Source organism: Coregonus clupeaformis, chromosome 26, assembly GCF_020615455.1.
Source record: "Coregonus clupeaformis isolate EN_2021a chromosome 26, ASM2061545v1, whole genome shotgun sequence".
NCBI classification, from domain to species: Eukaryota; Metazoa; Chordata; class Actinopteri; order Salmoniformes; family Salmonidae; genus Coregonus; species Coregonus clupeaformis.
This window is the reverse complement of record NC_059217.1, coordinates 29,073,688-29,145,776: the sequence shown is the minus strand read 5'-3', so window position 1 is coordinate 29,145,776 and position 72,089 is coordinate 29,073,688. Positions and strand designations below refer to the sequence as shown.

The following is a 72,089-nucleotide window of genomic DNA, read 5'->3' as shown; positions in this document are numbered from 1 at the left end:
ACTTCTTTAAAAGGTTAACATGATAAATCTGCTCAGTTTTTCTTTTATCTGGTTGCCTCACCTTGTAGTTTACTTCTCCCATGCGTTCAATGACCTCATATGGTCCTTGCCAGGTTGCCAGGAATTTACACTCAACGGTTGGCACCAGGACCAGCACTCTGTCCCCCGGCTTAAACTCCCTGGGTTGAGCAGATCTGTTGTAGGAGGCTTGCTGTTGCCGCTGACTGGCCTCCAGGTGTTCCCGCATCATGGGATAGATGGCCTTCATTCTCTCCCTCATAGCCCCGACATGGTCGATCAGTGTCCGCTGTTGGCATGGCTGCTCCTCCCAGGCCTCCTTGGCGATGTCGAGCAGTCCTCTGGGTCTGTAGGAAAGCAAGAGCTCAAAGGGTGAAAAACCAGTAGAAGACTGAGGTACCTCTCTCACCGCAAATAATATGTAGGGTAACAGCTGATCCCAGTTGCGCCCATCTTCCCCCTACCGCTTTCCGCAGCATGGATTTTAGTGTTTTGTTAAAACGTTCGACTAGGCCATCTGTCTGGGGGTGGTAGACCGAGGTTCTCAGCTGTTTGATTTTCAGTAAAGCACAGAGTTCTTTCATCACCCTGGACATGAATGGAGTCCCTTGGTCCGTCAATATCTCTTTTGGGATTCCCAGACTAGTTGAGAGACGGAACAGCTCCTTGGCGATTTGTCTGGATGTAGCCTTCCTCAGCGGAATGGCCTCCGGGTACCGGGATGCATAGTCCAGAATGACCAGAATGTATTGATGTCCCCTGGAACTTTTCGGTAAGGGCCCGACTATGTCTAATCCAATCCTCTCAAAAGGAGTTTCGATAATGGGCAAGGGAATGAGCGGGTTTCTATATGTGGGCTTTGGCGCAACCTGCTGACACTCAGGGCAACTACGGCAGTAGTTCTCTATCTCTTTGTGTACTCCTGGCCAAAAGAAACGTTGCATGATTCTTTCCTTCGTCTTCTCTACCCCCAAGTGGGCCCCTAGCGGGTGTGTGTGTGCTAGGTTGAGTACTGTGGCCCGATAGGGCTGTGGCACGAGGAGCTGTTCATGCACTTCATCATTTTTCTTGACTATCTGATATACTAACCCCCGGTTTACTGCGAAATGGGGGTAAGTAGGGTTTGTCTTATCACCTAACACTACACCTTCTAATACCTGCACATTTCTTAAGGCATTTGCAAGAGTAGGATCTTGTAATTGAGCCGTACCATACTGGCCTGTGAGAGGGGGAAGCTCTTGGGTGCCTGGGACGTCTTCTTCACTGGAGAACGGAGCACTTTCCTGGGCTGCGTTCTCTTCTCCCGTATCCGGACCAGTCTCGGTGTCGGTCTGGGCACCTGCCATCCCTATCAGAGCCCGGGCGGGAGTGAGTAACTCGGAGGATTGCACCGGAGCCTTCCCAGGATGAGTCTTGCCTCTCCGTTTCCGAGGTACTCGGGTTATCCTCTCCTGAGACTCTCTCCAGAGTGGGTAAAAGGCTGGGCAGTCTCGTCCAATTAGGACAGGGACGGGGAGGGGAATCAACCACCCCCGCCGTCGTGTGTATGGTTCCCCGTGTGCTGGTCATTGTAAGTTCAGTAATGGGGTATTCTCTGGTGTCCCCATGGACACAGGAAACTGGGAGGACTTTCCCCGGGGTCAGACACGTTGGGCCCACCAAATCCTTACGCACCAGGGTGGCCCGGCTACCAGAATCCAGTAAGGCCTCCACATCATGGTGATTCACAGTTACCGGGCAGGTGGGGGGTCGATCTGGGCCGCCATCTACGACTCCCAAGAGCGAGGCAAAACGGTGTGTGGGTGCTGAGCTGGAGGACTCCGCAGTGGGCATAGGTTCATCGGCTGGTTTCCCACACTGCCAGGAGATATGTCCCATCTCCCCACACCGGTAACACTGTCGAGTTTCCTCCTCCTGGTGTACTCTTCTTGGACCCGCCTGGTTTCTGGCTCCCCCTGGAGCCGGGATAAGTCCTGACGTGGCTGGGTTCGAGACCTTGGGGTCCTTTGGACGGGTTCTTCCCATTTGTGGTGGGGCCGCACTCCTGGGGTCTTTTCGGGAAGCATTCAGCATCTCCGCTGTGGCCTGGTACTTTTCCACAGCTTCCACGGTCAGATCAGCCGTGGTCAAGGCCTGTTGACTGATGAACCGTTTTGCCTCATAAGGCAGGGCGCGTAGGTAACGATCCACCACAACGGCCTCCACCACCGCCGCTGCTGTATTCCTCTGCGGATCCAGCCATTTCCTTGCGATTCGGACAAGTTCATGCATCTGCGCCCGAGGAGGTTGGTCTGGTTGGAAGGTCCAGCTGTGAAAGCGCTGGGCCATACCAAACTTTGTGAGTCCATATCTGCTGAGGATCTCAGACTTCAGGGCATCATAGTCAGTAACCTGGTCAGGGCCCAGGTCCCGGACAGCATTCAGCGATTCCCGGTTAGAAAGGGGGCTAACAGACCAACCCACTGTTGCTTGGGCCAGGCTTCCCTAGTGGCCGTGGCCTCAAATGCATGCAGGTATGCCTCAATGTCATCGGTAGCTCCCATCTTAGATATAAAGTCACTTGCCTTTATTGGGCGGGTATTTTGGACCACCCTCTGTCTCTGCAACTGCAATTCCTCTGCCTTCAGAAGGTTGGCTTTCTTTTGCTCCTCCAAGAGAGCCACGTTTGCTTGCATCTGGGCTTGCTGGCCAGCAACCAGGGCTTTCAATATGTCCTCCATTTCAGTCGGCGGGGAGCCTACGGCCAACTTGGAAAACTGGGTGATCAAACCTTCGGTATCCTCCTCTGACATGCACTATTAACGCTTGAGCGTGCCCGTATTCTCCACCATCTGTGACGTCACGAGAGGCTACACAGCTTTCAGCGGGATTGCTCAAGTAGTGCAAGGAGACAAGGTTCAAACAAAACAAGGATTTTATTATAGGTCTTGGGAAATTAACGAAAATATAACAAAATTCTGTTCTCTTGTGGCTCTTTAAGGGTTAACAGTTCAGGGATGTCTCTTCCACATCCAAAATCATAATTCTCACTCGCTCAGATAACTTTTCCCCAGCCTTACTGTAGTCCACGTTGCAGCTAGTGGCCAACCCAGCAAAAAGTCCTTCCAAATGTCTCTCACGTATTTCCACAGGTGCATATATCCAAAGGTGAGTATTTCCCAAAGGTAAGTATCTCCAAATCCTTATATTCCTCATGGAAGTGGACGTGCAGCACTCTTGTCCTCCAGAGAGCCCAGGTTGGAGACTGTGTCTCTTCCCTTCCCAAACCTTCAGCTCATCAGCTCCTCATTTGTTTCAGCTGCGTGGGAAGATTGGCCATAGAGGGGTGGAGTTCCCGACCATACCAGCAGATGGAGCCATAGCTGTCTGGGTTTGCAGCCACCTCAGGGGGATGTAACGTCCCTCCAGGACACAGCCTCTCGTGACATCACAAAACGTAATAAAATGGTGGTCCGATAGTCCAGGATTTTGTGGAAAAACATTAAGATCTACAACATTTATTCCATGGGACAAAACTAGGTCCAGAGTATGACTGTGGCAGTGAGTAGGTCCAGAGACATGTTGGACAAAACCCACTGAGTCGATAATGGCTCCGAAAGACTTTTGGAGTGGGTCTGTGGACTTCTCCATGTGAATATTAAAATCACCAAAAATTAGAATATGATCTGCTATGACTACAAGGTCTGATAGGAATTCAGGAAACTCAGAGAGGAACGCTGTATATGGCCCAGGAGGCCTGTAAACAGTAGCTATAAAAAGTGATTGAGTAGGCTGCATAGATTTCATGACTAGAAGCTCAAAAGACGAAAACGCCATTTTTTTTTTTGTAAATTGAAATTTGCTATCGTAAATGTTAGCAACACCTCCGCCTTTGCGGGATGACCGCGGCAGCTTTCCAATCTCTGGGGATATCAAACGTTACGAAAGAGAGGTTGAACAGGCTAGTAATAGGGGTTGCGACAATTTCGGTGGCTAGTTTTAGAGAGAAAGGGTCCAGATTGTCTAGCCCAGATGATTTGTAGGGGTCCAGATTTTGCAGCTCTTTCAGAACATCAGCTGTCTGGATTTGTGTGAAGGAGAAGCGGGGGGGGCATGGGCAAGTTGCAGCGGAGGGTGCAGAGCTGGTGGCCGGGGTAGTGGTAGCCAGGTGGAAAGCATGGCCAGCCGTAGCAAAATGCTTGTTGAAATTCTCGATTATTGTAGATTTATCGGTGATGATAGTATTTCCTAGCCTCAGTGCAGTGGGCAGTTGGGAGGAAGTGCTCTTATTCTCCATGGACTTTACAGTGTCCCAAAACTTTTTGGAGTTAGTGCTACAGGAAGCAAATTTCTGTTTGAAAAAGTTAGCCTTTGCTTTCCTAACTGCTTGTGTATATTGGTTCCTAACTTCCCTGAAAAGTTGCATATCGCGGGGGCTATTTGATGCTAATGCAGTACGCCACAGGATGTTTTTGTGCTGGTCAAGGGCAGTCAAGTCTGAGGAGAACCAGGGGCTATATCTGTTCTTAGTTCTGTATTTTTTGAATGGGGCATGTTTATTTAAGATTGAGAGGAAATTACTTTTAAAGAACAACCAGGCATCCTCTACTGACGGAATGAGATCTATATCCATCCAGGATACCTGGGCCAGGTCAATTAGGAAGGCCTGCTCGCTGAAGTGTTTTAGGGAGCATTTGACAGTGATGAGGGGTGGTCGTTTGACCGCGGACCCGTTACGGACGCACGCAATAAGGCATCATCCGCTTCCGCCATCTTTTTCAGTCTCCCCACTCTCAAAGCCTGGACAAACCACTGTTCCGTCTACCGACTAGCCGTTCTTCCAAATGTTTGTAAATTGCGGATTCATGGCCAGAATAAGAGTCCCGTCCTGTACACGTTGTAAATGAATAATTAGGCCGAAAATGCACAATTATCGATATGTTTTATACTAGTTATCATACAAAGAATAATTGAAAGTATTTCCATAAGATATTATGTGATTTGACCCACTTCATATGTATATACTTTATTCTAGTCAAGGCCATCCTATTCGACTATTGCTTTACATACTGAATACTATTTTGTCCTACGTATTCTTCCGATATACAGTGGGGGAAAAAAGTATTTAGTCAGCCACCAATTGTGCAAGTTCTCCAACATAAAAAGATGAGAGAGGCCTGTAATTTTCATCATAGGTACACGTCAACTATGACAGACAAATTGAGAAAAAGAAATCCAGAAAATCACATTGTAGGATTTTTAATGAATTTATTTGCAAATTATGGTGGAAAATAAGTATTTGGTCACCTACAAACAAGCAAGATTTCTGGCTCTCACAGACCTGTAACTTCTTCTTTAAGAGGCACCTCTGTCCTCCACTCGTTACCTGTATTAATGGCATCTGTTTGAACTTGTTATCAGTATAAAAGACACCTGTCCACAACCTCAAACAGTCACACTCCAAACTCCACTATGGCCAAGACCAAAGAGCTGTCAAAGGACACCAGAAACAAAATTGTAGACCTGCACCAGGCTGGGAAGACTGAATCTGCAATAGGTAAGCAGCTTGGTTTGAAGAAATCAACTGTGGGAGCAATTATTAGGAAATGGAAGACATACAAGACCACTGATAATCTCCCTCGATCTGGGGCTCCACGCAAGATCTCACCCCGTGGGGTCAAAATGATCACAAGAACGGTGAGCAAAAATCCCAGAACCACACGGGGGGACCTAGTGAATGACCTGCAGAGAGCTGGGACCAAAGTAACAAAGCCTACCATCAGTAACACACTACGCCGCCAGGGACTCAAATCCTGCAGTGCCAGACGTGTCCCCCTGCTTAAGCCAGTACATGTCCAGGCCCGTCTGAAGTTTGCTAGAGTGCATTTGGATGATCCAGAAGAGAATTGGGAGAATGTCATATGGTCAGATGAAACCAAAATAGAACTTTTTGGTAAAAACTCAACTCGTCGTGTTTGGAGGACAAAGAATGCTGAGTTGCATCCAAAGAACACCATACCTACTGTGAAGCATGGGGGTAGAAACATCATGCTTTGTGGCTGTTTTTCTGCAAAGGGACCAGGACGACTGATCCGTGTAAAGGAAAAAATGAATGTATCGTGAGATTTTGAGTGAAAACCTCCTTCCATCAGCAAGGGCATTGAAGATGAAACGTGGCTGGGTCTTTCAGCATGACAATGATCCCAAACACACCGCCCGGGCAACAAAGGAGTGGCTTCGTAAGAAGCATTTCAAGGTCCTGGAGTGGCCTAACCAGTCTCCAGATCTCAACCCCATAGAAAATCTTTGGAGGGAGTTTGAGTTTGAGTTTGAGTTTATTTTTACAGGGACAGTGCACATTAATCAACGTTTCAGTAAAAGTGCCGGTTTTAGCCAGCCGGCTAATTTTCAACCGCAGTCCCTGGGCAGGTTATTAAAAACAATTACAATATAGACAATAACAACATAGAACAAGACATAGCATACAGACATAGCAACATAGGACAAACAAGACGTAGGATACAGACCGAGCAACATAGAACAAAAAGCAGCAAGACAAAATTCATAAAAGCAACAAAGTGTTTCCACACCTTACAAGTTACAGACAACAGACATGAAAAGCGGCAACACACAGCTAGGGACCATGTTCACAAATCTGATTGACCTTTAGCCATGTCTTCAAGCATTTTGTGAAAGTGTGATATGTAGTGCAGTTATGTGTGTCTGATGGCAGTGTATTCCAGACATGGGAAGCTCTCACAGAAAAAGCGGATTTACTAAAGGTGCTTTTCCTTAGGGGAACTACACAGTCACCTCTCATGGCAGACCTTGTGGATCTGCTGCCATATGTTTGGGTTTTCTGTTTAACAAAAATACTGAGTGGAGGGGGAGCCAAGCCATTTAGGATCTTGAATACAAGACATGCATCGGTGTATTGCACAAGATTTTCCCAACTCAGGAGCTCATGCTTTCTAAGGATGTGACAGTGATGATGGCTATTGGGCTTCCTATCAAGCACTTTGAGAGCCTGTTTGTAGACAAACTGAATAGGTCTTACTGTTGTACAGCAAGCTTGGGCCCAACTAGTCAAGCAGTATGTTAAGTGGGGGAGTATCATAGATTTGAAGTACAGTTTTGCTACCTCTGTAGTCAAACAATTTCGTATAAATCGGAAATTAGCTAGGTTGAATTTGGTTATTTGAATTACCTTTTTCACATGCTTTTTAAAAGAGAGGTTGGAATCAAGTATGATGCCAAGGTACCCCCTGGAGCTTCTCCCCTGACACATAGACTTCTGGCTCAGTAGCATCTGTTGCCCCCTTTGTGAAGAACATGCAAACAGTTTTTTTCACATTGAGATGCAAACACGAGTCACTGAGCCACTTTGTAACCTGGACCATTACAGTAGTGAGTTCTTGTGCAGCTTGTTGTTTGCTCTTTGCATGCACATATATCACTGTATCATCTGCATACATTTGAACTTCAGACCCAGTACAGACAGAAGGCAGATCATTAATGTACAGGCTGAACAGGAGGGGCCCCAGTATTGACCCTTGGGGCACACCCACATCATAGCTAAGAGTGGGCGACAGCTCATTGCTCACTCTGACACACTGAGTTCTGCCTTCAAGGTATGATTTCATCCATCTCAAGGCATCGGGGGAAAAGTTGAACTTGGACAATTTTGTGATGAGAATCTCAGTTGAAAGTCTGTGTTGCCCAGCGACAGCCCCAAAACATCACTGCTCTAGAGGAGATCTGCATGAAGGAATGGGCCAAAATACCAGCAACAGTGTGTGAAAACCTTGTGAAGACTTACAGAAAACGTTTGACGTGTGTCATTGCCAACAAAGGGTATATAACAAAGTATTGAGAAACTTTTGTTATTGACCAAATACTTATTTTCCACCATCATTTGCAAATAAATTCATTAAAAATCCTACAATGTGATTTTCTGGATATTTTTTTCTCATTTTGTCTGTCATAGTTGACGTGTACCTATGATGAAAATTACAGGCCTCTCTCATCTTTTTAAGTGGGAGAACTTGCACAATTGGTGGCTGGCTAAATACTTTTTTTCCCCACTGTACTACATATTCTATCCACATACTGACCATAGTCTTTATACATCTCATCACATATATATACATATTTATACTCTGGACTCTGACATTGCGCATCCTAATATTTATATATTTCTTAATTCCATTCTTTTACTTTTAGATTTGTGTGTATTGTTGTGTAATGTTAGATATTACTGCACTGTTGGAGCTAGGAACACAAGCACTTCACTACATCCGCGATAACATCTGCTAAATATGTGTAAGTGACCAATACATGTATTATTATTATAGAAAATTGTTTAAACCTAAATCGACAATGTTTTTTGTGTGTGTATTCCTATCATGTATTGCACTGTATACTGTACATCATTTCCTGTACATTGTGTCGCTGTAAAAGGGGGGTCCATTCTACTCAGAAGTACTTCTAGTTTCCAAATCCACAAAGTTTACATCCAGAGGAGCGTTGCTGCTCATTTTGCTACACAACGTACAGAAAATTGTGCATGGTGCAATATGTACGGCCAATATGAAAAAACTATTGGATTTAAACTGATTGGCCGCAAAATGGGCAGTGATGCCCCTCTGGGATTTGGAAACTAGAGGTGCTCATGAGTAAAATGAACCCCCTCTTTTACTGCGACACTATATGTATGTCAATATGTATGTCCAATTTGAAAAACTTACTGAACATCATGCAATATGAATGGGCTAAATAACAATGGGATTTAAATGGGTTTCCTATAGTTGATTATAATAATAATGATAGTAATAATGATGATGATGATGGTCCTCTGTAGCTCAGCTGGTAGATTACGGCGCTTGTAACGCCAAGGTAGTGGGTTCGATCCCCGGGACCACCCATACACAAAAATGTATGCACGCATGACTGTAAGTCGCTTTGGATAAAAGCATCTGCTAAATGGCATATTATTTATATTATTATAATGATAATAATATGATTTACATTGTTATTACTATTATTATTCATAGTAGCCTTATAAATCATGTTTTGTTACTTTTATTACTATTGTTACCATAATAACTATCTAGTTGTATATATTATTGTATAGATTATTGTATTGTATAGATTATATTATTATTATTATTAGTTGTATTATTGTTTCATTTACACCTGCACTGTTTGAGCTCAGAGCGTAAGTTTTTTTTTTAGTAATCATTACTTTCAATCATATTATTTGTGCTATTAAGGCTACTATTTATTTTTATTTTTTGATATTGTAAAAAAAATTATACGCCTGCTAACATAAATAAAAAGTTACGAATTTCGACATTTTGGATGACTTTTTACCATCTTCATTGTGGGACTTTTATTTTGAAGGGAAATCTTCAAGGTCACGGCCTTATTCTTGTTAGGTCTAGCTGGCGTCTGTGCGGCAACAACAGTATCAGGCAGAAGAAATAGGCGGGGTTTATGACTTCCTAACCTAACGTAACAGGCGTAGAAATACTTTGTGGCTGTGGTAAATTAACTAGTGACGGGGCTTCTCCATGGGTCCCAACCTTACTATAGCTCAATCGTCCCGACTGCCTGATTCTTCTCAGAAGCCTAACTACATTTTCGCACTCCACTCCAGCAGCTGGCGATAGGGAAAATGTGTTTACTCGTGCACCACCAAGAACGCGCATTGCAGCAACATTAGTGTCCCGGCAGCAAAATTAAGACTTCCGTTTTTGCCTTCAAAGTAAAAGTCTGGAGTAAAATGTGTATGATACGAAATCTACATTTTTTTCCAACTTTGCATAGTGCATAATGTTAAGAAAATAATACATTCTCAACTAAAGCGATTTCCTACTTTATATAAAATAAATAATATTATACGGTGGAGCACATTGAAAAATGGTTGGAGCTTAAGTCAATTAATGTAAAGAAGATAATATTCTACAGACACAAATGATCTAGCATTAGAGTCTATATGGTGTATTTCTTGGATGACTGTGGTCTAATTACCCAGCAGCCCTTTCTACTACACCCATTTCATTGGTCCCAATGCAATACATTACATATTGGCTTATAGATAAATAAATATTCTATGTGCTGATGTGAAAGTGGGATTGGGAATACTCAGTAGTCTGTATAATCTATATATGGTGTTATTTCATGGGGCTCTGAATAATACTGAGTGTTGCTGGCCTTTTACTGTGGTCAAACAACTTAAAATAGGGTGCCTGGACACTATACGGTACAAATATAGCACTGTACAGGAAAAAATATTATTTGTGCCGACGTAAAAGTAGGGTGGGGAGTACTAAGTAGGGTCTGTAGAATCTATATATGGTGTTATTTCATGGGGCTCTGAATAATACTGAGTGTTGCTGGCCTTTTACTGTGGTCAAACAACTTAAAATAGGGTGCCTGGACACTATACGGTACAAATATAGCACTGTACAGGAAAAAATATTATTTGTGCCGACGTAAAAGTAGGGTGGGGAGTACTAAGTAGGGTCTGTAGAATCTATATGTGGTGTCATTTCATGGGGCTCCGTATAATACAGAGTTTTGCTGGCCTTTTACTCCACCCATTCCATTGGCCACAATGCAAATGACTGTATATGGAATACGTATTGGCTTATAGAGCAAAAACTATTCTAGTGCAGCAGTAAAAGTATTGTAGGGAATACTCAGTAGGGTCTGAGAATGTATATATGGTGTCATTTCATAGGGCTCTGAATAATACGGAGTGTTGCTGGCCTTTTATTGTGGTCACACAGCTTAAAATGGAGTGCCTGGTCACTATACGGTACATCCCCTATACAGGAACAACTATTATTTGTGCCGATATAAACATGTGGTGGGGAGAACTTAGTAAGATCTGTAGAATCTATATACAGTATGGTGTTATTTCATGGGGGACTGATGTCTATATGCCCAGCAACACTTTCTACTCCACCCACTCCATTGGTCCCAATGCAATACACTATAGGCCTATGTATTACATATTGGCTTATAGAGCGAAAACTATTCTAGGTGCCAAAGTAAAAGTGTGGTTGGGATTACTCACTAGGACAGGGATCATCAACTAGATTCAGCCGCGGGCCGATTTTCTTCTTGAGAGGATGGTCGGGGGGCCGGAACATAATTACAAATAATTTGTAGACTGCAAATTGACCGCAAAATAAGCCCAAACAGATATGTTTGACTGAAACATAACCATTTCAAACCTTCCTTACATTTGTATATGATCACGTCGTGTCTCTCTATTATGTGTGGGCATACTTGTGAACAGATTTCTTAAATGAAAATCACATGGAGCTGACTTCCTGGAGTTTTTTTTTACAGTCTTTTATGTCCAAAAAGGACAATTCCACACACCCCAAAAAATAAAACATCAAAAATATATAGATCCCCCATTTTAGCGGACCAAAAGTATTGGGACAAATTCACTTATGTGTACTAAAGTAGTCAAAAGTTTAGTATTTGGTCCCATATTCCTAGCACGCAATGATTACATAAAGCTTGTGACTCACATTTACATCATTTAGCAGACGCTCTTATCCAGAGCGACTTACAAATTGGTGCATTCAACTTATGATAGCCAGTGGGACAACCACCTTTTTTAGTTTTTTTTTAGTTTGTTTATTATAAAGAATTTTTATGGGGGGTGGGGGAAGAAGGATTACTTTATACTATTCCAGGTATTCCTTAAAGAGGTAGGGTTTCAAGTGTCTCCGGAAGGTGGTCAGTGACGCCGCTGTCCTGCCGTCGTGGGGGAGCTTATTCCACCATTGTTGTGCCAGAGCAGCGAATAGCTTTGACTGGGCTGAGCGGGAACTGTGCTTCCGTAGAGATAGGGGAGCTAGCAGGCCAGAGGTGGATGAACGTAGTGCCCTCGTTTGGGTGTAGGGTCTGATCAGAGCCTGAAGGTAAGGAGGTGCCGTTCCCCTCACAGCTCCGTAGGCAAGCACCATGGTCTTGTAGTAGATGCGAGCCGCAACTGGAAGCCAGTGGAGTGTGCGGAGGAGCGGGGTGACATGAGAGAACTTGGGAAGGTTGAACACCAGATGGGCTGCAGCGTTCTGGATAAGTTGTAGGGGTTTAATGGCACAGGCAGGGAGCCCAGCCAACAGCGAGTTGCAGTAATCCAGACGGGAGATGACAAGTGCCTGGATTAGGACCTGTGTCGCTTTCTGTGTAAGGTAGGGTTGTACTCTGCGAATGTTGTAGAGCATGATCCTGCAGGATCGGGTCACCGCTTTGATGTTAGCGGAGAACGACAGGGTGTTGTCCAGGGTCACGCCAAGGTTCTTTGCACTCTGGGAGGAGGACACAATGAAGTTGTAAACCGTGATGGCGAGATCATGGAGCGGGCAGTCCTTCCCCGGGAAGAAGAGCAGCTCCGTCTTGCAGAGGTTCAGCTTGAGGTGGTGATCCGACATCCACACTGATATGTCTGCCAGACATGCAGAGATGCGATTCGCCACCTGGTTATCAGAAGGGGGAAAGGAGAAAATTAATTGTGTGTTGTCTGCGTAGCAATGATAGGAGAGACCATGTGAGGATATGACAGAGCCAAGTGACTTGGTGTATAGAGAGAATAGGAGAGGGCCTAGAACTGAGCCCTGGGGGACACCAGTGGTGAGAGCACGTGGTGCGGAGACAGATCCTCGCCACGCCACCTGGTAGGAGCGACCTGTCAGGTAGGACGCAATCCAAGAGTGAGCAGCGCCGGAGATGCCCAACTCGGAGAGGGTGGGGAGGAGGATCTGATGGTTCACAGTATCAAAGGCAGCGGATAGGTCTAGAAGGATAAGAGCAGAGGAGAGAGAGTTAGCTTTAGCAGTGCGGAGAGCCTCCGTGACACAGAGAAGAGCAGTCTCAGTTGAATGACCAGTCTTGAAACCTGACTGGTTTGGATCAAGAAGGTAATTCTGAGAGAGATAGCAGGAGTTGGCTTGAGACGGCATGCTCAAGAGTTTTGGAGAGAAAGGAAAGAAGGGTTACTGGTCTGTAGTTGTTGACATCGGAGGGATCGAGTGTAGGTTTTTTGAGGAGGGGTGCAACTCTCACTCTCTTGAAGACGGAAGGGACATGGCCAGCGGTCAAGGATGAGTTGATGAGCGAGGTGAGGTAAGGGAGAAGGTCTCCGGAAATGGTCTGGAGAAGAGAGGAGGGGATAGGGTCAAGTGGGCAGGTTGTTGGGCGGCCGGCCGTCACAAGTCGCAAGATTTCATCTGGAGAGAGAGGGGAGAAAGAAGTCAAAGCATAGGGTAGGGCAGTGTGAGCAGGACCAGCGGTGTCATTTGACTTAATAAATGAGGATCGGATGTCGTCAACCTTCTTTTCAAAATCGTTGACGAAGTCATCCACGGAGAGGGAGGAGGAGGAGGATTCAGCAGGGAGGAGAAGGTGGCAAAGAGCTTCCTAGGGTTAGAGGCAGAGGCTTGAAAGCTAGAGTGGTAGAAAATGGCTTTAGCAGCAGAAACAGAGGAAGAGAATGTAGAGAGGAGGGAGTGAAAAGATGACAGGTCCGCAGGGAGTCTAGTTTTCCGCTCGGCTGCCCGGAGCCCTCTTCTGTGAGCTCGCAATGAGTCGTCAAGCCACGGAGCAGGAGGGGAGGACCGAGCCGGCCGGGAGGATAGGGGACATAGAGAGTCAAAAGATGCAGAAAGGGAGGAGAGGAGGGTTGAGGAGGCAGAATCAAGAGATCGGAGGGAGAAGGATTTAGCAGAGGGAAGAGATGATAGGATGGAAAAGGAGAGAGTAGCGGGAGAGAGAGAGTGAAGATTGCGACGGCACATTACCATCTGAGTAGGGGCAGAGTGATTAGTGTTGGAGGAGAGCGAGAGAGAAAAGGATACAAAGTAGTGGTCGGAGACTTGGAGGGGAGTTGCAGTGAGATTAGTAGAAGAACAGCATCTAGTAAAGATGATGTCAAGCGTATTGCCTGCCTTGTGAGTAGGGGGGGACGGTGAGAGGGTGAGGTCAAAAGAGGAAAGGAGTGGAAAGAATGAGGCAGAGAGAAATGAGTCAAAGGCAGACGTAGGGAGGTTAAAGTCACCCAGAACTGTGAGGGGTGAGCCATCCTCAGGAAAGGAACTTGTCAAGCTCATTGATGAACTCTCCAAGGGAACCTGGAGGACGATAAATGACAAGGATGTTAAGCTTGTGACAGCATGGAATTCAAATGAGGAGATAGACAGATGGGTCAGGGGAAAAAGAGAGAATGTCCACTTGGGAGAGATGAGGATTCCTGTGCCACCGCCGCGCTGACCAGATGCTCTCGGGTATGCGAGAACACATGGTCAGACAAGGAAAGAGCAGTAGGAGTAGCAGTGTTTTCTGTGGTAATCCATGTTTCCGACAGCGCCAAGAAGTCGAGGGACTGGAGGGTAGCATAGGCTGAGATGAACTCTGCCTTGTTGGCCGCAGAACGGCAGTTCCTGAGGCTGCCGGAGACCTGGAACTCCACGTGGGTCGTGCACGCAGGGACCACCAGATTAGAGTGGCAGCAGCCACGCGGTGTGAAGCGTTTGTATGGCCTGTGCAGAGAGGAGAGAACAGGGATAGACAGACACATAGTTGACAGGCTACAGAAAAAGGCTACAATAATGCAAAGGAGATCGGAATGAAATGAACTAAACATCTGGGAAAGCGAGAGTGCGGGGCCTCCCTCACTTACGTTTCACTGAAACACTCAAATATAACTCTCCCAACTTCCACTTTAGAAATTATAATTGTTGTAAACTACAGCGGTTCAATGTTTTCTAGGAATAGACTCTAACTTAGTTTATTCAGCTAGCTAACTTGGTAAAGTATTCTTCTGTGAAAACCGTCCAGGGCACCGAATCCTATGACGCCATAGCCAACTAGCATGCCAGCCTCCAATAACACGGTTTAGCACCAATACTCGGTTACAACAAACCACCAGTGTGTTAACATGCCAAACAGATCATTCTTGTCCGTGTCTAACGTTGTGTAAAGTTTTGGGTTAGTTTTGACAGTTTGAGTGAGTACGTCGTCAACTTATTCAGACTCTACAAACTTGTTGGATACATTTGCTGTTTGTTTTGGTTGTGTTTCAGATAATTTTTTGACCAATAGAAATGAATGGTATTTTGTCATTTTGGACTCACTTTTATTGTAAATGCTACCATGATTACAGATAGTCCTGAATGAATTGTGAATAATGAGTGAGAAAGTTACAGATGGACAAATATCATATCCTACCCAAAATGCTAACCTCCCGTCTTAATGTAATAGTGAGAGGTTAGCATGTCTTGGGGGTATGATATTTGTGCATCTATAACTTTCTCACTGATCATTCCCAAGTTTTTGCGCTGCTGGGATGGTGTAAATAAAACTAAGCTACACTGATATTACACACTGCAATGGATATCTCAGTCATGAGCCCTGGCCTGCCCTGCTCTTGCTGATGTAAAAATGTCTGTGCTGTCTAACCAATGGCTGTGCTATGTACGGTGGCACTTCAGGAAGCGAGTCAAAGGCTTTATCTGAAAATCTTTTTTGATTTGTCCAAACATTTCAATATATCTGTGAAGGGACTGGTAAAGGGTGGAGGTAAAGGGTGGACCTAGTGCTATAGTAGTAGTTGACTGTACTGATAGTGAAACTGTTGTCTGTGGTGATAGTTAACTGTGGAGTTGACAGTACTGATAAATGCATAGATCAGAATAATTTGACACAACAGATGATAAATTAAAATAATGCTGTTGAACCACCAAATCTGAAACCTAAATTGTATGGGGGTGGCAGGGATGTTGGGGAGGATCAGAAAGTTAAGAATCACAACAACAACAACAAAAATGTACACCATTTTTGGGGGGGATTACCATGCTATTTCAATGGCAATGCATTCTGTTATGTAGCATAGTGAAAATGTTGATTTAACATTTTAGGAGGAAGTTGCCAAAACTTTGCAATGGCCAACTGGAAAACCCATTGCCACTAAACGTAGTGTCACAAAATCTTAGGAATATGTGGGACAAGAATAGAGGTAACAATTATACATTCTATTGCTAGTGACAACAAGGTGAAATTAAACAAAATTGTACAAACAGAGAATATAAATGAAGTTCAGGTACAAAAACCTATTGCATGTAGAGAGTTTAAATGAGGGAATGTCAACCGCTCAGAGAAGACCCTCAGACTGCCAACTTAATATGCAAAATGTACACACTTTTGAGGATAAAGAACCTGCTTCTGATCTTCATCCTAATGTAGCCAAAGAGTTCGTACGATGGAGTGTCAGGTGTGCAGCCCAATCAAATCTCAGACACCCAAGATATTGGGAATTAATACTACCACTTAGAGACAGAAAGTTGTGGTAGAGGTTTATCAGATGAGGAAATCGTAAGCTCTATGACAACTGAATCAGGTGAGCAGCATGTAACTGGAGAGGTTGACGTCCAAATAAACGAGGATACCCTGAAGTGTGTTTTGTCAGATGATGGAAGTTTTGGAGGGTTCAGGCTTACCACTCCAAATAATAGTGTGTTTACGTTGACTCGTGACAAATGGGAGAGGGTCCATTCAGAAAGAAGTGGTAGGTATTTAAAAAAGTTATCATGGGTAGGCTTATTTGCACCGCTGAGAAGCGGGGTCCGGAAAAGTTATGGACTCTACAAGGTGTCGAAAGCGTTCCACAAGGATGCTGGTCCATGTTGACCCACAGTTGTGTGAAGTTGTCTGGATGTACTTTCGGTGGTGGACCATTCTTGATACACACAGGAAATTGTTGAGCATGAAAAACCCAGCAGCGTTGCAGTTCTTGACACAAACCATTGCGCCTGGCACCTACTACCATACCCCGTTCAAAGGCACTTAAATATTTTGTCTTGCCCATTCACCCTCCGAATGGCACACACACAATCGATGTCTCAATTGTCCCAAGGCTTAAAAATCCTTCTTTAACCTGGCTCCCCCCCACATACACACTGATTGGAGTAGATTTAACAAGTGACATCAATAAGGGATCATAGCTTTCACCTGGATTTACCTGGTCAGTCTATGCCACTAAGTACTCCCCACCCCACTTTTACATCGGCACAGATAATCGTCATTCCTGTACAGTGCTATATTTGTACCGTATAGTGTCCAATGGAATAAGTGGAGTAAAAGGCCAGCAACACCCTGTATGGATTACATTGAGATGTTGTGTCACTGGCCTACACACAATACCCCATACTGTCAAAGTGGAATTATGTTGAAAAAAAATATTAAATAAAAAATGTTAAAGCTGTAATGTCTTGAGTCAATAAGTATCAACCCTATATCAGTTCAGGAGTACAAATGTGCTTAACAAGTCACATAGTAAGTTGGACAATAATAGTGTTTAACATGTTGAATGACTACCTCATCTCTGTACTCCACACATACAATTATCTGTAAGGTCCCTCAGTCGAGCAGTGAATTTCAAACAGATTCAACCACAAAGACCAGGGAGGTTTTCCAATGCCTCGCAAAGGGCACCTATTGGTAGATGGGAGGAGACATTGAATATTCCTTTGAGCATGGTGAAGTTATTCATTACACTTTGAATGGTGTATCAATACACTCAGTCACTAAGATACAGGCGTCCTTCCTAACTCAGGAAACCACTCAGGGGCTTCACCATGAGGCCAATGGTGACTTTAAAACAGTTACAGAGTTTAATGGCTGTGATAGGAAATATACTGAGGATGGATCTACAACATTGTAGTTACTCCACAATACTAACCTAAAAGAAGGAAGCCTGTACAGAATAAAAAATATTCCAAAACATGCATCCTGTTTGCAATAAGGCACTTAAGAACATTTCCAAAAAATGTGGCAAAGAAATTAACTCTATGTCTCGAATACAAAGCATTATTTTGGGGGCAAATCCAACAACACATCACTGAGTACCATTCTTCATATTTTCAAGCATGGTGGATAAAATGAAAGGAAATAGAGCTAAGCACAGGCAACATCCTAGAGGAAAACCTGGTTCAGTCTGCTTTCCGTTTTCTTTTTTTCTCTCAGTCTGCTTTCCAACAGACACTGGAAGACAAACTCACCTTTCAGCAGGGCAATAACCTAAAACACAAGGCCAAATATACATTGGAGTTTACCAAGATGACATTGAATGTTCCTGAGTGGCGTAGTTAAAGTTTCAACTTAAATCGGCTTGAAAATCTATGGCAAGACTTAAAAATGTCTGTCTAGCAATGATCAAGAACCAACTTGACAGAGCTTGAGGGATTAAAAAAATAATGATGTGCAAATATTGTACAATCCAGGTATGCAAAGCTCTTAGAGACTTACCCAGAAAGACTCATAGCTGTAATCGCTGCCAAAGGTGATTCTAACATGTATTGACTCAGGGGTGTGAATACTTATGTAAATGTTATATTTCTGTATTTAATTTTCAATACATTTGCAAACATTTCTAAAAACATTTATTCACTTAGTCATTATGGGGTATTGTGTGTAGATGGTTGAGAAAAATAAATGAATTTAATACATTTTGAATTCAGGCTGTAACACAACAAAATGTGGAATAAGTCAAGTGGTATGAATACTTTCTGAAGGCACAGACCCTACTGAGTATTCCCTACAATACTTTTACTGCGGCACCCAGAATAGTTTTTGCTCTATAAGCCAATATGTATTCCATATACAGTGATTTGCATTGTCGCCAATGGAATTTTATTTTATTTTATTTAACCTTTATTTAACCAGGTAAGCCAGTTGAGAACAAGTTCTCATTTACAACTACGACCTGGCCAAGATAAAGCAAAGCAGTGCGGTAAAAACAACAACAACACAGAGTTACATATAGAATAAACAAAACGTACAGTCAATAACACAATAGAAAATCTATATACAGTGTGTGCAAATGTAGTAAATTATGAAGGTAAGGCAATAAATAGGCCATAGTGCAAAATAATTACAATTATAATTTAGTATTAACACTGGAGTGATAGATGTGCAGAAGATGATGTGCAAATAGAGATACTGGGGTGCAAATGAGCAAAATAAATAACAATGTAAATAACAATATGGGGATGAGGTAGTTGGGTGGGCTAATTAAAGATGAGCTGTGTACAGGTGCAGTGATCGGTAAGCTGCTCTGACAACTGATGCTTAAAGATAGTGAGGGAGATAAGTGTCTCCAGCTTCAGAGATTTTTGCAGTTCGTTCCAGTCATTTGCAGCAGAGAACTGGAAGGAATGGCAACCAAAGGAGGTGTTGGATTTGGGAATGACCAGTGAGATATACCTGCTGGAACGCATACTATGGGTGGGTGTTGCTATGGTGACCAATGAGCTAAGATAAGGCGGGGATTTGCCTAGAAGTGATTTATAGATGACCTGGAGCCAGTGGGTTTGGCGACGAATATGTAGTGAGGGCCAGCCAACGAGAGCGTACAGGTCACAATGGTGGGTAGTAAATGGGGCTTTGGTGACAAAACGGATGGCACTGTGATAGACTACATCCAATTTGCTGAGTAGAGTGTTGGAAGCTATTTTGTAAATGACATCGCCGAAGTCAAGGATCGGTAGGATAGTCAGTTTTACGAGGGCATGTTTAGCAGCATGAGTGAAGGAGGCTTTGTTGCGAAATAGGAAGCCGATTCTAGATTTAACTTTGGATTGGAGATGCTTAATGTGAGTCTGGAAGGAGAGTTTACGGTCTAACCAGACACCTAGGTATTTGTAGTTGTCCACATATTCTAAGTCAGACCCGCCGAGAGTAGTGATTCTAGTCGGGCAGAAGGGTGTAGGCAGCGTTCGATTGAAGAGCATGCATTTCGTTTTACTAGCGTTTAAGAGCAGTTGGAGGCCACGGAAGGAGTGTTGTATGGCATTGAAGCTCGTTTGGAGGTTTGTTAACACAGTGTCCAATGAAGGGCCAGATGTATACAAAATGGTGTCGTCTGTGTAGTGGTGGATCTGAGAGTCACCAGCAGCAAGAGCGACATCATTGATATACATAGAGAATAGAGTCGACCCGAGAGACTGCCAGAGGTCCAGACAACAGGCCCTCCGATTTGACACATTGAACTCTATCTGAGAAGTAGTTGGTGAACCAGGCGAGGCAGTCATTTGAGAAACCAAGGCTATTTAGTCTGCCAATAAGAATGCGGTGATTGACAGAGTCAAAAGCCTTGGCCAGGTCAATGAAGACGGCTGCACAGTACTGTCTTTTATCGATCGCGGATATTATATCGTTTAGGACCTTGAGTGTGGCTGAGGTACACCCATGACCAGCTCGGAAACCAGATTGCATAGCGGAGAAGGTACGGTGGGATTCGAAATGGTCGGTGATCTGTTTGTTAACTTAGCTTTCAAATACTTTCGAAAGGCAGGGCAGGATGGATATAGGTCTGTAACAGTTTGGATCTAGAGTGTCACCCCTTTTGAAGAGGGGGATGACCGCGGCAGTTTTCCAATCTCTGTGGATCTCAGACGATACGAAAGAGGTTGAACAGGCTGGTAATAGGGGTTGCGACAATTTCGGCGGCTAATTTTAGAAAGAAAGGGTCCAGATTGTCTAGCCCAGCTGTTTTGTAGGGGTCCAGATTTTGCAGCTCTTTCAGAACATCAGCTATCTGAATTTGGGTGAAGGAGAAGCGGGGGGTAGCCTGGTGGAATGCGGAGGGTGCAGAGCTGGTGGCCGGGTAGGGGTAGCCTGGTGGAAAGCATGGTCAGCCGTATCGGTAGTGACAGTGTTTCCTAGCCTCAGTGCAGAGGGCAGCTGGGAGGAGGTGCTCTTATTCTCCATGGACTTTACAGTGTCCCAAAACTTTTTGGAGTTAGTGCTACAGGATGCAAATTTCTGTTTGAAAAAGTTAGCCTTTTCTTTCCTAACTGATTGTGTATATTGGTTCCTGACTTCCCTGAAAAGTTGCATATCGCGGGGGCTGTTCGATGCTAATGCAGTACGCCACAGGATGTTTTTGTGCTGGTCAAGGGCTGTCAAGTCTGGGGTGAACCAGGGGCATGCTTATTTAAGATGGAGAGGAAAGCACTTTTAAAGAACAACCAGGCATCCTCTACTGACGGAATGAGGTCAATATCCATCCAGGATACCCGGGCCAGGTCAATTAGAAAGTCCTGCTCGCTGAAGTGTTTTAGGGAGCGTTTGACAGTGATGAGGGGTGGTCGTTTGACCGCGGACCCATTACGGACGCAGGCAATGAGGCAGTGATCGCTGAGTTCCTGGTTGAAGACAGCGGAGGTGTATTTAGAGGGTAAATTAGTCAGGATGATATCTATGAGGGTGGCCATGTTAACAGATTTAGGGTTGTACCTGGTAGGTTCCTTGATAATTTGTGTGAGATTGAGGGCATCTAGTTTAGATTGTAGGACGGCCAGGGTGTTAAGCATATCCCAGTTTAGGTCACCAAGCAATACGAACTCTGAGGATAGATGGGGGGCAGTCAATTCACATATGGTGTTCAGGGCACAGCTGGGGGCTGAGGGAGGTCTGTAGCAAGCGGCAACAGTGAGAGACTTATTTCTGGAAAGGTGGATTTTTAGAAGTAGAAGCTCAAACTGTTTGGGCACAGACCTGGATAGTATGATAGAGCTCTGCAGGCAATCTCTACAGTAGATTGCAACTCCGCCCCCTTTGGCAGTTCTATCTAGATGGAAAATGTTGTAGTTGGGAATGGACATTTCAGAATCTTTGGTGGCCTTCCTAAGCCAGGATTCAGACACTGCTAGAACATCACAGTTGGCGGAGTGTGCTAACGCAGTGAATAACTCAAACTTAGGGAGGAGGCTTCTGATGTTAACATGCAAGAAACCAAGGCTTTTGCGGTTACAGAAGTCAACAAATGATAGCGCCTGGGGAGCAGGAGTGATACTGGGGACTACAGGGCCTGGGTTTACCTCTACATCACCAGAGGAATAGAGGAGGAGTAGAATAAGGATACGGCTAAAGGCTTTAAGTACTGGTCTTCTAGTGCCTTGGGTACAGATAAAAAAAGGGGCAGATTTCTGGGCGTTGTAGAATAGATTCAGGGCATTATGTACAGACAAGGATATGGAAGGATACGAGTACAGTGGAGGTAAACCTAAGCGTTGGGTAAAGATGAAAGAGATAGCATCACTGGAGGCACCGATTGAGCCGGTCTCCGCGTGTGTGGGGGTTGGGACAAAGGAGCTATCTGAGACAGGTTGAGCAGGACTGGGGGCTCTACATTGAAAAAGTACAGTTAGAACTAACCGAAACAGCAATAGGCAAGGCATATTGACATGGGAGAGAGGCATAAAGCAGTCACAGGTGTTATTCGAGAGAGCTAAGACAACAGCTGGTAATGGCGACGAAAGTTTGAGCTGAGGCTAAACAGATAAACAGGAATGGGTGGAGTAAAAGGCCAGCAACACTCCATATTATTCCGAGCCCCATGAAATGACACCATATACAGTGAGGGAAAAAAGTATTTGATCCCCTGCTGATTTTGTACGTTTGCCCACTGACAAAGAAATGATCAGTCTATAATTTTAATGATATTATTTGAACAGTGAGAGACAGAATAACAACAACAAAATCCAGAAAAACACATGTCAAAACTGTTATAAATTGATTTGCATTTTAATGAGGGAAATACGTTTTTGACCCCCTCTCAATCAGAAAGATTTCTGGCTCCCAGGTGTCTTTTATACAGGTAACGAGCTGAGATTAGGAGCAAACTCTTAAAGGGAGTGCTCCTAATCTCAGCTTGTTACCTGTATAAAAGACACCTGTCCACAGAAGCAATCAATCAATCAGATTCCAAACTCTCCACCATGGCCAAGACCAAAGAGCTCTCCAAGGATGTCAGGGACAAGATTGTAGACCTACACAAGGCTGTAATGGGCTACAAGACCATCGCCAAGCAGCTTGGTGAGAAGGTGACAACAGTTGGTGGTCGATTATTCGCAAATGGAAGAAACACAAAAGAACTGTCAATCTCCCTCGGCCTGGGGCTCCATGCAAGATCTTACCTCGTGGAGTTGCAATGATCATGAGAACGGTGAGGAATCAGCCCAGAACTACACGGAAGGATCTTGTCAATGATCTCAAGGCAGCTGGGACCATAGTCACCAAGAAAACAATTTGTAACACACTACGCCGTGAAGGACTGAAATCCTGCAGCGCCCGCAAGGTCCCCCTGCTCAAGAAAGCACATATACAGGGCCGTCTGAAGTTTGCCAATGAACATCTGAATGATTCAGAGTAGAACTGGGTGAAAGTGTTGTGGTCAGATGAGACCAAAATTGAGCTCTTTGGCATCAAGTCAACTCGCCGTGTTTGGAGGAGGAATGCTGCCTATGACCCCAAGAACACCATCCCCACCGTCAAACATGGAGGTGGAAACATTATGCTTTGGGGGTGTTTTTCTGCTAAGGGGACAGAAAAACTTCACCGCATCAAAGGGACGATAGACGCGGCCATGTACCGTCAAATCTTGGGTAAGAACCTCCTTCCCCCAGCCAGGGCATTGAAAATGGGTCGTGGATGGGTATTCCAGCATGACAATGACCCAAAACACACGGCCAAGGCAACAAAGGAGTGGCTCAAGAAGAAGCACATTAAGGTCCTGGAGTGGCCTAGCCAGTCTCCAGACCTTAATCCCATACAACATATGTGGAGGGAGCTGAAGGTTTGAGTTGCCAAACGTCAGCCTCAAAACCTTAATGACTTGGAGAAGATCTGCAAAGAGGAGTGGGACAAAATCCCTCCTGAGATGTGTGCAAACCTGGTGGCCAACTACAAGAAACGTCTGACCTCTGTGATTGCCAACAAGGGTTTTGCTACCAAGTACTAAGTCATATTCTGCAGAGGGGTCAAATACTTATTTCCCTCATTAAAATGCAAATCAATTTATAACATTTTTGACATGCGTTTTTCTGGATTTTTTTGTTGTTATTCTGTCTCACTGTTCAAATAAACCTACCATTAAAATTATAGACTGATCATGTCTTTGTCAGTGGGCAAACGTACAAAATCAGCAGGGAATCAAATACTTTTTTCCCTCACTGTATACATTCTACAGACCCTACTGAGTATTACCTATAATATTTTTACTGTGGCACCCAGAATAGTTTTTGCTCTTTAAGCCAATATGCATTCCATATACAGTGATTAGCATTGTGTCCATTTATTTGACTTTGTAACATGTTTTAAAACCCAATTTAATGCACATGTCACTTAAATATGAACAATTATAAATTACTGTTAATGTTTAGAATATTTTTTATATATATCATTCATAATCACAGGTTATTGACACGTTTCTACTATTACGTGGGGTACTTTTATTTTGAGAAATTCCTTGACCCGGAAGTACTTTTCAAGTGTTGCTGATGAAACGCTGATAACCTACCGGATGCTTTTGTCTTTCATGCTGTGCCACGTGATGAAAACAACACCTTTTGCTAGCTAATATCTACTCCACTTGCATTATCTAAAAATGTATAAAATACAGTTGTTGAGGGTTTTTCTCAACGAGAGATTAACAGCTGCTGCTGAGGAGATATTCGGGGTCGTTGAAAAAACGATAGCAGAGTATCATGAGGAAGTTGTCCGTCTACAGAGGCTGCTCGACATTGTTCTTCAACCTGAACCTGATATAACGTTAAAGCTACACAGAGCAGGTTTGTTAGCTACTCAGTACACATTACTTTTGTCTAACTCAGGGGCGCAATAGAGACATCGATATGGAGGTATATCATTGACATAATGATTTGAGTGTGTAGAATAGATTTGTATTTGTAAACACAATTTGCAAGTGTGTAACTGATGAGTTGTGAACATGAAATAATAATATGTACAGTAGTTGTAAACACGTTCTCAAACGTGTAACTGATGAGTTGTGAACATGGAGAAAAAAATGTGATTGTAATGGCATTTGCAAACGTGCAAAGCAATAATTGCATCTGTACACCTGCACATATCAATTTCGCACCCTCAGACTTTTGGTAGAGCAAGAGAGAGAGACCTGTTTCTTCTAACCAATCAGGTGAGGTTTTTCATAGACCAGCATACTCTACACTGTTTGGTTGATGACAGCTCACATGGGCTGTGTTGTCTGGCGCAACCACCTGTCAATCACGACGTGCGTTACCAGGTTACCACTGAGACTGATTGCACACCAAAGAAGCCCAGCTGTTAGTTGTCATGGCTGGTAAGTTTACATTTCTTTATTTTATGGCTAGGTAACAAGCTTATTTCTTCTTTGTAATACGTTTTTGAAAGCTATTGTCCAAGTCATTGTTATTAAGCGATTGTAACTCTTACGTTGTAGTCTGACGCTAGCTTCCGAAATCAATTAGGTGAAGTTATTTTGCAAACATTTTTAAAGCTTGATTCTGTATGGAGCCATAGCTAGCTAGCTAGCATAATCATTAGACATTGAATTATTCACCTGCTAAGACCTAGCAACTGACATAAATCACATGATTTATTGATCACCCAGTTAGATCTGGAGTTTTAGTAGAAGCCCGACTGAAGGTAGAAAATAAACTCAGCAAAAAAAGAAACTCCAGATAATTTGTAAAAATCCAAATAACTTCACAGATCTTAAACTGTTTCCCATGCTTGTTCAATGAACCATAAACAATTAATGAACATGCACCTGTGGAACGGTCGTTATGAAAACTTAGGACACTAAAGAGGCCTTTCTACTGACTCTGAAAAACACCAAAAGAAAGATGCCCAGGGTCCCTGCTCATCTGCGTGAACGTGCCTTAGGCATGCTGCAAGGAGGCATGAGGACTGCAGATGTGGCCAGGACAATAAATTGCAATGTCTGTACTGTGAGACGCCTAAGACAGCGCTACAGGGAGACAGGACGGACAGCTGATCGTCCTCGCAGTGGCAGACCGTGTGTAACAACACCTGGACAGGATCGGTACATCCGAACATCACACCTGTGGGACAGGTACAGGATTGCAACAACAACTGCTCGAGTTACACCAGGAACGCACAATCCCTCCATCAGTGCTCAGACTGTCCGCAATAGGCTGAGAGAGGCTGGACTGAGGGCTTGTAGGCCTGTTGTAAGGCAGGTCCTCACCAGACATCACCAGCAACAATGACGCCTATGGGCCTGTGGTCCTCTGTAGCTCAATTGGTAGAGCATGGCGCTTGTAACGCCAGGGTAGTGGGTTCGATCCCTGGGACCACCCATACCTAAAAATTTATGCGCACATGACTGTAAGTCGCTTTGGATAAAAGCGTCTGCTAAATGGCATTATTATTATTATTATTATTATTATTATTATTATTATTATTATTATTATTATTATAAACCCACCGTCACTGGACCAGGCAGGACTGGCAAAAATTGCTCTTCACTGACGAGTCGCGGTTTTGTCTCACCAGGGGTGATGGTCGGATTTGCGTTTATCATTGAAGGAATGAGCGTTACACCGAGGCCTGTACTCTGGAGCGGGATCGTTTTGGAGGTGGAGAGTCCGTCATGGTCTGGGGCGGTGTGTCACAGCATCATCGGACTGAGCTTGTTGTCATTGCAGGCAATCTCCTGCAGGTTCATCCTGACATGGCCCTCCAGCATGACAATGCCACCAGCCATACTGCTCGTTCTGTGCGTGATTTCCTGCAAGACAGGAATGTCAGTGTTCTGCCATGGCCAGCGAAGAGCCCGGATCTCAATCCCATTGAGCACGTCTGGGACCTGTTGGATCGGAGGGTGAGGGTTAGGGCCATTCCCCCAGAAATGTCCGGGAACTTGCAGGTGCCTTGGTGGAAGAGTGGGGTAACATCTCACAGCAAATCTGGTGCAGTCCATGAGGAGGAGATTCACTGCAGTACTTAATGCAGCTGGTGGCCACACCAGATACTGACTGTTACTTTTGACCCCCCCTTTGTTCAGGGACACTATTCAATTTCTGTTAGTCACATGTCTGTGGAACTTGTTCAGTTTATGTCTGTTGTTGAATCTTGTTATGTTCATACAAATATTTACACATGTTAAGTTTTCTGAAAATAAAAGCAGTTGACGGTGAAAGGACGTTTCTTTTTTTGCTGAGTTTAATTTGTTTAGCTTTGACAATGGCTGCACGCTTGTGAGTATTTAGCTACTGCCCTTTGGTTAATGTAAAACCCTATCTAAACTATTTACAATGGTCTGTCCCCACTCTCCAGGCTGCAATCCACTCAGAGTTAGACGGGGTCCGTTCAGGCCTCCGTTAGCTCCACAATGCCCTGGTGGACGTGAAAGACATCCATAACTCCTTGGAAAAAGCATCAACACCATTGAGAATCTAAAGGATGTAAAATATGCTGGGATGCAACACAGTCAGCTAGCCTCAGCCGTGGAGAACCTGAAGAATATCTTCTCAGGTATGTTCAGCTGCACCATTACATGCCACTTGATTGGGAATTATTATTGTTGGCTTGCATTGCATTTGATGTGACACTACAGTTACAATGTATTTGTATATTCACCAAGGAACTTGTATACACAACCAGAGGAAAAAATACTCTAGACAACCTTTACTCCACACACAGAGACGCGTACAAAGCTCTCCCTCGCCCTCCATTTGGAAAATCTAACCATAATTCTAAATTCCTTAATCCTGCTTACAAGCAAAAAACGAAAGCAGTAAGTACCAGTGACTCACTCAATATGGAAATGGTCAGATGACGCGGATGCTATACTACAGGACTGTTTTGCTAGCACAGACTGGAAAATGTTCCGGGATTCATCCAATGGCATTGAGGAGAATACCACCTCAGTCACCGGCTTCATCAATAAGTGCATCGACGACGTTGTCCCCACAGTGACCGTACGTACATATCCCACCCAGAAGCCATGGATTACAGGCAACATCCGCACCAAGCTAAAGGCTAGAGCTGCCGCTTTCAAGGAGCGGGACACTAATCCGGACACTTATAAGAAATCCCACTATGCCCTCAGAAGAACCATCAAACAGGCAAAGCGTCAATACAGGACTAAGATTGAATCCTACTACACCGGCTCTGACACTCGTCGGATGTAGCAGTGCTTGCAAACTATTACGGACTACAATGTCTACTGCCCCGTAGCACTCACGTCGGTCGCCATAAAGTGTTTTGAAAGGCTGGTCATGGCTCACATCAACACCATTATCCCGGAAACCCTAGACCCACTCCAATTCGCATACCGCCCCAACAGATCCACTGATGACGCAATCTCAATCGAACTCCACACTGCCCTTTCCCACCTGTCCAAAAGGAACGCCTATGTGAGAATGCTGTTCATTGACTACAGCTCAGTGTTCAACACCATAGTGCCCTCGAAGCTAATCACCTAGCTAAGGACACTGGGACTAAACACCTCCCTCTGCAACTGGATCCTGGACTTCCTGACGGGCCGCCACAGGTGGTAAGGGTAGGTAACAACACATCTGCCACGCTGATCCTCAACACGGGGGCCCCTCAGGGGTGCGTGCTCAGTCCCCTCCTGTACTCCCTGTTCACCCATGACTGCATGGCCAGGCACGACTCCAACACCATCATTAAGTTTGCCGACGACACAACAGTAGTAGGCCTGATCACCGACAACGATGAGGCAGCCTATAGGGAGGAGGTCAGAGACCTGGCCGTGTAGTGCCAGGACAACAACCTCTCCCTCAACGTGACCAAGACAAAGGAGATGATTGTGGACTACAGGAAAAAAAAGAGGACTGAGCACGCCCCCATTCTCATCGACGGGGCTGTAGTGGAACAGGTTGAGAGCTTCAAGTTCCTTGGTGTCCACATCACCAACGAACTATCATGGTCCAAACACACCAAGACAGTCGTGAAGAGGGCACGACAAAGCCTATTCCCCCTCAGGAGACTGAAAAGATTTGGCATGGGTCCTCAGATCCTCAAAAACTTTGACAGCTGCACCATCGAGAGCATCCTGACTGGTTGCATCACCGCCTGGTATGGCAACTGCTTGGCCTCCGACCGCAAGGCACTACAGAGGGTAGTGCGTACGGCCCAGTACATCACTGGGGCCAAGCTTCCTGCCATCCAGGACCTCTATACCAGGCGGTGTCAGAGAAAAGCCCTCAAAATTGTCAAAGACTCCAGCCACCCTAGTCATAGACTGTTCTCTCTGCTACCGCACGGCAAGCGGTACCGGAGTGCCAAGTCTAGGTCCAAAAGACTTCTCAACAGCTTCTACCCCCAAGCCATAAGACTCCTGAACAGCTAATCATGGCTACCCGGACTATTTGCACTGCCCCCCCACCCCATCCTTTTACGCTGCTGCTACTCTGTTAATTATTTATGCATAGTCACTTTAACTCTGCCCACATGTACATATTACTTAAACTACCTCAACTAGCCGGTGCCCCCGCACATTGACTCTGCACCGGTACCCCCCTGTATATATAGCCTCCCTACTGTTATTTTATTTTACGTCTGCTCTTTTTTTCTCAACACTTTTTGTTGTTGTTTTATTTTTACTTTTTTGTTTAAAATAAATGCACTGTTGGTTAAGGGCTGTAAGTAAGCATTTCACTGTAATGTCTGCACCTGTTGTATTCGGCGCATGTGGCCAATAAAATTTGATTTTGATTTGAAACTCCCCACCTAATGCTCTCCAAATGGACGTTAGCTGTGAGGGCTGAGATGCCCGTGCATTGATTTTGTTCACTACATCGGGGGATGCTATTCACGAGGACGTATTGTTCTGTCTCACGATTCCCGAGCTTGAAACGGCACATGGGATGTTCAGTGGGCTGCGTGGCTATATTGATGAAAAGTAGATTCCATGGGATTGAATGGTGGGCTTTTGCACAGATGGGGCTCCATCTATCACGGGACGGTGGGCAGGCCTCTGCACTCTGAGGAAATACAAAATAATTCTACAGATGAGTGACTGAATTAGCTAAATCCGTTTGACTGTGATCCTGGCTTAGTTGACATGCCAGTAAGTGAAAGTGAACAGCTCATCGAGCTGTCATGTGACCAAATGCTGCAGACAACTCATTCACGTGTCACTATGGAGGAATTTTGGTGCCGTCTCCCTCCGAGCATTAAAACTCATGGTACGCTGATTCAGTGCTCTCGTCTGCATTAAAAACAAATATCGATCCAGGTTGGATGTGACAGGAGAGATGAGGTGCACACTGTCGACCACTCCCCCTGACGCTCCGAAGCGACATGCATCAAGCACACCCATCTTATTAGTGGTGGTGAGATAAGAGCAATTATATCAGACTAATTTGCAATTGACTGTCAAAGCCTCACATTAAAAGTATATGATGGTGAGTTGGGAATACAATCAGAAATACTGTTAGAATGTTTTGCAATTGACTGCCATAGCCCCTATAAAATAAAGTAAACATTGGCTATTTATTATAATTTATTTTTTCACAGGGTTGGGTCTCGGGAATTTTCAGATATCAAAATGTGGTCGCGGGCCAAAAAAGTTTTGGAACCCCTGATTTAACAAGTGACATCAATAAGGGATCATAGCTTTCACCTGGTCAGTCTGTCATGGAAAGAGCAGGTGTTCTTAATGTTTTGTTTTCTCAGTATATTTGATTCTGTTATATAGAATACTAATTAATCATTATGTGATCGTCCTAGATATTGATTCCGCTTTTATCAAAATCTTACTAAACGAGCACCATTGTGAGAAGTGGTGGAGCGCTGCTCAGGTGTGCTCTGGCAGCACTACACCCCTGCAGTCCGCTGCACCGAACGAGCAATTGAAGCGTAGCCAACTCTTTTGCCTTTTTGTGATGCAAAAACGAGAGACCGTGTGTGGCTGTTTCATGAAAATCTGGGAATATTTGGCCAAGGAAACATTTCTGATTGGTCTCAGGGAATGTAAAACAGGATGGGAGACTTTTAAACAGGATTATATGTTGAATGAGCAACTATGAGCATGGAGAGCCTCACAAGTTTGATGTAATTACTTTTATATCTTTCAGTCTAATATGGCTATTTACTTTTGTAGCTCTTCATCAGAAACATGCTTTTGTAAGTGGTTAGGAGGCCTATCTCTCTAAGTTTAGCAGGAATTTAGCCAGAAAGGATTTGAGAAATATTGGTTGACGTTAGGCCTATGACATTGGCCTATGTCTTGCGCTGCACAGAATATCAGATCTCAACGATTGGAGAAGTGTTTAACATCACCATTAGGCTTAGGCTACCACATCCTTAAGATATATATTTTTTCATCAGTGCAACGTGACTGCAAGAGACAGGTTGGAATGTATGACTGAAATACGGGACAAATTGACAGTTTTTTTCTAAATTGGTGGTGTTTGAATTTGTTGATAGAATGCAGGACATTGTTTGGTTGCGGGACAAAGGGCCAAAATGCGGGACTGTCCTGCACAATCCGGGACATGTGGTCACCCTAACTCTAGACAGATAGCATAGTAGCCCACACATGAATAGTAATGTTAATCCTAATTGTATGGTTACGGTCTTAAAGTTTCATTACTTACAGGGCTGTGAAAACAATGAACACAACACTGGGACGCAAACCAGGTGTATGTTGGATCGTCTGGGCCTTTCCCAGGCATGTAGGACAACTTGCACCTCACTGAAGACCACTATTGAATAGGGGTAGGATATGGTGCTAGTACTTCAGGGGAGTTGGTGGTGCAGAATGCAGCCCTTCTCACTCGGTAGCCTACTGGAGGCAGGAACAAAGCTAGGCCCCTCTTGGTTCTCACTAGCAAAGACTGTGTCCTTCACCCTTGATGGTAGGAAGGTGCACTAGTCAAACATAATGGTACTAAAACCATAGACAAATGGCTTGAAACAGAGCAATTACACAGAACTCAGGTTTGGGTTAGTGTTGAGATTTCATGTTGGACTCACTAATACCAATCTTCCCCAAAGATTGTAAATTAACCCCTTTTTAAGTTTGTACATACAGTGGGGGAAAAAAGTATTTAGTCAGCCACCAATTGTGCAAGTTCTCCCACTTAAAAAGATGAGAGAGGCCTGTAATTTTCATCATAGGTACACATCAACTATGACAGACAAAATGAGAATTTTTTTCTCCAGAAAATCACATTGTAGGATATTTAATGAATTTATTTGCAAATTATGGTGGAAAATAAGTATTTGGTCACCTACAAACAAGCAAGATTTCTGGCTTTCACAGACCTGTAACTCTTCTTTAAGAGGCTCCTCTGTCCTCCACTCGTTACCTGTATAAATGGCACCTGTTTGAACTTGTTATCAGTATAAAAGACACCTGTCCACAACCTCAAACAGTCACACTCCAAACTCCACTATGGCCAAGACCAAAGAGCTGTCAAAGGACACCAGAAACAAAATTGTAGACCTGCACCAGGCTGGGAAGACTGAATCTGCAATAGGTAAGCAGCTTGGTTTGAAGAAATCAACTGTGGGAGCAATTATTAGGAAATGGAAGACATACAAGACCACTGATATTCTCCCTCGATCTGGGGCTCCACGCAAGATCTCACCCCGTGGGGTCAAAATGATCACAAGAACGGTGAGCAAAAATCCCAGAACCACACGGGGGGACCTAGTGAATGACCTGCAGAGAGCTGGGACCAAAGTAACAAAGCCTACCATCAGTAACACACTACGCCGCCAGGGACTCAAATCCTGCAGTGCCAGACGTGTCCCCCTGCTTAAGCCAGTACATGTCCAGGCCCGTCTGAAGTTTGCTAGAATGCATTTGGATGATCCAGAAGAGGATTGGGAGAATGTCATATGGTCAGATGAAACCAAAATATAACTTTTTGGTAAAAACTCAACTCAGTCGTGTTTGGAGGACAAAGAATGCTGAGTTGCATCCAAAGAACACCATACCTACTGTGAAGCATGGGGGTGGAAACATCATGCTTTGGGGCTGTTTTTCTGCAAAGGGACCAGGACGACTGATCCGTGTAAAGGAAAGAATGAATGGGGCCATGTATCGTGAGATTTTGAGTGAAAACCTCCTTCCATCAGCAAGGGCATTGAAGATGAAACGTGGCTGGGTCTTTCAGCATGACAATGATCCCAAACACACCGCCCGGACAACGAAGGAGTGGCTTCGTAAGAAGCATTTCAAGGTCCTGGAGTGGCCTAGCCAGTCTCCAGATCTCAACCCCATAGAAAATATTTGGAGGGAGTTGAAAGTCTGTGTTGCCCAGCGACAGCCCCAAAACATCACTGCTCTAGAGGAGATCTGCATGGAGGAATGGGCCAAAATACCAGCAACAGTGTGTGAAAACCTTGTGAAGACTTACAGAAAACGTTTGACCTGTGTCATTGCCAACAAAGGGTATATAACAAAGTATTGAGAAACTTTTGTTATTGACCAAATACTTATTTTCCACCATAATTTGCAAATAAATTCATTAAAAATCTCATTTTGTCTATCATAGTTGACGTGATGAAAATTACAGGCCTCTCATCTTTTTAAGTGGGAGAACTTGCACAATTGGTGGCTGACTAAATACTTTTTTTCCCCACTGTATATTATAATGACAGCACACCAATCATCTTAGGCGAATGGGTCAAAATGGTATACAGATGGTGTCCATGAAGATTAGTTACAAGTGGGTGTTCAATTCTGTGTCAGGCTCTCCAAACTGCTTTATTTGATCAACTTACACAGAAGCCCCTGGCTCTGTATCCGTCTTGTCCATCTGCAGAGCCTTGTGCAGCCATTCTGTGATGTTGGACTGTGGAAGGGTGAGAGAGTGTAAGCTGGTCTTTCTGCACAACTCAACCTTGTTAACCTTTTTAATAACCAATAATAATAATAATAGCTCTGGGTTACCCATCTCCACACTGGAACACATTCACAGTCGGATATATAAATGAGAGAACCATGTACAGTTGAAGTCGGACGTTTACATACACCTTAGCCAAATACATTTAAACTCAGTTTTTCACAATTCCTGACATTTAATCCTAATAAAAATTCCCTGTCTTAGGTCAGTTAGGATCACCACTTTATTTTAAGAATGTGAAATGTCAGAATAATAGTAGAGAGAATTATTATTTCAGCTTTTATTTCTTATATCACATTCCCAGTGGGTCAGAAGTTTACATACACTCAATTAGTATTTGGTAGCATTGCCTTTAAATTGTTTAACTTGGTTCAAAAGTTTCGGGTAGCCTTCCACAAGCTTCCCACAATAAGTTGGGTGAATTTTGGCCCATTCCTCCTGACAGAGCTGGTGTAACTGAATCAGGTGTGTAGGCCTCCTTGCTCGCACATGCTTTTTCAGTTCTGCCCACAAATATTCTATAGGATTGAGGTCAGGGCTTTGTGATGGCCACTCCAATACATTGACTTTGTTGTCCTTAAGCCATTTTGCCACAACTTTGGAAGTATGCTTGGGGTCATTGTCCATTTGGAAGACCCATTTGCGACCTAACTTTAACTTCCTGACTGATGTCTTGAGATGTTGCTTCAATATATCCACATAATTTTCCTTCCTCATGTTGCCATCTATTTTGTGAAGTGCACCAGTCCCTCCTGCAGCAAAGCACCCCCACAGCATGATGCTGCCACCCCCGTGCTTCACGGTTGGGATGGTGTTCTTCGGCTTGCAAGCATACCCCTTTTTCCTCCAAACATAACAATGGTCATTATGGCCAAACAGTTCTATGTTTTTTCATCAGACCAGAGGACATTTTTCCAAAAAGTACGATCTTTGTCCCCATGTGCAGTTGCAAACCGTAGTCTGGCTTTTCAATGGCGGTTTTGGAGCAGTGGCTTCTTCCTTGTTGAGCGGCCTTTCAGGTTATGTCGATATAGGACTTGTTTTACTGTGGATATAGATACTTTTGTACAGTGAGAGAAAAAAGTATTTGATCCCCTGCTGATTTTGTACGTTTGCCCACTGACAAAGAAATGATCAGTCTTTCATTTTAATGGTAGGTTTATTTGAACAGTGAGAGACAGAATAACAACAAAAAAATCCAGAAAAAGGCATGTCAAAAATGTTATAAATTGATTTGCATTTTAATGAGGGAAATAAGTATTTGACCCCCTCTCAATCAGAAAGATTTCTGGCTCCCAGGTGTCTTTTATACAGGTAACGAGCTGAGAATAGGAGCACACTCTTAAAGGGAGTGCTCCTAATCTCAGCTTGTTACCTGTATAAAAGACACCTGTCCACAGAAGCAATCAATCAATCAGATTCCAAACTCTCCACCATGGCCAAGACCAAAGAGCTCTCCAAGGATGTCAGGGACAAGATTGTAGACCTACACAAGGCTGGAATGGGCTACAAGACCATCGCCAAGCAGCGTGGTGAGAAGGTGACAACAGTTGGTTCGATTATTCGCAAATGGAAGAAACACAAAATAACTGTCAATCTCCCTCGGCCTGGGGCTCCATGCAAGATCTCACCTCGTGGAGTTGCAATGATCATGGGAACGGTGAGGAATCAGCCCAGAACTACACGGGAGGATCTTGTCAATGATCTCAAGGCAGCTGGGACCATAGTCCCCAAGAAAACAATTGGTAACACACTACGCCCGCAAGGTCCCCCTGCTCAAGAAAGCACATATACAGGGCTGTCTGAAGTTTGCCAATGAAGATCTGAATGATTCAGAGGAGAACTGGGTGAAAGTGTTGTGGTCAGATGAGACCAAAATCGAGCTCTTTGGCATCAACTCAACTCGCCGTGTTTGGAGGAGGAGGAATGGTGCCTATGACCCCAAGAACACCATCCCCACCGTCAAACATGGAGGTGGGAACATTATGCTTTGGGGGTGTTTTTCTGCTAAGGGGACAGGACAACTTCACTGCATCAAAGGGACAATGGACAGGGCCATGTACCGTCAAATCTAGGGTGAGAACCTCCTTCCCTCAGCCAGGGCATTGAAAATGGTTCGTGGATGGGTATTCCAGCATGACAATGACCCAAAACACACGGCCAAGGCAACAAAGGAGTGGCTCAAGAAGAAGCACATTAAGGTCCTGGAGTGGCCTAGCCAGTCTCCAGACCTTAATCCCATAGAACATCTGTGGAGGGAGCTGAAGGTTCGAGTTGCCAAACGTCAGCCTCGAAACCTTAATGACTTGGAGAAGATCTGCAAAGAGGAGTGGGACAAAATCCCTCCCTGAGATGTGTGCAAACCTGGTGGCCAACTATAAGAAACGTCTGACCTCTGTGATTGCCAACAAGGGTTTTGCCACCAAGTACTAAGTCATGTTTTGCAGAAGGGTCAATACTTATTTCCCTCATTTAAAATGCAAATCAATTTATAACATTTTTGACATGCGTTTTTCTGGATTTTGTTGTTGTTATTCTGTCTCTCAATGTTCAAATAAACCTACCATTAAAATTATAGACTGATCATGTCTTTGTCAGTGGGAAAACGTACAAAATCAGCAGGGGATCAAATACTTTTTCCCCCTCATTGTACCAGCATCTTCACAAGGTCCTTTGCTGTTGTTCTGGGATTGATTTGCACTTTTCGCACCAAAGTACGTTCATCTCTAGGAGACAGAACGCGTCTCCTTCCTGAGCGGTATGACGGCTGTGTGGTCCCATGGTGTTTATACTTCCGTACTATTGTTTGTACAGATGAACGTGGTACCTTCAGGCGTTTGGAAATTGCTCCCAAGGATGAACCAGACTTGTGGAGGTCTACAATTTTTTTCTGAGGTCTTGGCTGATTTCTTTTGATTTTCCCATGATGTCAAGCAAAGAGGCACTGAGTTTGAAGGTAGGCCTTGAAATACATCCACAGGTACAGTTCCAATTGACTCAAATGATGTCAATTAGCCTATCCGAAGCTTCTAAAGCCATGACATCTTTTTCTGGAATTTTCCAAGCTGTTTAAAGGAACAGTCAACTTAGTGTATGTAAACTTCTGACCCACTGGAATTGTGATACAGTGAATTATAAGTGAAATAATCTGTCTGTAAATAATTGTTGGAAAAATTACTTGTCCCTAACCGACTTGCCAAAACTATAGTTTGTTAACAAGACATTTTGGAGTGGTTGAAAAACTAGTTTTAATGACTCCAACCTAAGTGTATGTAAACTTCCGACTTCAACTGTATGTGCTGTAATGTACTGTGAACATTTAGACATTGAGCAATGCACAGACACACACAACAATGCCTGAATATACATTTTACACACAAAGAAACAGTCATGAGCGCAGACACATGCATTCAATCAGTGACGTTACCCACTCTAAAACCTAGAAGTAGTAGTTTCTCTCGCTCTGAAAGGGCCACAGATTTGTGGAGCGATAGTTAACAATGCTTCGTGGGTGACAGTTGTCAATGTGTTCAGAGGGTCCCTGGTTTGTGCCCAGGTTGGGGCAAGGAGAGGGACGGAAGCAACACTGTTACAGTACATACAGAAACACACACCCATTCACAGAAAATCTGAGAGAATATCTATAATTTATTGCAGGCAGGCTAAATGTAATGCAGGCAGGCTAAACAAACAATACATTTCTGATCTGGCATTTACGATAGCAGCAGCGACCATATTTAGTGTATAACCTAAGATAATAGAAAGGTATGATTGGACTGGTGCCCAGATATCACTGATGCTACATGAGTCACAGAGAGGGCAGTAAAGACTTACTTTTGTAAGTATTAATTGAGGACACAGGTGAGGAGGGACACTATCTTGTTGACTGTCATGTCCTCTGCACCCTCATGGACACGGTGTTATGGTAGAGCATGAAGAACCTGTCAAGGTGTTGGGAAGCACTACACAGCGTCACCGCTCACTGTGGCCTCCAGCCTTACCCATGGCGCGCTGCAGCGCTATCCACATTTGCTTGGCCAGGTTGTCCGTCAGGCCCTGCACCTTGCCAAAGTAGTTTCAAATGAGGTTCATGTTGTGAGTGTTCTTGCTGCCCATGTGGGACTGATCGTACATGAGGTCATTCCATGAGCACTCCAGGTTCATCAGCTTGTGCTGGCCCTCCAGCTCAGCTTGCTTTATCATTAACGGAGTGTCTGCCACCATCTCAGGCACTGCACACGAAGGGTGGAGAAATATTAATATACAAATACATTGTAACTGTACAGTGTCACATAAAATGCAATGCAAGCCAACAACAGTTCCCAATCAAGTGGCATGTAAGAGTGCAGCTGAACATACCTGAGAAGATATTATTCAGGTTCTCCACGGCTGAGGCTAGCTGACTGTGTTGCATCCCAGCATATTTTACATCCTTCAGGTTTTCAATGCTGTTGATGCTTTTTCCAGGGAGTTCTGGATGTCCTTCATGTCCCCCAGGGCTGACAGAGGCCTGAACGGACCACGTCTAAGTGGAATTGGATTGCAGCCTGGAGACAGACAATTTGTAAATGGTTTAGATAGGGTGTTACATTGTCAGCCAATGTCAAAGCTAAATACATTATTTTCTACCTTCAGTCATGCTTCTACTAAAGCTTCAGATCTAATTGGGTGATCAATAAATCATGGGATTTATGTCAGTTGCTAGGTCTTAGCAGGTGAATGATACATTTTCTAATGATTATGCTAGCTAGCTATGGCTCCATACAGAATCTAGCTAGCTAGCGAGCTAGCTTTAAAATAGTTTGCAAAATAACTTTACCTAATCAATTTCGATAGCTAGCATCAGACTGCTACACTAGTTACAAACTCAGAATAACAATGACTTGGACAATAGCTTCCAAATACGTATTACAAAGAAGAAAAAAGCTTGGAAGCCATAAAAGAAAAACATTTAAACTTACTCTCCATTACAGGTAACAGTTGGGCTTCTTTGGTGGACATTGGGGGTTTTGGATAAAAATAAGGTATGTGGTAAACACAGGCTTAGGAGATCTTTAACCTCAGACCTTATTTTTATCCAAAAACCCCATTATGTACCTATTAATTTCCCCTATAGGAATGGCCAGGGGTGTAGGAGCAACTCTGACATTGGGGGGACTCTGACATTGCTACGGGGGTCTGTTTGTTTGTTTGTTGAAAAACAGGTTTTAAACGCTCATTTCTAGTGACTTTTGAGAAAAGTACAGCATAGATTTAAAAAAGTTTTAGAGTTAATTTCCTGCAATTCTACATATCTTGCCATGGGGCGTAGAGAGAACGTTGCAGTTTTAAATCAAGTTTTCTGCTATTCTACAAATTTTGCTTTGGGGCGGAGATAAGATTTAGCCATTTTATAACTAATTTCCTTAAATTCTACACATTTTGCCATAGGGTGGTTGAGGAATGTTTGCAGTTTTTAATGATATCTGAGTGAGAGTGAATAACAAAGTCAATGCCCCAACCCCCCCCCGTCGGTAATTTGACCATGATTACTATACGTTTAGATAGATTGGTAAATTAGTTAAGATAGCTGACATAACGAGAAAAAAAACTAATTTCGAAATTGCACCTTTTATATACAGTGGGGGGAAAAAGTATTTAGTCAGCCACCAATTGTGCAAGTTCTCCCACTTAAAAAGATGAGAGAGGCCTGTAATTTTCATCATAGGTACACGTCAACTATGACAGACAAAATGAGAAAAATAAATCCAGAAAATCACATTGTAGGATTTTTAATGAATTTATTTGCAAATAATGGTGGAAAATAACTATTTGGTTAATAACAAAAGTTTCTCAATACTTTGTTATAGACCCTTTGTTGGCAATGACACAGGTCAAACGTTTTCTGTAAGTCTTCACAAGGTTTTCACACACTGTTGCTGGTATTTTGGCCCATTCCTCCATGCAGATCTCCTCTAGAGCAGTGATGTTTTGGGGCTGTCGCTGGGCAACACGGACTTTCAACTCCCTCCAAAGATTTTCTATGGGGTTGACATCTGGAGACTGGCTAGGCCACTCCAGGACCTTGAAATGCTTCTTACGAAGCCACTCCTTCGTTGCCCGGGCGGTGTGTTTGGGATCATTGTCATGCTGAAAGACCACGTTTCATCTTCAATGCCCTTGCTGATGGAAGGAGGTTTTCACTCAATCTCACGATACATGGCCCCATTCATTCTTTCCTTTACACGGATCAGTCGTCCTGGTCCCTTTGCAGAAAAACAGCCCCAAAGCATGATGTTTCCACCCCCATGCTTCACAGTAGGTATGGTGTTCTTTGGATGCAACTCAGCATTCTTTGTCCTCCAAACACGACGAGTTGAGTTTTTACCAAAAAGTTATATTTTGGTTTCATCTGACCATATGACATTCTCCCAATCCTCTTCTGGATCATCCAAATGCACTCTAGCAAACTTCAGACGGGCCTGGACATGTACTGGCTTAAGCAGGGGGACACGTCTGGCACTGCAGGATTTGAGTCCCTGGCGGCGTAGTGTGTTACTGATGGTAGGCTTTGTTACTTTGGTCCCAGCTCTCTGCAGGTCATTCACTAGGATAAAAAATTGCATTTTATGCGTCCCCTGCCAAAATGAAAAAATCTGCCGCGCAATGACGGGCGGCTCTTTCTCCAATAACAAACGACGGCTCCCTTGGCAGAGGTCGGGTAAAAAGCTACTAAAAATAAACACGGATTTCAGCACCCAAAGAAAAGCTTGCAGTTACACGGCACAAACATGGGTACAAGGAAATCATTAAAGAATTTACTTTTTCAAGTATGGACTGATAGCGACTCGAGGTAGTTGGTGGACACTCACCGCAACTCAGATTTCTGCCACCTAAAGCTAATTTCCTGCATTTCTACAACATTTGACATGACCCATTGCCCTTCTACCCAGTTATTTTTAGAATGGTACCATGTTCAAAAGTTCAAACCAACTCTTGAGTTGATTTGGTCATGCAATTTTGAACATGGTGACCTTGCCCCTATCATTGTTTTTTGGTTAAGTTAGCTCAAGTTGAAGAACATATAGTTTTATACCCTCAGCATATGAACAAATGATGTAGTCAGAACAGGAGTTGCATAGGGCTTTATCTGAAGGAGGAGTTATTGGCTGGTTCATGTGATTTTTTTAGGCTGCATTTTGTGATGAGATTGACAAGCACCTTTTATTAGGGCTCTGATTGATAACCACTTTTTAGGGATGGTAAGAGCCAGATGTGTCAGACCTTTACAGTGCTGAAGGACAGTGCATTCCTCTGAATACTAAGCATTTTCTGTAACATTAATGCCCTATTAACTAGGGATGGGCATTTTAAATGATTTCACTATATTTTCTCGCCCATCCGGATACGGATAGTAAAATAATTATGAAAAATGTTTGATTCTCTTAACCAATCAGAATGAAGCAAAATGCCACAACAGCAGACAGTGCACAGTTGTTTTCAGCGTGCTATTCCGGTGTTTGTTGGCTAACAGTAGCCTAGGCAAACAGCAACAGTAGCCTAGGCAAACAGCAACAGTAGCCTAGGCAAACAGCAACAGTAGCCTAGGCAAACAGCAACAGTAGCCTAGGCAAACAGCAACAGTAGCCTAGGCTAACAGCAACAGTAGCCTAGGCTAAGAGCAACAGTGAAAGAGATGATGTTCGCCATCATAGAACTGATTCTGTTTAAAAAAACGTTCTGGTGAGTGTTTTGCATTGATCAGTGTCAGGTCTTGGACCCTCCGTTGGTGCACGGCTGTAGGCTAATCGCTATTTGAAGTTGGGAAAATAGCATAGAATTGTAATGGCTGAACGGAGGGCTAAATGCTGTATGATAGTAAAATATATTTTCATGTAAAACGCAACCCATAACCCATGTCCCATGAGAGAGAAAATGAGCTTGAAAATAAAACAGTCACTTTGTGCGTCCTCAGAACTCCAGGCTATATTTACAGTGCGCAATTGTAAACAATGTACTGTCAAAGCCACGTGACATCTGAAGCAGCAGTATCTCAATGTGCCTTATAAAAACTAAAATATACACTACATGACGAGAAGTATGTGGACACCTGCTCGTTGAACATCTCAATCCAAAGCCCCTTTGCTGCTATAACAGCCTCCACTCTTCTGTGAAGGCTTTCCACTAGATGTTGGAACATTGCTGCAGGGACTTGCTTCCATTCAGCCACAAGAGCATTAGTGAGGTTGAGCACTGATGTTGGGTGATTAGGCCTGGCTCGCAGTCGGCATTCCAATTCATCTCAAAGGTGTTCGGTGGGGTTGAGGTCAGGGCTCTGTGCAGGCCAGGCAAGTTCTTTCTTAACACCACTCCTGCCGACACTTGGCATTACGCATGGTGATCTTAGGCTTGTGTGCGGCTGCTCGGCCATGGAAACCCATTTCATGAAGCTCCCGACAAACAGTTATTGTGCTGAGGTTGCTTCCAGGGGAAGTTTGGAACTCTGTAGTGAGTGTTACAACCGAGGACAGACGATTTTTACGCGCTACGTGCTACAGCACTCGGCGGTCCAGTTCTGTGAGCTTGTGTGGCCTACCATTTTGTGGCTGACGTACAGTTGACCGGGGCAGCTCTAGCAGGGCAGACATTTGACTAACTGACTTGTTGGAAAAGTGGCATCCTCTGACGTTGCCACGTTGAAAGTCACGGAGTTCTTCAGTAAGGCCATTCTACTGCCAATGTTTGCTTTCTTGGCTGTGTGCTCGATTTTATACACCTGTTAGGTATGGTTGTGGCTGAAATAGCCGAATCCACTAATTTGAAGGGGTGGCCACATACAGTACCAGTCAAACGTTTGGACACACCTACTCGTGCCATTTACTGAGGAGTGGCTTCCGCCTGGCCACTCTGGTGGAGTGCTGCAGAGATGGTTGTCCTTCTGGAAGGTTCTCCCATCTCCACAGAGGAACTCTGGAGCACTGTCAGAGTGACCATCGGGTTCTTGGTCACCTACCTGACCAAGGCCCTTCTCCCCCGATTGCTCAGTTTGGCCGGACGGCCAGCTCCAGGAAGAGTCTTGGTGGTTCCAAACTTCTTCCATTTAAGAATGATGGAGGCCACTGTGTTCTTGGGGACCTTCAATGCTGCAGACATTTTTTGGGAACCTTCCCCAGATCTGTGCCTCGACACAATCCTGTCTCGGAACTCTACGGACAATTCCTTCGACCTCATGGCTTGGTTTTTGCTCTGACATGCACTGTCAACTGTGAAGCCTTATATAGACAGGTGTGTGCCTTTCCAAATCATGTCCAATCAATTTAATTTACCACAGGTGGACTCCAATCAAGTTGTAGAAACATCTCAAGGATGATAAATGGAAACAGGATGCACCTGAGCTCTATTTCCGAGTCTCATAGCAAAGGGTCTGAATACATATGTAAATAAGGTATTTCAGTTTTTTATTTTTAATACATTTGCAAAGATTTCTAAAAACAAGTTTTCACTTCGTCTTTATGGGGTATTGTGTGTAGATTGAGGAAATGTGTTTATTTAATCCATTTTAGAATAAGGCTGTAACAAAATGTGGAAAAAGTCAAGGGGTCTGAATACTTTCTGAATGCACTGTATATACAGTACCAGTCAAAAGTTTGGACACACCTACTCATTCAAGGGTTTTTCTTTATTTTTACTATTTTCTACATTGTAGAATAATAGTGAAGACATCAAAACTATGAAATAACACATGGAATCATGTAGTAACCAAAAACGTGTTAAACAAATCAAAATATATTTTAGATTTGAGATTCTTCAAAGTAGCCACCCTTTGCCTTCATGACAGCTTTGCACACTCTTGGAATTCTCTCAACCAGCTTCATGAGGTAGTCACCTGGAATGCTTTTCCAACAATCTTGAAGGAGTTCCGACATATGCTGAGCACTCGTTGGGTGCTTTTCCTTCACTCTGCGGTCCAACTCATCCCAAACCATCTCAATTGGGTTGAGGTCGGGGGATCTGATGCAGCACTTCGTCACTCTCCTTCTTGGTCAAATAGCCCTTACACAGCCTGGAGGTGTGTTTTGGGTCATTGTCCTGTTGAAAAACAAATTATAGTCCCACTAAGCGCAAACGAGATGGGATGGCGTATCGCTGCAGAATGCTGTGGTAGCCATGCTGGTTAAGTGTGCCTTGAATTCTAAATAAATCACTGACAGTGTCATCAGCAAAGCACCATCACACCACCACCTCCATGCTTCACGGTGGGAACCACACATCCGGAGATCAACCGTTCACCTACTCTGCGTCTCACAAAGACACGGCGATTGGAACCAAAAATCTCTGGACTCATCAGACCAAAGGACATATTTCCACCGGTCTAATGTCCATTGCTCGTGTTTCTTGGCCAAAGCAAGTCTCTTCTTCTTATTGGTGTCCCTTAGTAGTGGTTTCTTTGCAGCAATTCGACCATGAAGGCCTGATTCATGCAGTCTCCTCTGAACAGTTGATTTTGAGATGTGTCTCTTACTTGCTCTGTGAAGCATTTATTTGGGCTGCAATCTGAGGTGCAGTTAATTGACGATTTCTGAGGCTGGTAACTCTAATGAACTTATCCTCTGCAGAAGAGTTAACTCTGGGTCTTCCTTTCCTGTGGTGGTCCTCATGAGAACCAGTTTCATCATAGCGCTTGATGGTTTTTGCGACTGCACTTGAAGAAACTTCCAAAGTTCTTGAAATTTTCCGGATTGACTGACCTTCATGTCTTAAAGTAATGATGGACTGTCGTTTCTCTTTGCTTATTAGAGCTGTTCTTGCCATAATATGGACTTGGTCTTTTACCAAATAGGACTATCTTCTGTATACAACACCTACCTTGTCACAACACAATTGGCTCAAACGCATTAAGGAAAGAAATTCCACAAATTAAGTTTTAACAAGGCACACCTCTTCATTGAAATGCATTCCAGGTGACTACCTCATGAAGCTGGTTGAGAGAATGCCAAGAGTGTGCAACGCTGTCATCAAGGCAAAGGGTGGCTATTTTGATTTGTTTAACACTTTTTTGGTTACTACATTATTCCATATGTGTTATTTCATAGTTTTGATGTCTTCACTATTATTCTACAATGTAGAAAATAGTACAAATAAAGAAAAACCCTTGAATGAGTAGATGTGTCCAAACTTTTGACTGGTACTGTACATTTGTATATATAGTGTATGTCAAACAGTGTTGAGAAAAAATTACCATGTAAAATTCAACGACTAAAACCAGATATAAAGTATGTATATTTTTAAATAAGATCACCAAAATAAAAACTAGACGGTCGAGAAGAATCAAATTCTCAAAATTGCATGGCATGGGGCCTCCATTGATTTTGTTAAATGTTTTGAGTCACTCAGATAGCATAAGCCATGGCAAAATGTGTAACATTTCAGGAAATTTGCTTTAAAACTGAACATTTTCTCTCAGCTACATTGCAAAATGTGTAAAATTGCAGGGAATTTGCTTAAAAATGTTACATTTTCCCTTATCCCCATGGCAAAATGTGTAGAATTGCAGGAAATTCGGTTTAAAACTGCAATTTAATGAAGTATGCTTTGAAGTGATTTGAAATGCATCAGATGCCTGAGACTGCGTTTTCCACCACCATCAACAAAACACCACCAAATTAATGAATTTCTCGTGGAAGAATGATGTCGCATCCCTCCAATAGTGTTCCAGACACTTGTAGAATCTGTGCCAAAGTGCAGCTGTTCTATTAAGACACTTTATGTTGGTGTTTCTGATAGTCTTAGCTTTCAGGGATGGGGTCATAATTGCCAATAGCCCAAACCGTTCAAACATTTCATAGGAAGATCACGATTGCATCCAATTAATTTCCCCCAGTCATTCTGTGCGGAGTCCTGTGCAACTTGTGAGCATTGTAGAGGGAAACAGAAGACTCATATGTTCCTGAGAATCTTCGCTTTCAGTGATGCTCGTTAGTATAGTGGCAAGTAAACAAAACACAAAGCGGATTTAACTTCTTTATGAAAACAGCCCTAATGTTGGAAACAAACATCATTATGTTGTCATCCAGAGTCACATGTATTTATTTTCCAATTCAAAGCACACTATTTTACACATAGCAGGTTTATAAAGGATCAAAGACTTTGGTAAGTGTAATTTTAAAGTTAGAGGTTAGGCCTAAATGTAATAATGTCAGCATTGAGTTCTCGGTTTCATCCTTTCTCCTTTCCTCCAGACCTCCAGCAACACACTCTCTCTGTCTGTGAAGAGGAGGTTCCCCCGGAGCAGCAGCACTGTGAGCAGGAGTGGAGCCCCAGTCTGGGGCAGGAGGACCCAGAGCCCATACAGATTAAAGAGGAAGAGGAGGAACTCAGGACCAGTCAGGAGGAAGAGCAGATTCATGGGTTTGAGACTGATATTAAAGACTCCATATTGACTCCTACATGTGTGAAAAGTGACTGTGATGAAGACCCAACTCATCCCTCACATCTCTATCAAGCCCAAATGGAAGGACACGGCGAGAGAGACACTACAACTGAACAGATCACAACAGAACCTGATGGAGAGGTCTACAGAGAATCAGAACCAACCAGTGTCTCCCAGCCCCTCTCTGCAGTAAATCCAGACTGTTCTGCAGCTCAGAGTGAAAACATTGAACGTGTAGGTGGTATGGAGACTGGAGGACCTCCGTCAGGTTTTAAGCCAGTCATATCAAAGAGAACAGAGATGGTAAAAGGACAAAAGTCCCGTATCAATACTAAGGGTAAGAAATCGACACAATTCTCCCTCCTGAAATCACCCAGTCAAAGTCATGCTACTTCCTATTGTTGTTCCTGCCCTGTTTGTGGTACATGCTTCAACCAGAATGAAGATCTGAAAAGACACATGAGGAGCCACACGGGAGAGAATCCATATTATTGCCATGATTGTGGCAAAACATTCATTCGTAGTGGACATCTAAAAATACATATGCGGATTCACACAGGGGAGAAACCTTTTAATTGTCGTCATTGTGGCCAAGGATTCAACCAGAATGGAAATCTAAAAAGACACATGAGGATTCACACAGGAGAGAAACCTTATCACTGTCATTTTTGTGGCAAAGGATTCTGCAACAGCAGTAATCTGAAAAAACACATACGGATTCACACAGGTTCAGGGTTTGGGTCAATTCCAGTTTAATTTGAAATTCCAATTCATGAATTTACGTTGAATATAATTCGAATTTCAACTATCTTTAAGTTGTTGAATTGGAATTAGACTGTTTGGACTGTTGAGTTGGAACTGTAAAAACATTTAATCTTTGGAATTGAATTAAAATTAATGGAATTTATGCTGCAGGATTTGTTTTAAATAACTTCAACTTGTATTTATATATTTACACTATAGCTAAGCTGTCTGAACAGTGACATGATCAGCCTGAGGGAATTTAATTAGAATTGAAATCTTGGAATTTACCTAACATTGGAATTGGGAGGAATTGAATTACTGACCAGGAATTTGAATTAAATGGAATTTACAGGGAGAGGGAATTGAATTAGAATTGAATTTGTGGAATTAACCCCAACCCTGTACAGTAGGGGGTGGCAAAGCATTAAATCAGAGTGGATCTACACGGGAGAATGCTATTGTGGCCATCAAAAGATACACGAGGACTCACACGGGAGAAACGATATCATTGCAGTGTTAATGACCGATGTTTCAGGAATGACACAATCTAAAAAGTACTCACATGGGAGAGACAATTAAGATGCAATTATTGATATGCTTAAGTGGGCCCATTCATATAAATGAAGATTTTTCTTCATCCAGGTATGGTGTGTTTTCTTCACAACAAAATAAATGTTGATAACCTTGTTCATTGAAGTGTTTTTACGTGTTCTATTTTTTGACAGTGTTCCATGATCAGTCTTCTATTTTGTGATGTTAGAAAGGTTCTATGCAAAACGATCCTCTGATGAGGTAGATAAAAGTGCAATATTAAACATTTAAAATGTTTGACCGTTGAACTGATCGTGGGTTCAACATTTCATGTCTTGACTACATTACTGTGATGATTATCCATCTGAGAATGAATAATAACCCAACCAGTGGTTGTGATGGATTCAACTCACTATTCACTGCTATTGCCCCAATATTTATAGTGTTGGCTGTCTGTGGGGTGGAGGCCAGGTTCAGGCTGTGCTGGCAGGTCCCTACAGTATGGGCAGCCTTCACGGCTCAATGCGTCAATGTTACTACTAAAATCCTTTCCCTCCCTCACCCGTGAGCTGGACTCCAAACCCTGCATAAACACTGCAGTTTGTAAGCGAGTGGAACAGAAGAGAGCAAGGGAGAAATTTTACATTTTAGTAATTTAGCAGATGCTCTTATCCAGAGCGACTTAGTGAGTGCATACATTTTATCTCGCAAGAAGAATGGCAGGATCTCTCTCCCCCCACCTATCCTCCTCCCTCTCCCCCCACCTCCCTCTCTCCCCCCCCCCCACCTACCCTCTCTCCCCTCACCTACCCTCCTCCCTCTCTCCGTGCCTCGACGCAAGGTGAGGATCACAAAAGGAACACCTGGAAAACACGGATGTAGCCACCCCCCCCCGGCCCATTCGACTACCTTTTCAGAGGTGCTCGGCCCCACAGCCACAGGAATGTCAAACAAGGCTTTCAGGAGGGCTCCAGCTCCCCAGGCTCGCCTTTCACACGACAGGAAGTGGCATTCAGAGCTGCATCTACATGTCCCACTCACTCCTCCAGAAACACCTACGTCTGGGTGAATAAGTGAGTGGGTGTGTGTGTGTGTGTGTGTGTGTGTGTGTGTGAGTGAGAGAGAGAGAGAATTGGAGAAAGAGATAAAAAAAGTGGGAAAGGGGGATAAAAGGAGGGAAGTAGGGAGAGGAAAGAGAGAAACAAGGGATAGATAGAGAGAGAGAGAGCAATAAAGCCCTTTGAATGTAATTGAATTGAGAGAGAGGAGAGAGAGAGAGAGAGAGAAATAAAATGGGAGGGGGATAAAGAGGAGGGAGGTAGGGAGAGGGAAGAGGAGACAGAAACAGGGAGAGAGGGAGAGAGAGAGTGTGTGTACAGCAAGCTGTAGGCATATTAGTTAGCTATAGTTAGCTAATAGTCTAGAAAGGTTTGATTCATAAGATCTTCACACAGTGCAGAGTTCAATATCGCAATTTGAAAAATGCACAATCGAAACAACACACTGTGTAGTACAGAGTATAAGTCAGCTTTCAACTGTTTGGTCTACTTTTTATCCTTGAGCAAAGCCAATGCATCCATGTCTACGGAACATTCATGATTCACCAACTCCTCAGACACAACATTCTAAGGAATAAATGTACTATACCTTAAATTAAAATGTGCAAGAGCTCAGATATTTAGTCCCTGAGAGTCAAGGAAGGCATGTCAAAGACACTTGATGCACAAACTGGCAAAATACAGCAAATAAAGATTGCATCTTCACGTTTCAAAGCGTTCTACAAACTATTTCAAACCTATACTGAACAAAAACTTCAACGCAACATGCAACAATTTAAAATATTTTACTGAGTTACAGTTCATATAAGGAAATCAGCCAATTGAAATAAATTCATTAGGCCCTAATCTATGGATTTCACATAACTGGGAATACAGATATGCATCTGTTGGTCACAGATACCTTAAAAGAAAAGGTAGGGGCATGGATTAGAAAACCAGTCAGTATCGGGCGTGACCACCATTTGCCTCATGCAGTGCGACACATCTTCTTCGCATAGAGTTGATCAGGCTGTTGATTGTGGCCTGTGGAATGTTGTCCCACTCCTCTTCAATGGCTTTGCGAAGTTGCTGGATATTGGCGGGAACTGGAACAAGCTGTCGTACACATCGATCCAGAGCATCCCAAACATGCTCAATGGGTGACATGTCTTAAAATCTCCTAATCTAGTTTTAAGAATCAAGGCTGCTAGCTACAATTATGCTAATCCTCTCATGTCTGCCCCTAACAACAGCAGGTATTGTGGGGAGGGGGAACAATGGGTTGTGGCATTCACTCTCTGTCTAGGACTCACTGATTACTTGAATTGAGGGTGGGTCAGGTTGCTTTAGTGCTGAGAGTGTGGACTGATCATCTATTATGGTAAAATAAATAAAGTTTACTAAATTGAGTTGTCTCAAAGTCAATAATATAGGCCAAAGGAAGTATTCAAATGCTTTTTCGGCATTAGGATATAATGCGAATAGCAACTGCTAACAAATATAAGTTTACACTATGCGTACTGCTACTAGTAGTAGGGTACATAAATGAAATCCGGTTGCAGAGATCAGACATAATGCCCTTGCAATTAGAAGCGCAGAAAACAATTAGGTTTTGGCATATGGAGAGATTCCGCGCACGCACGCCCTCATCTCGAGGTAGCCTATGTAGTCCTGACACGTCTGAGAAGGGACACTCATAGCTGGCGCAAGCAGTCCGACCAAGTTCAAGAAACCTAGAAAATGTTCACGGTCCTCTCTTCAACTTGAATTGGAACATTATTTGATTACATATTACACGCGCAATGACTGTTCCATGCAGTTTGATAAGAATTATGAGTTTGGTGTACCACACGGAATCTAGGTGTTCACCGACTTTTTATTATAAATACTGCTGAATTCGTTGATTCCCTGGTATTTTCATCGAGTGAAGAATCAAAGAGAAGAGGCGCACAGCTTCTGAAGTATTACCAAGAAGAGGCAGCCGAAACTGTTGCCTTACGAGAAATTGTAAGTGTACTGTATTTGTTCAGTTCTTTATCGGAATTTGAATATTGATTATACACTGCTCATAAAAATAAAGGGAACACTTAAACAACACAATGTAACTCCAAGTCAATCACACTTCTGTGAAATCAAACTGTCCCCTTAGGAAGCAACACTGATTGACAATACATTTCACATGCTGTTGTGCAAATGGAATAGACAACAGGTGGAAATTATAGGTAATTAGCAAGACACCCTCAATAAAGGACTGGTTTTGCAGGTGGTGACCACAGACCACTTCTCAGTTCCTATGCTTCCTGGCTGATGTTTTGGTCACTTTTGAATGCTGGCGGTGCTTTCACTCTAGTGGTAGCATGAGACGGAGTATACAACCCACACAAGTGGCTCAGGTAGTGCAGCTCATCCAGGATGGCACATCAATGCGAGCTGTGGCAAGAAGGTTTGCTGTGTCTGTCAGCGTAGTGTCCAGAGCATGGAGGCGCTACCAGGAGACATGCCAGTACATCAGGAGACGTGGAGGAGGCCGTAGGAGGGCAACAGCCCAGCAGCAGGACTGCTACCTCCGCCTTTGTGCAAGGAGGAGCAGGAGGAGCACTGCCAGAGGCCCTGCAAAATGACCTCCAGCAGGCCACAAATGTGCATGTGTCTGCTCAAACGGTCAGAAACAGACTCCATGAGGGTGGTATGAGGGCCCGACGTCCACAGGTGGGGGTTGTGCTTACAGCCCAACACCATGCAGGACGTTTGGCATTTGCCAGAGAACACCAAGATTGGCAAATTTGCCACTGGCGCCCTGTGCTCTTCACAGATGAAAGCAGGTTCACACTGAGCACGTGACAGACGTGACAGAGTCTGGAGACGCCGTGGAGAACGTTCTGCTGCCTGCAACATCCTCCAGCATGACCGGTTTGGTGGTGGGTCAGTCATGGTGTGGGGTGGCATTTCTTTGGGGGGCCGCACAGCCCTCCATGTGCTCGCCAGAGGTAGCCTGACTGCCATTAGGTACCGAGATGAGATCCTCAGACCCCTTGTGAGACCATATGCTGGTGCGGTTGGCCCTGGGTTCCTCCTAATGCAAGACAATGCTAGACCTCATGTGGCTGGAGTGTGTCAGCAGTTCCTGCAAGAGGAAGGCATTGATGCTATGGACTTGCCCGCCCGTTCCCCAGACCTGAATCCAATTGAGCACATCTGGGACATCATGTCTCGCTCCATCCACCAACGCCACGTTGCACCACAGACTGTCCAGGAGTTGGCAGATGTTTTAGTCCAGGTCTGGGAGGAGATCCCTCAGGAGACCATCCGCCACCTCATCAGGAGCATGCCCAGGCATTGTAGAGAGGTCATACAGGCACGTGGAGGCTACACACACTACTGAGCCTCATTTTGACTTGTTTGAAGGACATTACATTGTTGGATCAGCCTGTAGTGTGGTTTTCCACTTTAATTTTGAGGGTGACTCCAAATCCAGACCTCCATGGGTTGATACATTTGATTTCCATTGATATTTTTTGTGTGATTTTGTTGTCAGCACATTCAACTATGTAAGGAAAAAAGTATTTAATAAGATTATTTCATTCATTCAGATGTAGGATGTGTTATTTTAGGGTTCCCTTTATTTTTTTGAGCAGTGTATGTGCAGCGATATGGAATCCAATGTCAAATGATTGATTTACATTTCAATTTTAATTATTATCAAACGTATAATTCATGATCTATTGGAGGCCATTTTCTACAATACTTTTATTTGCATCTGCCAAGTGGACAGGTGTATCATGTCATATCTAACTGCGCAATGCAAATGTTTATTAATGAGTTGCTGGATGCGTTGATGGATAATATGCTTTTATGTAACTCCTTAGTTACTTGTAACCTGGCGATATTCCACTATGACACCATCCAAGAGAATGTGAACTGTTTTCATCTGCACTGTCCAACACTGGAGAGCTGCATCCTCAGCCACAGAGACCTTATACTGTACAACATCACCAAAGGTGAGCCTCCATTTGAAACAATTTAGACCCTGGAACTAAGTTGTAGGCTACTTTAGTGGTGTTTGTTTCTATAATAAAACAAGCCAAACAGCTGTTTATTTCTGCTAATTAGTAAAATAAAATAAAAAGTTTAACCATTAACTTATTGAAAACCATTTATAAACTCTGTTATAGCTTACATTGAGTGATTGAGATGGTAGCCTATAGGCTTCAGTGAGATGATCCATCACCTGCTACACTCTGACAGTGTTTGACTGTGAGGTTGGTTTTCTTGTCTCATACAGGTGTGGATCCAGACCTGTTGGTGTTTGGGTAGTACTCTACTTCCAAAGTGCGGGTGTTACCCCACCTCTACACCAGAGTCAATGCCTCAGAGCCCCTGGCCTCAGACAAGTGCCGGTTAATCTGACCACCCCTCCCCTGCCTCTAACAGTAGCCCCTAATGTCAGGACAACCAGCACCACCATCGCACCCCAGAGCTCTACTCTGGGCACGATTCATTCCCCCATCACATCCACCCCCTCCTCCACCATAATGCCCACCCTGGGGACCCATGCCCCCACCACCACCACTCCCCCGGCCTCCACCACAGCTGCCCCCTACACCGCCCAGACCACCCCTGCCTATCCATCAACCCACAGGGAACCCACCACTACCCTACAGCCCCCCACCCCCACCCCTACCCAGCAACCCACAGCCGGGGGTGCCACTACCACCAGCTCCCACCCTGGCCCCTGCAGCCAACATGAACGGCAGTAACAAGCAGGACCCAATAACACCAAGGGCTACGTGGGCAGGAACCACACAGCGGCTGTGGGGGGAGAAGGCGGCCAGGGTAGCCAGGGTGAGTCCCCCTCCCGGGGTGGTTTGGGCCCAGGGTGGCACGTGGCGGCTCACACCATGCTGGTTGCTGCAGTGACGGTCGTCACGGTGCTGCTGCTGGTGAGCTGGAAGGGGTCGGAGGAAGAGGAAGGGGCGGTACAGGACCACCTGGAGGGGGAAGGGGGGGTCCATCACCCTCATTAAGTATGTAATCATCAGGGAGAGCTTGTGAGGTAACTGTGGGGGTCAACAACCGGGACCAACAAAGCTTGTAATGTAGTGTAATGCTTATTCCACTAGAGAACTGTTTACATCAGAAACAATAATTCAGCAAGAGGCGACGGCGACCACTTAGTAGTGTAGATAGTTTTGCAACTTTTGCAAGCACATGCTAAAGCTGTAAGACCAAAGTTGCTGTGAGGATTGTGGTTACCGTTGTTTGGTAATAGCTTGAGACTTGGAGTAACTGCTGATGCATTTTGAGGTCACTTGCATTTTGATGCGGTCGAATGAAATCAAACAGATTGATGCCAAACTCTATACACTGTGTCCAGTGTCTGCTCTGCTCTTAAGTGCATTGATGGGGGCTTCCAAGCACAAATGCTGCTACAAGTTCCGTTTTGTTCTGAGGCAGTAAGTTACTAAATGGACTGTGGTGTATGGGAATATTTTAGGCTTAGACCCATCTTGCCACCACTCCTCCAGAATATTCTCTCTTGCGCATCGGGTTTCACCTGACCCAGAACCACATGGACCAGAGCAGAAACTCTTTTGAAGGGTTATTATTTTTTTTAAAGATGATCGGCCCATTGCTGAATGCATCCTTTCAGTATGGTGCTTCTCTTTGTCTCCCTGGGCCAGAAGGGAGAAGGGGATGGGGTTGAAGCCAGGAAGAAGGTGGGGGGGTTTGGTAATACAGTAAACATCTGTCCAATGATGTAAAAAGCACTTGTTTAAATAACATTAAGAACTTAGCCCAAATTTCAGAACTTGAGAAAAAGAAAAGCTTTATATTTACAATGCAAGGAATACATTTTTGCTTCAAGCTCTATTTTACATTGGATAATAGCATAACATGTATTGGACAATTGTATTACAGAAATATAACCGAGGTCTATTTATTTTTTGTCAATAAATATTTCACAAAAGACAGTAACAGACATAACATTCTGTGTGTGGTGAAATCAGATAGGTTTGTCTCTTAACGTTGCATTGGTCAACATCAGGGTGTATATAGATGGCCCCGTGTAGCTCAGTTGGTAGAGCATGGCGCTTGCAATGCCAGGGTTGTGGGTTCGTTTCCCAAGGGGGGCCAGTATGAAAAATGTATGCACTCACTAACTGTAAGTCGCTCTGGATAAGAGCGTCTGCTAAAATGACTAAAATGTAAAAATGTGTAGAAGTTGAATTCTGGTCTTTGTACTACACTACCTTGATGACTACACTGTCCCGCGATTGGACCTGAAGTGATAACGCTGCAAAACTGTTCAAGTGGTGAGGAAGTGGCTATGCTTAAAAGACACATCACAGGTGACGTTGTCTTCCTGAGCCAAAGAGGGGGGTTTAGGTGTCCCCGAATATTGAGTGGATTTACACTGCTACCTGACTGACTCACCTGTTGAACATGCTCAACAATGACAATGTAACAGTTAAGGAGTTAGCCAGAGCCTCCCTCCCTCCCTCTGGACCTACGGAGGAGGAAGGTTCCACTGGCCAGGGACACAGGAAAACTTCCTGGGCTTCAGGAGGAAGGCAAATGGAAAATTGGACACTCGTGATGTGGGCTTTGGAGTCTGGTCAGACTGGCCGGACCTCAACGACCTGTGCAACTGGACTGATATGCAAACTGAGCCAGTGACTGTCTCTGATGCAGTTGTGGTAGATCGCGGTGTTGTTGTGGGGGCTTCTGTCACCCATGATGGAACATCTCATCCTACATCCAGGACAACACTCCTTGGTATCAGATGGATGCAGCTACTGCAACACTGGACTGGCCTGACGCTGCAGGGGAAACTCGCTGCTCTGGACTGTGCCGGCCAATGTCTCCCATTCCATGTACCAGAATGCTGCCGTTGGCGAGGACATTCTCACCTATACTGTTAAGGCGAGGCTGCAAGTTCTACCAACAAAATATACATCTAGCACTCTGGTACCCTGCAAACCATGACCCATTTTGCATTTTACATGAGTCAAATGTAATGGAGTCCATTGTCCATGTTGTGAATGGCTGCTGTTCATACAAGGATTTGTACATTGCTAGACATGACCGCCTTGTTGACCTGATAGCCAGCGAGGTGAGAAAGTCTCACCAACAGCACACATGCATAAACATTGTTGTGTAAGGGGAAGCTGGTTTGATGTTGTGTTTTCCTGTGTGCAAAATACTCCAAATATTGTTGTTGTGGGGGGAGGCGCTCATTTGGGAAGTGGGCTGCTCATTTGACGGCTACATGGAGCCCCATGGCACACTTGGACAGCCTCGGGTGTAGGTACAAGCTGGTAGCGCTGATATCTCGGCCATGTACACAGGCTTGCAGTGCGGGCCTGACAAAAACTAGGGCAAAGCAATTGGCTAGGTACTGCTCTGTTTCAGCTGTCGTGGGCAGCCTAGCTGTTTGGAGGAGGTGCTTTCTGTACCCTTGAGTGCCATGCATACAGGGACCCTTGAAATGTTTGGATCCTTTTTTTGTAAATTTGATTGGTGGATTCAAATAAAGTATTTAATGTGTGTGTATCTGTATGTATAGTGTGTGTGTGTGTGTGTGTGTGTATTTGTATGTATATTAGAGGTTCAGTAGTTTCTTCACAGCTTCTCTGTACTGGAGTACGCTGCCCTCGCTCTCTCCCTCGTTCTTCAGTGTGGTCACAGAGTCCCTGTACTCCTGTACCTCTGGCCTCCCCAGCAGTTCCTCCCTCACCGCCTCTCCCGCTGCCCACACGCGGACCAACGTGGACAGGGCGTTCTTCTGAGAGGGGCTGTTCTCCCAGCTGCACTCCTCCATGTCTGCCACAGTCTTCTCAGACTCCCAGGCCTCCACTTTCTAGACAGAATAAGTGGAATAGCACAACATTGTTCGCTACATAAGTTCAGACAAAATGCTAACCAGGATTAATCAGTTTGACTCAATATATGACAGATGAGAGGTATGTGACACATTAAGATAAGGCGTCCCACAGGGGTCTGTGATTGCGGGTTTGGGGACAGAGCAGTGTGGAACCTCGAGTGCCCTAGTTACCCTTCACCCTTCTGTGATGCTCTGCTCTCCTGTCCTCTAAAAGAGATAGGGTTTCTCCATACGTGGTGCGGAGTTCCTCCACCACAGCCTGTCTCCCTCCGATCACATTCCCCAGAGGACAATAGGCCCATTGTGTGGGAGCTTAAAGCAGGGGACGACACAGCCATAGCAGCTCCCCTGCAGCCCTGGTTCTTGGGGTTAATGACCCTCATTACATCTATATGGTCCCTAATATCCAGGCTGGCTGAGGGCCAACCCCTCCAGCGGACAGGGTGGTACGATGGGGATGGCTGGAGAAGAGATTCTCTCCTTTCCTCTTTAGCCTGACTGTCAGGATTATTACACTATCTTCACAGGGTCAACTAGTGTTGCAGTCCCTTTCGATCACATTGATTCAGTTAGTTTGCTTTAGAATCTAAGCCATTTGATTCAACATACAGTAGTTCACGTTTTAATCAAACCGAGTTAAAACAGGTAGCTGACCATTGGTCCCAGACTCCATATCTCCCATTGCTTTCGTCTCCACAGGGTGTAGCCCAGTGAATGAGAAGTGGGCGACGATAGGGCGGCAGGTAGCCTAGCGGTTAGAGCGTTGGGCCAGTAAGGTTGCTGGTTCGAATACCCAAGCCGACAAGGTGAAAAATCTGTCGATGTGCCCTTGAGCAAGGCACTTAACCCTAATTTGCTCCAGGGGTGCAGTACTACTATGGCTAACCCTGTAAAAACAACACATTACACTGCACCTATCCGGTGTATGTGACAATAAAACATTTTACAGACAGTGATGATGTTGACAGACCAACAAGCACCTGTTTTACAGGAGGACATTTGTGGGTTTTATTACTGGAGTGGAGCACAGAGTACTGGGGCACTCAAATAAGAGATGGACAGATTAAATAGTCACTTGTGGATTGGAGTGCCTCTAGTGCCCAGCGGGGGAGATGGTACGGTACAGTACACTCCCTGCTGTGCTGTGGTGGAGGACTGTGGTCCGTCACGGTGGAGCACCGGCCTGGATCAACAGCCCACAGTGGAATTAGCAACAGGCCCAGAGAGTCGAGAGTCCGTCTCACTGAGTGAAGTGATAGAGTCGCCTAAGCGGCGGCTAACAAGCGACCTCTTTGTGGGCTAGTGTTACTACCGGAGCACGGCTTCCCCCTCACAGCTTCCACCAACCTGCAGGCTGCACAGTGCCTTCCATTGTGTATGCAAAGGGCAGCGGACAGTGTTCCGCTTCCCGGCTCGTACTCCAATCCCCAGAGACACAAAAAGCCAAGGCTTTTTACCAGCTAAACCCTGCTGCCTTGGCGAGAGAACTCCCAAAGGCACAACAGGGAGAGCCATTAAGTCCCTTGTGGCTGTACTCTCATGTGAAAGCAGCCTGTGCTGGTAACCCTGATGGTGGATTTCTCAGGTGTTGGTTGGAGTTGGCGTGCTGTGAATAAGTGGCAGGGTCAGCATCTGATACTGGAGTCTATTTTCTCCTGTTTAGAGGGGAAATGACAGTGGGACAATGCTGCTGTATACCATCCCTCTACCTATTCTCCTCATGCATCATAGCTCCCTTATGGGCTTACTCTTTCACACCAAGGGGAGACGGGATGCAAGCTAGATCAGCATGGGGGGACTTGAATAGTGAATCCCTGTAATATGCATGACTTCCATGAAAGGCAACATAAAAGCCTGTAATGCTCTTTCTATTTACAAAGCCGTAATGTATATCCAAGCCGTTTACCTCTAGGGACGGTTTAAGGTATCATGCATCTCTTTCCTAGTCCATCAGGGGTCTCTGATGCTCTGCACAGTGATGGCCTTGGCTGCCTGACCATCCGTCTACTCACTGTCTACCTATTAGCAGTTGGGCTGGCTGGGTTGTGAGGTTAGGTGGAGGATCATGTCTACTCAAGCGCTTTGGTATTGACCAGGGTCGCCTTTAGGAGGACGCAACATACTGAACGGAGTAGATAGACATGTCATGAATAGAGCTGGGAATATATTGTATATCTGACCTTTCCATATTCTGCCCTGCTGAATGTGTCTCTGGACTTGACTAGTCAGAGTAGTGGAATAAGACACTTACCCATGACTCGTGATAGAGGACAGTCAGGAGGTACATGGTGTAGTCATAATTCTGCTGTCTCACAGGGCAGCTGAAGGAGCAATGGGGAGAAAAGAAAGAAAAACATTTATCAGGAAATACAGGGTTAGTTGAAATAAAACCTCTCCATTTAAAATACATTACTGTAAAGCAATGACAATAGTGAAGGACCAACACCTTATTTAGCCTCTTTTAGTCAAGAGGAATTAGAAGTAATTGGTAATAGCACATTGAACAACAGGTGGTGCTGCTTACCTGTCAGTGGTGATGGTGAGTGTGTCCGTCTCTTTGCAGTACCTCTCTTCTACCAGTTTAACCATCTTCTTCCTGGCATGGTCGTCCAAGTTCAGACTGGAGAGCTTCACCTGAGTGGACAAAGACACAGAAATCTGACATTATAATACTGAAACTTATTGGCTTTGGCTAAATTGATTCAAATAAAACCATTAATGCCCTCAACACATCAAAAACAATAGATGCAGTCATCCCTGCTAATGTTGAAACTCTGCAGCAGTAAGTCAGTTAATCTTTAAACTCAGTCTACTGAATGGAATTGAAATAATGGAAAATGACCAGCAGATATGGTTCATGCTGCAGAAAACATTCTTCCCCCTTACAGCTTTGTGACAGCTGAAGTTCTTGGAAGAGAAGACGTGAATTACGAGATGCGAAGAGGCTTTTCAGGAGAAGGATTATAGAATAGCATCTTTGTGAGTAGGCTATCCTCTCGCATTGTTCCAGCACAATGTCAACCAAAACAAAACCTTAAAAAGGTCACACTTCTCAGTATTGAGACTAAGACCCTGACCCCATTGGTCAAATCCCCATACTTTCATCAGATGAGTCACATACTAATTTAAAGTGAGGCCATGCTACTGAGTGATCAGTAAGCACTGTGCAGATCGGGTGGAAAACAAAAGATTACTGCATGTCTAATGGACATCGCGCTGCTTGCTTAGCGAGTACCAGTTCCTTCTGATTTGGCTCATACGGAGGCTCAAACACAGGACCTCTGCCTTGCAAACACACGTAACCACCCTCCTGAAGCGTCTTACAATCAATCTAATTTATTTTATAAAGCCCTTTTAACGTCAGCAGTTGTCAAAGTTTAATACAGATACCCAGCCTAAAAACCCAAAGCAATGCAGACGCAGAAGCACAGTGGCTAGGAAAAACTCCCTAGAAAGGCAGGAACCTAGGAAGAAACGTAGAGAACATTCACGCCTCGGAGAAGCTAGCTATTCGGCAGTGGGAACACTTCAGGCTTAGGAATGGGTTTCACACGTGCTACACATGTATGTACCTCACATGGGAGAGTTTATACACAAGGCTCGGCGTATCACATAAGTACAGCGCATTCCGAAAGTATTCAGACCCCTTGACTTTTTCCACATTTTGTTATGTTTTTCCCCCCCCTCAATCTACACAAAATACCCCATAATGAAAAGCAAAAACATGTTTTACTCAGTACTTTGTTGAAGCACCTTTGGCAGCGATTACAGCCTCTAGTCTTCTTGAGTATGACGCTACAAGCTTGGCACAATTGTATTTGGCGAGTTTCTCCCATTCTTCTCTGCAGATCCTCAAGCTCTGTAAGGTTGGATGGGGAGCGTCGCTGCACAGCTATTTTCAGGTCTCTCCAGAGATGTTTGATCAGGTTCAAGTCCGGGCTCTGGCTGGGCCACTCAAGAACATTTATAGACTTGTCCCGAAGCCACTCCTGCATTGTCTTGGCTGTGTGCTTAGGGTCGTTGTCCTGTTGGAAGGTGAACCTTCACCCCAGTCTGAGGTCCTGAGCGCTCTGGAGCAGGTTTTCATCAAGGATCTCTCTGTACTTTGCTCCATTCATCTTTACCTCGATCCTTACTAGTCTCCCAGTCCCTGCCGCTGAAAAACATCCCCACAGCATTTATGCTGCCACCACCATGCTTCACCATAGGGATGGTGCCAGGTTTCCTCCAGACGTGACGCTTGGCATTCAGGCCAAAGAGTTCAATCTTGATTTCATCAGACCAGAGAATCTTGTTTCTCATGGTCTGAGTCCTTCAGGTGCCTTTTGGCAAACTCCAAGCGGGCTGTCATGTGCCTTTTACTGAGGAGTGGCTTCTGTCTGGCCACTCTACCATAAAAGCCTGACTGGTGGAGTGCTGCAGAGATGGTTGTCCTTTGGAAGGTTCTCCCATCTCCACAGAGGAACACTGGAGCTCTGTCAGAGTGACCATCGGGTTCTTGGTCAACTCCCTGACCAAGGCCCTTCTCCCCCGAATGCTCAGTTTGGCCGGACGGCCAGCTCTAGTAAGAGTCTTGGTGGTTCCAAACTTCTTCCATTTAAGAATGATGGAGGCCACTGACATGCACTGTCAACTGTGTGACCTTATATAGGACAGGTGTGTGCCTTTCCAAATCATGTCCAATCAATTGAATTTACCACAGGTGGACTCAAATCAAGTTGTAGAAACATCTCAATGATGATCAAAGGAAACAGGATGAACCGGAGCTCAATTTCGAGTCTCATAGCAAAGGGTCTGAGTACTTATTAAAAAAAAAAAACAAACCTTATTTACATAAATGTGCAAAAAAAATTACACTTTTTTTTTCCGCTTTGTCATTATGGGGTATTGTGTGTAGATTGATGAGGATATTTATTTATTTAATCAATTTTAGAATAAGGCTGTAACTTAAAATGTGGAAAAAGGGAAGGGGTCTGAAAACTTTCCGAATGCACTGTACATAGTTGGATAGCAATTACGAGGGATGCAGGAGTATTATCTTTTCATTCAGATTATATCATAAAGCTGGGAGTGTTTTTTGTTATTCCCATGACAGCCAGGCTGTTGTGTGGCGAGCCTGAGAACAGTGGGCTGAAATTGTATCAGTCTGTTTCATCTGTATCCTGGACCCTGCTTATCCTGCAATCTATCTTTGATTCTCAGACTAATCCAGGGGGATTAATGGCTAAATAATTCCTGTGTCGAGGTCGTAATCTAAGGGGAACGTGTCAGTGGAGCAGATGGCTGGTGATTAATCACAAAATTCTTCTAGAGGTTTTTCATTTTTGTTGTTGAAAACTGTCAATTGTTTTTAGGTTCCATGCCTATTGCCGTTCTCTATTTGTGACAAGTATGTTCATATGATGGAATATTGCAATCATACAGCGCTATGAAAAGGGTATGCATTGTAGAAGTATCTTAGAGCAGTGTTTCATAGGCTTAAAAGGAAAGATTCACCCATTTTGAATGTTATTTTTTTTGCATCTCTGAGTATTGTCCTATCGATTCCCTGGGTCATTTCATGTTTATCTGAGTTATTGGCGTTCCAGCAGGCAAATCTTCGGTCGGTATGACGTAGCATTGCGATAAAGCCGCTCTCACTACACTGGAAGTTAATAGGAATATGACTTTTAGATTGCGTTTATCATACATGTCAGATTTCACTACTGGCTGATGTCAACTCGCGAGGTTGTCTTCTCTCGAATGAGCCATTGATCATATTTTTGCGGTATATTCCTACCTCGAGAAATGTGTAATTTAACAGAGAATCTAGCACATTTCTCGTATTTGTCTGCCTCTTCAGTCCAGGGTGCATTGCATGGTGCCGTTGCAAATGTCAGACCCCACTCTGAGGCACATCAATCTGCAGGTTGAACATGGTGAGACTGTAAACTCCTAAATTGATAGTGCAGTTTGTTTAAGTGATTTTACAGCTAACTGGCTACTTCACATGCTGATATTGTCTTTGTTATTATTGTATGTAGCTACGTTTGCTAGCTAGCAAGCCCATAGAGCATTGCATTGTGGATTTTGTAGTCGATGTGAGCTGCAACAGATTTCCACAACGGTTTTCACGTTGCTACCAACCTTATTATAAAACGCCAAAATGAAACATTTGTTCACAAAAAATATTGTTCTCACAGTGTTATTTAACACTGTACATTATAGGAATGAGTGGTTTTGGGTGGATTTTTCCTTTAAGAGCATAGATCCGGACAATGGAGACATTTCCTGAAAGGTCAGCCAAACATGAGATGAGAGCTGTTAAGAGAATCTCAAGATCCCTTCTACACAAAAGAGGATAACTCTGCACTTTATATGGATTTGGTTGAGAAGGGTCAAATACAGGTCAAAGAGTCAAATTGAACTCTTTGCTAGTATTTTAAATCTGTAACCTAAACCCCCTGAAGACAGACACTCACTCTGAGGTGGACTATGCGGGCAGATGGGTTTCTGAGGGAGGTGCCGGCAGACACGTAGTCCTTGCTCTTTACTTTGACAGGGAAGTGTTCATCACATTTAGCATCTGTGTCCAGGGCAGAGGGCCACTCTGTGCAGAACACTTATCACTTAATTGTGTCGTCCCGACACAATTAAGTGATAATGCCAGAGAAGCCAGTGTTTGGAGGATATATTGACACAGGTGTTGTTATGCCCGAGACGAAGTCTAGGGCCGGAAAACCGTGCCAATATATCCTCCAAACACCAGCTTAGAGGGCATTATCACAATATATTCAAATAATGATTAACATATTTTCATTAAAAACATTTTGCTGAATTTATTCCACAAGATATAGTCCCGACACAAATCTAGGGTTGCTATCCAAGCCGGCTGGTCGTTCGTTCTATCGGTTCGGTTGCCAGTCTTCCCTTGCTTGCTAGCCAGCCAACTTCGGCTAACACAGTCAAACAGTGCAGCCAGAATAACAAAGCAAAGTAGCTGCATTTGTGTTTGTTTAAGCTGTTTTCTAGTGATTTTTTTTGTATACATCCATAACAATGGATGATGCGTGATTTTGCCTGCCAGGACACTGTTCAGAGGAGCTAGCCAACTACACAGCTAACACAATCACTTCAAACTGAAGCTGGAATGACAGCAAACTAGCTGCATTTCGTGTTTTAAAAATGATGCCGATTCATGATTTCGACTGGCTGAGAAAAGTTGCCTGTCTGTCTCGTCCCGACACATTCATAACTATGAGACAGCTGGAGATTGAATTTCAATATTGAATTTTTTTTGCAAATGTCAGAGAGAGGCAGCAAGATTAATACAGATCTCTGCTGTTGAAAACCAAACACTAGTCTAAAAGAAATGGGAGATAATGTCTAGATGCTTTTTACAGTGGAGATTTAAGTTTATAAATGGCCTGGCTGGGCTGATGAGACAGTGGATTGTGCAGTAAAATGGAATAGTGAATAGGCATTTCAACGTCTTAGCCGGTGGTAACTTGTGGAATAGACACCGGCTGGAACACGGTTTTAACCAATCAGCATCCAGGATTAGACCCACCAGTTGTATATTTATTGATGAAATACTATCACTACAGTAACAGTGTTTCTCAATAAGCAATTTTATGACTTACGCTTCAGAGTGTTTCTTTATGGCTGCTGGAGTTAAATGCAAAAAGTTTGGAATCTGAAACAGACAAGAGTTTTCATAAATGCCTGTATGATCTGACAGCACAATACAATATGTAGCCTTAATGGTACAAATTATTTATATCCCAATGCCAGATAGCCTGTCACATAATCAAAAGCTCTGACATGTCAGGTTGGAGGTGAGGAACTGACCTTGACGAGCTCCAGGTTGCCCTTCTTCTCCGGAGGCACCCCTCTTTTCACTGGGAAGCCTATGCGGACGGGCAGGGGCACAGAGCCCTGTCTGAAGGGGGCAGCGGTCGGGTACACTGCAGTCCAGTCCTGGTCTACAGGCATCCTGTCTGTCCTGGGCATGGAGACAGGGAACAGAGAGAAAGGAGACTAATTAGACTTCAAAATATAGCTTTACTTCTGTCAATATACATCTTGGAATAAACTTGATAAATTCCTCACAATTTGTTTTATTGGTAAAGAATCTGGGCTGATCACATGCCCCTCTACCCAGGGACCATAATGTGCAGTAACCAGAAAGAGTAATGTTGGCCTACTTATGTGGTTGTTGGGTTGTGTAGTCTAAATTTGTTCTGTCTTTGTATAGTTCCACTTACATTTGTACACTAGAGGGCACTATGTTGGGTCACTGTTCACTTAGGCACACATGTAGCCAAGATTTGGAATGATGGCTTGCGAGACTAGCACACAAGTGACCAGAAAGTTGTATTTATTTAGGTGACAATTAAGTGGGGATGCCCAGGTATGTAGTGCAAACAATTCTCACAGTTTACACCTTGGAACTATAACGTTATGCGCCTATGGTAAATAGTTAACTTGTATGGCTACATCTGCCAGTATGTAATGTTTTTATCTTTACTCCTATAAATGCCAAAAATCTACATTTGGATTAGCTTGCATATTGTAACGGGCTAATGTGATAGTGGTACGGTTTGGCGTAGCACAGAGGATTTTCGACCAACCTTAACTTGGCAATACCATCTTTGTTCTTGATTTGGCCAAACGTATAGTATCTTCAAAAAAGATTCCGTGTCCAGTTGCAGGCAGTTCGTTAGATTTGTTTGCATGCTCCGTTATTAAAATATTGTTTTTGTTTTACTATTAAATGTTACAGAAGCCATCTGTAACATTACAAGTAAAAGTCAAAATTGTTAATATGAATGGTAATTTAAATGTCTATTTGCGGGACGAAGCTATCACTCTTTAAGGTTGGTCGAAAATGTTTGTGGTACGCCAAACAGTACCTATCCTGTAACGGATAATGGAGCATCACATTAGCCCGTTACAATCCGGTAGCTACACTTGGATTGGAAAGGATTTGTTTTGCAATCCCACTTGACTGTGCTCGAGTGAGTATCATGAACTTTGATTCGTAACAACAAAGCATTCCTTGTTGTTCGCTCACCGCTCTCCTTGGTCTTCTGTTGCCTCTGTCAGGAAAGCCTAAAATTGATATTGATTGTGTCAGAAAAACATATCCAACTTCATTATGCTAACCATGTTGTCTCCAATTTTCTTATGAAACAGTTAGTTACAGACATAATCGTTCCTCGTCGTAACAGTATATTGCATGTAAACTCACCTTTATTCTGACTAGAATTATTGGTAGACAAGGCCGTCGCGTATGTAGCCCTGTTTAACGGGTTAAGCACATTAATTCCATAAATGCGACCATTTATTTGTCCTAAGGACAACATTGATTTGTTCAATGTATGCGCAGCCATGTTTGAGCACGCAATGTCAACCTATGGCAAGTCGAGAGGGACCGTTGTTTAGCGAAACAGAACGTGCAGACAAGATTGGGTATCAGTGCCCCTTTTGATATAGATAATGAACTGCAATTTGCGAACAGGTGAAAGGATTTAGCCTACAAAGGTTTATTATGTATATCGTAAAATGTAGGCCTATTTTTGAATTTCAGAATTTCTTCATCTGTTAGACTACATTATAAGAGCTCAAATAATATTTAATGGTGTTTATGTAGTCTGAATACCAGTCTCTTTCGCTAACATTCCACTCTGTTCTTGCCACTCCTTACCAAAGAGACTGGCCTTTTGGCAATCTCAATGTTCAATATGTGCTGGATTTACAGAGAAGTTGCACATTGGTTGTTGGAAATAACATTAACATTTTCCATGACAACATGTCAAGAGACTGGTACCCAGGCTAGTGTTTATGGGCTATTTAGGCCATTCAACTGATAAACTAGAGATATCCTAGATCTCATTATCTAAAAAAGTACCGCTACTGTTTCTGATTGTATCCTTATTCTTCCTTGGTTCATCCTTGGTAGACACTAGACAATACCATTTATTTGAGCCGCTGAGGTCACGTGCGTCAGGTGGATAATGTTGTGCGCAAGATTAAAGGGTCCGTCCTCCACTTATGTGTTTCAGCAGCATCCCTGCCGCTCCGCGCTTACCGCCACCAGCTGTTGCTTTTAGCAAGCACAACACTATCCAGTTCGTGACAGACGCACTTCAAAGAGATAAGCTGCGAAGGCTCATTTCTGAATTCTAATGTTCCCTTTTTCCATGGTGTCTGTCCACTGTAATTTACGCACAAACATGTCTTACGGTTGGGTACCACTTTGAAGGGAAGATAGGCTAACTGTATGTCCTCAGCTGAAAGGTAAGTTCACTTTATTTTTATTATTATTATTATTTTTACATGAAATGAATTTAGGCTATCTGAAATTATTTTATTTTTTTACAATGAAAATATGTTAGAGTTATAGCCCTATAGGACATTTGAAATAACTAATAGCTGAAATGGAAACATCTTAATATTCTATGGCAAATATTTCTGTATTTTGTGTTGTCTGGCAGATACTTATTTTTTTAAAGCTCATCCAACACATCTGATCTGTTCGTTTGATGGCTCACAACATAGTTATAGGCCGGTTGTCAGTTTCTTATAAAGGTAAAGAGAAACATATTGACAGATTTGTTTGTGTTAAATATGCATAAAACCATGTGCTCTAATCATAATATTTACAGTGGCTCAAATAGCTTCTAACTCACTTCCAAGTCCATTTTCAACATCCTCCCAGTCTCCACACAAACATGTTTTACATAAACCATGTTTGTCCCTAGACATTTGAATATTCAAACTAATAAGATGCCACTGTAAGGTTAAGAAGATGATATTCCTATGTGGAATGATTGATGATGGATTAACTGAAGGTGCCTAAGGACTCCTATGCCTGACAGAGTTATTGTGTGTTTGATGGTTGTCCAGCGTAGCAGAGAAACTCAATCTATGGGCTGGGTCAGCAGCAGTGTTTGTGAAAACAGACTGTCATCAGGGTTGCTATCTCCTGTTACGTTCCAGCCTCACACCACAAAGACTTGTTTCCGACGGCTTTAGTGACTATGATCCGTTCACTTTTCAGACCCAGGTCAGTTTCCTTAAGGACAAGGTATTGACCCCTACTAAATAGTGCCCATGACTTTTATGGTGGATAATGTTAGTCTATAGAGACATGATGGACTATGGCCTAAATTCAGTCAACACTATCAGGATGGTATTTCATCTGAGGAAAAGCTCTTGTGTCATCCTCTATAAATGTGTTGTAGACCTTGTGTGTGGTGACCTCTGGTCTGTACCATTGGCTAAGGAATGGATCATGCAGGGTGCCACACACACACACAAACACACACATACACACACACACACACACACACACACACACACACACACACACACACACACACACACACACACACACACACACACACACACACACACACACACACACATTATCTGTTACCAAACTCAGATGGTCTAATGCCTCTCAACCTTGGACTGCTTGACATCCATCATCATTACCAGTTTGAATAAATGTACCAGTATTGTGTCTGTTTGTTATGCTGTTGTAAACACATGTGAAAGGAGATAGCTATAATGATGATGCATTTCGATCCCGGGCTGTGTCGCAGCTGTCCGCGACCAGGAGACCCATGAGGCGACGCACAATTGGCCCAGTGTCGTCCGGGTTAGGGGAGGGTTTGGCCAGCTGGGATGTCCTTGTCCCATCGCACTCTAGCGACTCCTGTGGCGGGCCGGGCGCATGCACGCTGACATGGTCGCCAGTTGTACGGTGTTTCCTCCGACACATTAGTGTGGCTGGCTTCCGGGGTAAGCGAGCAGTGAGTCAAGAAGTAGTGCGGCTTGGCAGGGTTGTGTTTCGGAGGACGCATGGCTCTCGACCTTCGCCTCTCCCGAGTCCGTACGGGAGTTGCAGCGATGGGACAAGACTGTAACTATCAATTGAATTTCAAGAAATTGGGGTGAAAAAGGGGTAAACAGTACAAAAAAATTATAATTATATATATATTTTTAATGATGCATAGAGATACCACACTTCTCCAAATCTATAGTCACAATGGTAATCCCCTTTCCGTCCTCATCACCATGCAACATTAATGGACCATAATCCTCTGTGTGAGCTCTCAGGCCTCAGGCCTGGGACGTGACTTCTACTTAAGTACAGGCACAAGTCATCAGATTCATATTTTAACTTTGGACAAGAACAGAACTTTTAGAGATTCTGAGACCTGGAAGTGTTAATGTCTGATTTCCCATTGTAAACTAGTGAGATATAGCATCATCCACCAGAAAAGTCAAGTGCACTAATTACCTGAACAAAAAATAAACGCAACATGCAACAATTTCAAAGATTTTACTGAATTACAGTTCATATAAGGAAATCTGTCAATTGAAATAAATTCATTAGGCCCTAATCTATGGATTTCACATGACTGGGAATATAGATATGCATCTGTTGGTCACAGATACCTTAAGAAAAGGTAGGGGCGTGGATCAGAAAACCAGTCAGTATCAGGTGGGATCCCCATTTGCCTCATGCAGCACGACACATCACCTTCGCATAGAGTTGATCAGGCTGTTGATTGTGGCCTGTGGAATGTTGTCCCACTCCTCTTCAATGGCTGTGCAAAGTTGCTGGATATTGGCGGGAACTGGAACATGCTGTCGTACACGTCGATCCATAGCATCCCAAACATGCTAAATGGGTAACATGTTTGGTGAGTATGCAGGTCATGGAAGAACTGGGACATTTTCAGCTTCCAGGAATTGTGTACAGATCCTTGCGACATGGGGCTGTGTTGTCCGTAGCTTATGCATGCCCATACCATAACCCTACCACCACCATGGGGCACTCTGTTCACAACGTTGACATCAGCAAACCGCTCGCCCACACGACGCCATACAAGCTGTCTGACATCTGCCCGGTACAGTTAATCCGTTTAGAGCACACTTCTCCAGCGTGCCAGTGGCCATTGAAGGTGAGCATTTGCCCACTGAAGTCGATTACGACGGCGAACTGCATTCAGGTCAAGACCCTGGTGAGGACGACGATGAGCTTCCCTGAGACAGTTTCTGACAGTTTGGTCAGAAATTATTTGGTTGTGCAAACCCACAGTTTCATCAGCTGTCCGGGTGGCTGGTCTCAGATGATCACGCAGGTGAAGAAGCCGGATATGGAGGTCCTGGGCTGGCATGGTTACATGTGGTCTGTGGTTGTGAGGCCTTTTGGCGTACTGACAAATTCTCTAAAATGACGATGGAGGTGGCTTATGGTAGAGAAATGAACATTCAATGCTCTGGCCACAGCTCTGGTGGACATTCCTGCAGTCAGCATGCCAATTGCACGCTCCCTCAAAACTTGAGACATCTGTGGCATTGTGTTGTGTGACAAAACTGCACATTCTTTAATTGTCCACAGCACAAGGTGCACCTGTGTAATGATCATGTTGTTTAATCAGCTTCTTGATATGGCACACCTGTCAGTTGGCTAGATTATCTTGGCAAAGGAGAAATGCTCACAAACAGGGATGTAAACAAATGTGTGCACAAAATTTGAGAGAAATAAGCTTTTTGTGCGTATGGAACATTTCTGGGATCTTTTATTGCAGCTCATGAAACATGGGACCAAGACTTTACATGTTGCGTTTATATTTTGTTCAGTATAGTAGGGGCAATACTTTTTCCTTAAGGAAACTGACCTGGGTCTGAAAAGTGGTGAACGGATCATGGCCACTAAAACTGTAGGAAACAAGTATTTGTGGTGGGAGGCTGAAAGGCAACACTTGTTACCTTACTGTGGTCAATAACTCTGGTCCTGGAGAGCTACACGTTGTGGCTGTCAGCTTTTGTTTCAGTGCAGCACTAACACCCTATTTCATCTAATCACGGTCTTAATGATTATTTAATGAGTTGCTGTTTAGGGTTTAAGTGCCGGTCAGAACCAAAGCCTGCAAAGTGCCAACCATCTCAGAGCCAGGGTTGGTGACTGGTACTGTGTTACAGGGTTCAACTGTCACTGTGAACACCCTGCCCATTAAATCTAACCTATCTGATCTCATCTTCTCCTCTGCAGTTCTGTAGCCTAACAAAGAGTACTTTAGCCTCTGGGGTGGACGTGCCTCGTCGTTAGCTGTTTATCTTCTCCCACCTGGACCGCAGGTCTGACCTTTAACCCAGCCTCCTGCTCCTCTGAACCGGACCGTTCTCTTTGGCAGTATGAGCAAGAAGCGAGGATGTCCCTTCCAGCTGCTGAACCGTGCGCACAGAGACTATGGTGGTAGTGGTGGTGGAGGATCCAAGACCTTCGGGCCAAACAGCCATGCCACCACCAGCCTTACCAACCCGGGACCGAGCCCCATGGATAGGAGCCAAGGCCTGGGCACCATGGACAGTGACAGGTGCCTGGCCCTGGATGAGGCCGCTGCTGCTGCTGCTGCTGCTGACAGTACACGCTACTTTCCTGTTTCACTCGAACTTGAGCCCACAGCGGTGAATAATGGATCAGACATTCCCTGCAGCCCGCAGACGGACACAAAGGACCCACCGCTGCAGATCGACGGCCAGCCCCCTGCCTACTGCCCTAACCCTCCTCTCCCTCCAGCCAGAAGGCTGCGGTCCACCATACACTCCCAGAGCCCCTACATCACCAAGACTAGCATGCAGGGGGATGTCTACAACTTCCTAGAGAGACCTGCTGGATTGAGATGCTTCCTCTACCACTTCTTGGTGTGAGTACCTACAGTTCCTTTTCATCCTTTGCTGGTCACTTTAACATACCGGTAGGCAGCTAAAGGGCTACCCACTCGGCACACACTGGTTGAATCAACATTGTTTCCACGTAATTTCAATGAAATTCTGTTGAACCAACGTGGAATAGACGTTGAATTGACGTCTGTGCCCAGTGGGTAGACGGCTTCCCTAGATCAGTGGTTTTCAACCGGTGTGCCGTGAGGAACGCTCAAGCGGTGTGCCTTGAGGAACTCTCAGGTGTGCCGCGACCCTTTTCCTAATCTTGATCATTTTTTTTGAAATCTCACGAATGTGACCTGTGGAATGCACATGTAATTTTGACTTGGGAACACCAGTGCCGCTCAGATAATACATTGAATGGCGCATGGTTACATCTGTATCATTGTTTCAAGTCCGTTGTGCTCAGGCTGTTACATTTGAATCATTTGAGGGGGGCGCATCAAGAGCAAAGTCATTTGTATAATTTTAATTTGCCTGTGAGAACCATTAGCATAGGCAAGTAATAATAATAATAATAATATGCCATTTAGCAGACGCTTTTATCCAAAGCGACTTACAGTCATGCGTGCATACATTTTTTTTTTTTTGTGTATGGGTGGTCCCGGGGATCGAACCCACTACCTTGGCGTTACAAGCGCCGTGCTCTACCAGCTGAGCTACAGAGGACCACGTCTGACTAGGCTTAGCTATACCACAGCCTCTGCCATAGAAACAAACAGAGCATGGTTTTGTGTCTGTGGTTGCACTTTTACAATGCAGAAAACCTCTCGTCTCTAGCTCAAACTGTTCAAAACTAAATACCTATTTTACCAGAGCTACATTTACTCTTAAAGGGGTACACACAAATTATTCACCATGAGTAAGGAACTATGCAAACTATGAAAATAGTTCAAATAAACGCTATTTAATCTAATTACAAAAGTTTGTCAGAGAAAATAGATGATATGGTTCAGATGAGATGGAGGTCATTACAACTAAATAAATTAATAAGGACATTTTAAGTGTGCCACAACATTTTTTATCCCATGAAGGTGTGCCATGGT

The 72,089-nt window shown here is 44.0% G+C and overlaps 2 protein-coding genes and 1 long non-coding RNA gene across 3 annotated transcripts in view; 2 read left to right on the top strand and 1 right to left on the bottom strand.

Moving 5' to 3' along the window:
• The first annotated feature begins 24,380 nt into the window (after nucleotides 1–24,380).
• Nucleotides 24,381–45,968, top strand: LOC121540607. The gene is made up of 3 exons (XR_005995518.1): nucleotides 24,381–25,177; nucleotides 27,160–27,357; nucleotides 45,929–45,968. It is a non-coding gene; the product is annotated as an uncharacterized LOC121540607 (long non-coding RNA).
• Nucleotides 45,969–54,577: 8,609 nt separating this feature from the next.
• On the bottom strand, nucleotides 54,578–65,978 carry LOC121540062 (28S ribosomal protein S35, mitochondrial-like). The gene is made up of 10 exons (XM_041848696.1): nucleotides 65,960–65,978; nucleotides 65,549–65,598; nucleotides 65,372–65,409; nucleotides 64,147–64,300; nucleotides 63,939–63,991; nucleotides 63,376–63,386; nucleotides 62,778–62,917; nucleotides 58,841–58,950; nucleotides 58,568–58,637; nucleotides 54,578–56,292 (listed from the first exon to the last, which is right to left on the bottom strand). Exons 1-10 carry the CDS (start codon nucleotides 65,976–65,978, stop codon nucleotides 56,035–56,037), a joined length of 903 nt encoding a protein of 300 aa, XP_041704630.1. The 3' UTR covers nucleotides 54,578–56,034.
• A 426-nt stretch (nucleotides 65,979–66,404) lies between these two features.
• The window catches only part of LOC121540606 (potassium voltage-gated channel subfamily KQT member 1-like), a 327,632-nt gene continuing 321,947 nt past the window's right edge, over nucleotides 66,405–72,089 (top strand). The window contains exons 1-2 of the mRNA XM_041849609.1: nucleotides 66,405–66,597; nucleotides 70,370–71,024. Coding sequence (XP_041705543.1) covers nucleotides 70,513–71,024 — 512 coding nt within the window. The 5' untranslated portion in view covers nucleotides 66,405–66,597; nucleotides 70,370–70,512. The remainder of the gene's footprint in view (nucleotides 66,598–70,369; nucleotides 71,025–72,089) is intronic.

Bases quoted from the DNA above. Each gene is read 5' to 3' on its own strand.
- LOC121540062 (XM_041848696.1), bottom strand. The intron at 58,951-62,777 runs GTGAGTGTCTGT...TTGTCCACTCAG, and splicing joins CCCGCATAGTCCACCTCAGA to GTGAAGCTCTCCAGTCTGAA. The intron at 56,293-58,567 runs GTAAGTGTCTTA...TATTCTGTCTAG, and splicing joins TCCTCTATCACGAGTCATGG to AAAGTGGAGGCCTGGGAGTC.